This window comes from Pteronotus mesoamericanus, unplaced genomic scaffold (assembly GCF_021234165.1).
Source record: "Pteronotus mesoamericanus isolate MK-2021 breed Mesoamerican mustached bat unplaced genomic scaffold, CSHL_Meso_final contig_245, whole genome shotgun sequence".
NCBI classification, from domain to species: Eukaryota; Metazoa; Chordata; class Mammalia; order Chiroptera; family Mormoopidae; genus Pteronotus; species Pteronotus mesoamericanus.
The window spans coordinates 515,593-587,681 of record NW_026555103.1 but is presented as its reverse complement, the minus strand read 5'-3'; the positions used below and the strand labels follow the sequence as shown (position 1 = coordinate 587,681).

At 42.8% G+C, this 72,089-nt stretch overlaps 2 pseudogenes; both read left to right on the top strand.

The window, feature by feature from the left end:
- The first annotated feature begins 29,371 nt into the window (after positions 1-29,371).
- On the top strand, positions 29,372-44,531 carry LOC129070105 (ubiquitin carboxyl-terminal hydrolase 28-like; annotated as a pseudogene).
- A 7,832-nt stretch (positions 44,532-52,363) lies between these two features.
- On the top strand, positions 52,364-54,238 carry LOC129070089 (kinetochore protein NDC80 homolog; annotated as a pseudogene).
- Positions 54,239-72,089: the final 17,851 nt, after the last annotated feature.

Below are 72,089 nucleotides of genomic sequence, written 5' to 3'. Positions count from 1 at the left end.
CATTGCCGAAAGAAATTAAAAATCTAAATACATTAAAAGACAGCCTATGTTCCTGGATTGGAAGACTTAATATTGTTAAGATCAAAATACTACCCAAAGTGATCTGTTAATTTGTGTCCTTTTTTGCATGCACACTACATTTAAATAACAAGACAAAAACAAGAAAGAATTCCCAATGGTTTCCCATCACAACTAGAGGAGGAAAATCAGGAATACTTACCTTGGCTTATAAGACTACATGGCCACATGCAGTGCCTGTTTACCTTTCTATGTGCTTCCAGTTCAAAAACTCTGATGACATAACAAGGTGGAATGAGAGATTCAGTCTGTGTATCTGAAGACTATAATACAAAACATTAGGCAAATTTCCCTTTGTCCCCACAGGATAGTTCTAGAACCAATATGGAAGCTGAGCAAACTTCAGCACAGTAGTAAGCAGCAACTCCTGAATGCTGCCAGCTGGATCAGCTCTGTGCAGTGCACTGCATTGCCCTCACTGACTGGATCCAAGCAGAGCCTAAGGATCTCTTGTCAGGGATGCTGCAGAAGGAATGCTGTCCAGTTCTGCTAACTATCCCAGAGACAGCTGCCTGGCCTGTCTTTCTCAACTTCCCCAGTAGAACCAAACACATAGTCGCCATGAAAGATGTCAGAAAATGGAGCACTGATGCAAAATTCTGTGACTCTGTGTGTGCCTAACTGTTCATGATGCCTGCCAACAAGGAGTGAAAGCCAGGGAAGCTACCGCAGCATATGCAGGGAGGCAGCTGGTTCCAAATTTCTGCTGATGTGATCCAAATCTTGAGAGATGCTAATTCAGAAGGTGTTGAGATACACACCCCCACCCCTTCAGGAATAAAGGGAGTACATCCAGGTCCAGAGCCCTCAGCTATGTGGTCAGCTTCCTGGGGTTTGCCTCAGCTATGAAGAGACACTTGATCCAGTCACATCTCTTTCATGAAGAGTGGCTTCCAAAGACTGATTATTGTCTGGGCTCAAGAGCCTAGGCAGCATGCCCTTCCTAGGATAACTCTAAAGTCTAATGCCAACTTCACAGCTCCTTACAGGTTGTGCTGAGGCCTCTGGCTGGCCACCTGGCATTGCAGGCTTGTTTCTCCCTCAGGATCACCCTGTGTCTTTCCAGTCCCTTTCCAATGTGGATCAGGGGAACATGCCTAAAATGCATCCTGCATGTTATTTTGACCTCAGGGTTTGTTTCCCTGAGAACCCAACCTGCATATCCTTTCTGGTACTGAGGATACTTTCTTCTGCTGTTTTAGAAGCTAAGGGAAGACCCTGTGGCTACCATGTGCTCCTTTTTCAGGAGCCACAGAATGTCAATTCTTTGTCTATCTCGGCATTTATCCATTCACTCAGTCCACTGTGGCTGAACCACACTGCCTACTGGTTGGAGGGCAGGAGGAGAAAGGTTCAGAGAGACTTCCAGTTCTCACATCTTTATCATAAGTGGGGTTTCCTGACCATAGTGCAGATATCCACCAGCCACCAGCAAGTAGCATTGTTTGGACCTGTTTCCTCAACTGTGAAAGTAAGGAGGTGGCCTATGTAGTGTTTGGGTCCCACTATCCCTTATATGTTTGGATTATTCTTCTTTCTTTGTTTTTTTGTTTGTTTTGGTTTTGGGGGGTAGTTAGCATTAAATATCTTTTTGAAACACAAACAATGGCATATTACTGATAAAAGAGAGAAAAGACAGACATTAAAACAATTATAGGGAGAACAGACAAGAGCCATTATTGTTTAAAATAGCCAAACAGCTTTGTGAACTTTATTTTTTATTGAAGCAGGATGAATCCAAGCATGAAAAAGACAAACTAAAATGTTTTCATTTTTTCAATGATAACATGACACTGTTTGGCACCGGTGATGTAATTCTCATCAGTTAAGAGTCCTATGAGATATTTGCAGCAGAAATAGCCAGGAAGCCCCTCTTTTTTATTATTTTGGCTATTTATCCCCTTTGTGGCCTTGCTGTGAATCAAACGTGTGCTCAACACAGCTTTCTGCTTAGTGTTCATAGTACTGTCTCGGGTTCCTTCTTTTTTTTTTTTTTTAAATGTTCAAATATAATTGTATCCATATCCTAGCCACAACTTTCCCCTGCCCCACCCACCTCCAACTCCAACCCTCAATCTTTCCCCACCTTGGCTTTGTCCATGGCTCCTTTATACATGTTTCTTGACTTGACCCTTTCCTTTCATTACCATGTTTCCCCCTCCCTTCCCTCTCATTACTGTCCGTTTGTTTTTTCTTTCAATATTCTTGGTTATATTTTTCTTGCTTCTTTGATTTTTTTGATTAGGTTGCACTTATCGTTTATTTTTTCTTTCAATATTCTTGGTTATATTTTTCTTGCTTCTTTGATTTTTTTGATTAGGTTGCACTTATAGGTCAGATCATATGGTATTTGTTTTTCACCTGCTGGCTTATTTCGCTAGCCATAAAATCTCCAATTCCATCCATGCTGTCACAAAAGGTAGTAGCTCTTTCTTTCTTTCTGCTGCATAGTATTCCATTGCATAAATGTACCATAGTTTTTTGATCCAGTCATCTAGGGATGGGCATGTAGGTTGTTTCCAGCACTTGGCTATTGTAAATTGAGATGCTAAGAACATTGGGGTGCATAGGTTCTTTTGAATTGGCATTTTGGGATTCTTAGGGCATGATCCCAGTAGTAGAATTGCTGGATCAAAAGGCAGTTCCATTTTTAGCTTTTTGAGGAAATTCCATACTGCTTTCCACAGTGGCTGGGCCAGTCCGCATTCCCATCAAAAGTGTACTACAGTTCCCTTTTCTCCACAACGTGGCCAGCATGTATTGTTTATTGATTTGTTTATATGGCCATTCTGACTGGTGTAAAGTAGTATCTCATTCTGGTTTTAATTTGCATCTCTCTGATGGCTAGTGATGCTGATCATCCTTTCATATATCTCTGTGTCCTGTGTATATCCTCCTTAGAGATGTGTCTGTTCAGGCCTTTTGCCCCTTTTCTACTTGGGTTTTTTGTCTTCCCAAATTGGAGTTGTGTGAGTTTTTTATATATTTTAGAGATCAAAACCTTGTCTGAACTATCATTGGCAAATATATTTTGCCATATGGTTGGTTCCCTTTGCATTTTGCTAATGTTTTCTTTAGCAGTGAAGAAGCTTCTTATTTACATGAAGTTCCATGTGTTTATTCTTTCCTTTATGTCCCTTGCTCTAGGGGACATATCGGTGGAAATATGGCTGTGTGGAATATCTGAGAGTTTCTTGCCTATGTCCTCCTCTAGGACTTTTATGGTGTTGCAACTAATATTTAAGTCTTTTCTCCATCTTGAGTTTGTTTTTGTGCATGGTGTAAGTTGGTGATCGAATTTCATTTTCTTGCATGTAGCTGTCTAGCTCTCCCAACATCATTTGTTGAAGAGGTTATTTTTACTCCATTTTATGCTTCTGCCCCCTTTGTTGAATATTAATTGACCATAGAGACATAGATTTATTTCTGGGCTCTCTAATATGTTCCATTGATCTATGTGTCTGTTCTTATGCCAGTACCAGACTATTTTGATTACAATGGTTTTGTAATACAGTTTCATGTTAGGTATTGTGTTCTCTCCTACTTTGTTCTTCTTTCTCAAAATTGCTGTAGCTATTTGGGGTCATTTATGGTCTGATATAAATATGTGAAATGTTTGTCCTATATCTGTGAAATGCATCATGGGTATTTTAATAGGAATTGCATTCAATCTATAAGTTCCTTTGGGTAGTGTGGATATTTTGATGATGTTATTTCTTCCAATTCATGAACATGGTATATGCTTCCATTCATTTGTGTCTTCCTTAATTCTTTTCTTAAGTGTTGTGTAGTTTTCTGAATACAGGTCTTGTACCTCCTTGGTTAAGTTTATTCCTAGGTACTTTATTTTTCTTGTTGCTGTAGAAGATGGGACTTTTTCCCCTAATTTGTGTTTCTGATATTTCATTGTTGGTGTACAAAAATGCCTTTGATGTCTGAATATTGACTTCATATCCTGCTTTTTGCCAAATTTATTTATTAGGTGGAGTAGTTTTTTGGGGGAGTCTCTAGGGTTCTCTATGTACACTCTCATGCCATCTGCAAACAATGACAGTTTTACTTCCCCCTTTCAAATTTGGATGCCTTTTGTTTTCTTGTCTGATCACTGTGGCTAGAACTTACACTATTATGTTTAATAGAAGTGGTGACAGAGGACATCCTTGTCTTGTTCCCAATATTTGTGGGAAAGATTTTAGTTTTTATCTGTTGAATATGATGTTGGCTGTAGGTCTTTCATATATAGCCTTTATTATGGTGAGGTATCTCCTATTTAGTCCCATTTTTGCTGAGTGTTTTTATCATAAATGGGTGCAATACCTTATCAAATGCTTTTTCCACACCTATTGATATGATCATGTGGTTTTTGTCTTTCCTTTTCTTTATTGATGTATCACACTTATTGATTGGTGAATATTGTACCATCCTTGCGTCCCCAGGATGAATCCCACTTCATCGTGGTGGATGATCTTTTTAATGCATTGCTGGATGTGGTTTGCCCATATTTTGTTGAGGATTTTAGCATCTATGTTCATGAGTCATATTGGCTTGTAGTTTTCCTTCCTGGTTGTGTCTTTATCTGCTTTTGGGATTAGAATAATGGTGACCTCTTAAAAACAGTTTCGGAGTCTTCCCTCTTTGGGGATTTTCTGGAATTGTCTGAGAAGGACAGGGGTTTGCTCTTCCTTAAATGTTTTGTAAAATCCTCCTCTGATACCGTGCAGTCCAGGGCTTTTGTGTGTCAGGAGATTTTTGATTACTGATTTAATTTCACCAGCTATTATAATTCTGTTCAGGCTTTCTACTTCTTCATTCAGTGCTGCAATGTTATATTTTTCTAGAAATTTCTCCATTTCACCCAGATTTTCAATTTCTTAGCATTTCATTGTTCATAGTAATTTCTTACAATCCATATACACCTGGGCTTATTTCTGGGCTTTCTATTCTGTTCCACTGGTCTATGGGTCTGTTCTTGTGCCAGTACCATATTGTTTTGAGTATAGTGGCTTTGTAGTAGAGTTTGATGTCCGGTATTGTGATCCCTCCTGCACTATTTTTCTTTCTCAAAACTGCTGAGGCTCTTCGGGGTTCTTTATGGTTCCATATAAATTTTTGAAATGTCTGTTCTATTTCTGTGAAATACATCATTGGTATCTTAATACGGATTGCATTGAATCTATAAATTGCTTTGGGTAGTACGGACATTTGATGATATTAATTCTTCCAATCCATGACCTTGGTATATGCTTCCATTTATTTGTGTCTTCCTTAATTTCTTTTTTCAATGTTGTATAGTTTTCTGCGTACAGGTCTTTGACGTCTTTGGTTAAATTTATGCCCAGGTACTTTATTTTTCTTCTTGCTATATCGAATGGTATTTTTTTTCTGATTTCTTCTTCTTCTATTGCATTGCTGGTGTACAAAAATGCCTTTGATTTCTGAATGTTGACATTGTATCCTTCTGTTTTGCAAATTCACTTATTAGGTTGAGGAGTTTTTTGGTAGAGTCTACAGGGTTCTCTATGGACACTATCATGTCATCTGCAAACAATGATAGCTTTACTTCCTCCTTTCCTATTTGGATGCCTTTTATCTCTTTCTCTTGTCTGATGGCTGTGGCTAGGACTTCCAATACGATGTTGAAAAGAAGCGGTTTGTCGTGTTCCCGATCTTAGTGGGAAGGCTTTCAGTTTTTGCCCATTGAGTATGATATTGGCTGTAGGTTTTTCATATATGGCCTTTATTATGTTGAGGAATGCCCCATTTATTCCCATTTTGCTGAGTGTTTTGATCATAAATGGGTGCTGTACTTTATCAAATGCTTTTTCTGCATCTATCCAGATGATCATGTGGTTTTTGACTTTTCTTTTATTTATGTGATGTATCATGTTTACTGATTTGTGTATATGGAACCATCCCTGCATCCCTGGGATGAATCCCACTTGATTGTGGTGGATAATCTTTTGAATGTATTGCTGGATGCGGTTTGCCAATATTTTGTTAAGGATTTGAGCATCTATGTTCATCAGGGAAATTGGCCTGTAGTTTTCTTTCTTTGTAGGGTCTTTATCTGGTTTTGGGATTAGGGTGATGCTGGCCTCATAGAAGGAGTCTGGGAGTCTTCCCTCCTCTTGGATTTTTTGGAATAGTCTGAGAAGGACAGGGGTTAGCTCTTCCTTAAATGTTTTGTAAAATTCTCCTGTGAAACCGTCCGGCCCTGGGCTTTTGTATGCCGGAATTTTCTTGATTACTGCTTCTATTTCCCCAGCTGTTATCAGTCTGTTCAAGTTTTTTGTTTCTTCCTCCTTCAGCATTGGAAGATTATACTTTTCTAAAAATTTGTCCATTTCATCAAGATTTTCAAATTTCTTGACATATAATTGTTCATAGTAGTTTCTGACGATCTTTGGATTTCTGTGGTATCAGTTCTTATTCTCCTCTTTCATTTCTGATATTATTAATTTGGGTCCTCTCTCTTTTATTCTTGATGAGTCTGCTTAAAGGCGTGTTAATTTTATTTATCTTTTCAAAGAACCAGCTTCTGCATAGGTTGATCTTCTGAATTGTTCTTTTCATCTCTATGTCATTCAGTTCTGTTCTAATCTTCTCTATTTCCTTCCGTCTACTTGCTCTGGAATTTATTTGTTGTTGTTTCTCCAGTTCCTGAAGTTGTAGTGTTAGGTCTTTTATTTGAAATGTTTCTATCTCTTTTAGGTAAGCCTGTATTGCTATGAACTTCCCTCTCAGGACTGCCTTTGCTGTGTCCCATAGGTTTTGGACTGTTGTCTGTTCATTTTCATTTGTTTCCAGAATTTTTTTGATTTCCTCTCTTATCTCATTATTGACCCATTCATTGTTTAATAGTCTACTGTTCAGTCTCCATGAGTTTGCAGGTTTTTGAAGTCTCTCTTTGAGTCTGTTTTCCAGTTTCAAACCCTTGTGGTCTGAGAAAAAGCTTGGTATTATTTCAATTTTCCTAAATTTGCTGAGGTTTGCTTTGTGTCCTATCATGTGGTCTATCTTTGAAAAACTGCCATGAGCATTTGAAAAGAATGTGTATTTTTCTTCTTTGGGATGTAAGGTTCTATATATGTCAGTTAATTCTCTTTGATTCAGTGTGGCATTCAGTGCCACAATATGTTTATTAATGTTTTGTTTGGATGATCTGTCCATTTTTGACAGTGGGGTATTGAAATCCCCTACTATCAGTGTGTTGCTGTCTATATCTTTCTTGAAGTCATCCAACAATTTCCTTATAAACTTGGGGGCTCCTATATTGGAAGCATATAAGTTTACAATGTTGATGTCTTCTTGATAGATTCTTCCTTTAAGTATGATAAAGTGCCCCTCTGGGTCTCTCTTTATGGCCTTTGTTTTGAAATCTACTTTGTCTGATACAAGTATGGCAACCCCGCCCTTTTTCTCTTGCCCATTTGCTTGGAATATTTTTTTCCATCCCTTTACTTTCAATCTGTGTAGGTCTCTTGCTCTGAGGTGGGTCTCTTGTAGGTAGCATATGTTTGGGTCATGTGTTCTTATCCATTCAGCTACCCTGTGTCTTTTGATTGGGGCATTTAGTCCATTCACATTGAGAGATATTACTGATAGAAACTTACTCATCTTTTCTCTTTGTACCTGTGTTCCTCTCTCTCTCATTCTTTTCCTTCATCTGCTTAAACCAGTCCCCTCAGCATATCTGGGAGTGCTGGTTTGGTAGAGATGTATTCTTTTAGTCTTCTCTTGTCTGGGAAACTGCATATTTCCCCTTCTATTTTAATGGAGAGCCTAGCTGGGTAGAGCAGCCTTGGCTGTAGGCCCTTGCTTTTCATGGCTTGGAATATTTGTTGCCATTCCCTTCTGGCTTGTAGTGTTTCTGTTGAGAAGTCAGCTCCTAGGCGAATCGGGGCCCCTTTGTATGTTACTTTTTCCTTCTCCCTTGCTGCCTTGAGGATTTTCTCTTTGTCTTTGACATTTGCCATTTTAATGGTGATGTGTCTTGGAGTGGACCTGTTTGAGTCCCTCTTGAGTGGGGTCCTCTGTGCCTCCTGGATCCATGAGAGCCTTTCTCTCCTCAAATTAGGGAAATGTTCCATCATTACTTTCGAGGAGTTTCTCTATCCCTTGCTCCTCTTCTTCTCATTCTGATATCACTATTATACGGATATTATTGTGTTTCAGGTTGTCCTGCATTTCCCTCAATGCCTCTTCAGTCTTTTTGAGTCGTTTTTCCATTTCTTGCTCTTTCTAGGAGATTCTGTCTACCTTATCCTCCATCTCACTGATTCGATCCTCGGCTTCTTCCAGCCTGCTTTAGATTCCTTCTACTGTGTTCTTCAATTCAGAAATGGTATTCTTCATATCCTCTTGTGTCTTCTTGATAGTTTCTATGTCCTTTTCCAGGTTGATATAGTTTGCTGTAAGATCCTGATAGTTTCTCTGCAGTTTCTCATAGTTATCTTTGAGCTGGCTGAGCTCATGGAGCTTCCTTAGAACCATTGTTTTGAATTCAATATCTGATAGTTCCCTTGCCTCTATTTCATTTAGCTCTCTCTGTGTGGAGTCCCCTTTTCCACTCATTTGGGAGGAACTTCTTTTTCTTCCCCGTTTTGTGAATGTCTGTTAAGTAATTTAGTTATTTTTTATTTATTTTTGCTTCTGCTTCATTTGGGCCGTTTAGATTTCCTGACTTTGTGGATTAAACTTCTATGGTAGTAGGTGGGTCTTTTTATTTATTTGTTTATTTATTTTTGTCCTTTTCTTTCTGGGCCTGCCTCTGATGATGTCAGTTGTTGACCCTATATGACCTTGGGTTGTTTATATGAGCCAGGAGTCTACTGTCTGTGTCTGACTCCTGCTTGGGGTAGCTCTGTGATCCCTTTGGTCAGGGCTTGGCTATTTTTTGGGATCGCTCTGCACTCTCACGCCAACTCCCTGAGCGCGCTCCCTGGCGTAGCAGGATCCCCCGCCTGCCTGGGCTCGCATGTGCCTGCCCCAGACCAGGGGGTTTATTCACAACCCAAAGTACTCATCTGGGTCCCCTGGCCGGCAAGCTCCCCAGCACTGGTCAGTTTAGGGTCTTCTATCGTGTGTTTTCCCTGCTTATGGCTCTTTGGGTGTGTTGCTTGCCCTCGCCAAATGGGGACCACAGAAATGGGAGGAAGTCAGTTCGAGGACTCTCCGGTTAATCCTGTCTCAAGTCTCTCCTCCAGGGACTCTGGGCAGCTCTGTGACCCCTTCCGCAGGGGATCTATTAATTTTATGGGCCGTTCGGCAGTCACGGGCGGCGGGTCAATTTACGCCTGCCCTTGCCGCTCTGTGCACTCCCTCGCAGGCCATATTGGTGCCAATCTGTGGGAGGCCTTGCCGGCCGGTTCAAGCATTTGCCAGCCTGCGCGGGTCACACACACGCTCGCCAACCTTCTCCGGTCACTCGGCGCAAGTGTGCGCGCCTGCACTGGGTGTTTTTGGGGTGTTTATGTGTGCTTTTCGGCTTTTGGCTCTTTGGGGGTTGGCTTCTTCCCATGCAAGGGAGACTATGGCAAGGAGAAGGAGTCGGGCTCCCCAGTTCTTCCTCCCGTTCTTTCCCCAATGCCTCCGTTTCTAGTCTCTCCTCAGGGTTCTATGGGCAGTTCTTCGACCCCTTCTGCCAGGGATCCACCTCGTTTGTGGCCTGCGTTTCAATCGCAGGCAGTGTGGTTCATGCACACCCCGCTTCTGCCTCTTTGGTGTCACACCTTTCCAGCGCACAATGGTGACTACCGAATGGAGAGGGAGTCAGGACTCCCCGGTTCCTCTTCCCATTCTTTCCCCTATGCCTCCGTCTCCAGTCTCTCCTCAAGGCTCTCCCAGCCAGTATGTACTCAGTCCCCCAGCTCACATGCACAAGCTATGTGCTGAGCACACGGAAGGCAGGTTAATTGATTCCCTTATGCCTCAGCGAGATGGTAGCTGCAGAGTGGGAGGTGTGTTATCACCCGGACTCCACTGGCCGCCATGTCAGTTCTCTTCACAAAGTTTTCCTCACCAGTCTTTTCCCAGGCACCAGCCCACCTTGCTGCCGCCTCTACCCAGGGATCAAGGAGGGTGGCTGCCACTGCAATTTTTGCGTTGGCCCTTTAAATGTCTCTTTGCATCCCCAGCCACCGGTCTCTGCCAGAGAGCGCCCCTAAGCTTTTCGGGGTTGTGTTTTGTCTGTATTTTCTTGGTTTTAGCTGCTGTAGTTTAGGGGTCCCTGTTTATGATTCAGACCCCGTTCTTCTCGGGGGAAGCTAACTAGCCATTTCAGTGTCCCTCTGGTGCTAGTGCCCGTGGGCACCCAGCCCACCCTCTCGAGCCTCCACCCACTTTTCACCCATTTGGATGTGTGAGAGTCGAATCCACTGTCCGCAGCTCCAAGGCTCCTCTCCCACTATCGTTCCATTGTTTTCCAGGTGATTACTCCACTATTTAGTTCCAATTCCAGTTTGGTCTTGGAAGGAGGTCAGTGTCACTCCCATTCACTCCTCTGCCATCTTCTCTCTCACTCTACCATTCTATCAGGATTTCGTCCTGCTTTCTCCCCTTTGCCCAGTTAGGCCAGTCAGACCAGTCAGGTGTACCGTCCTTCAGAAGAAAAAGAACAGAAGTCCAGGGCTCGGCTAGGCAGGCCTCTGGCGGGTCTCAGGGCCATCTACTGCGTCTCCGCGATCTCCATCTCTTAATACATAACTATGTGGCACCTTCTCCTGGCCCACTAGCAAGAGTCCTTTCTCCCCTCTTTCTTCCCGCGTGGTCTTCACACCATTCCCCAGAGTCTGTATCCCTTTGTCTCTCCTGCAGACCCCTGTCTCTCCCTCTCTCTCTCCCAGTTACATTCCTGGCCCGTTCATTCTTTAGTAGCATGCTATTCAGTCTCCATGAGTTTGAATGATTTTGAGTTTTTTCCTTGAGGTTGGTTTCTAGTTTCAAGCCATTGTGGTCCAAGAAAATGTTTGTTATGATTTCAATTTTTTTTAATTTGTTAGGTCTTGTTTGTGTCATGTCACATGGTCTGTCTTTGAAAATATTCCATGTGCATTTGAAAAGAATGTGTATTTCTCTTCCCTGGGATGAAAATTTCTATATATGTCAGTTAAGTCCTTTTGACCTAATGTGTCGTTCAGTTCTACAAAATTGTTGTTGATATTTTGTTTGGTAGATACACCCATTTTTGACAACAGGGTGCTAAAATCCCCTACTATCAGTGTGTTGTTGTCTATATCTTTCTCGAAGTCCTCCTAGATTTTCCTTATGTATTTGGGTGCTCCTATGTTGGGTGCACATAGGTTACAATGTTTATGTCTTCCTGCTGGGTTCTTCCTTTGAGTATTATGAAGTGTCCTTCTGGGTCTCTTTATATGGCCTTTGTTTTGAACTCTATTTTGTCTGATATAAATATTGCTACCCTGGCTTTTTTTTCCCTGTCCATTTGCCTACAATATTTTTTCTCATCCCCTTACCTTCAGTATGTACAGGTCCTTTGTTCTGAGGTAGATGTCTTGTAGGCAGCATATGTGTGAGTTTGTTTTCTTATCTAATCTGCTACCCTCTGTCTTTTGATTGGAGCATTTAATATATTTACATTTGAAGTTATTATTGATAGGTACTTATTCATTTTTTCCTTTGTATCTGTGTTTCTCTCTCACTCTTTTTCTTCATCTTCTTAAAGCAGTCCCTTTAGCTTATCTAAGAGTGCTGGCTTGGTGGAAGCGAATTCTCTTAGCCACCTTTTGTCTGGGAAACTCCTCTACTTCACCTTCCATTTGAATTGAGAGCCTTGATGAATAGAGTAGTCTTGGCTGCAGGCCCTTACTTTTCATCACTTGTAATCTTGCCATTCCCTTCCTGCTTGCAGTGTTTCTGTTGAGAAGTCAGCTGCTAGCTATACTGGGGCTTGCTTATATGTTACTCCCTGTTTCTCCCTTTCTGCTTTTGGGATTCTCTGTTTGTCTCTGCTATTTACCATTTTAATGAGGATGTGTCTTGGAGTGGGCCTCATTGGGTTCTTGTTGAATGGGGCCCTCTGTGCTTCCTGTACTTCTGTGACTTTTTCTCTCCTCCAATTAGGGAAGTTTTCCATCATTACTTTTTCAAACAGGTTCTCTATACTTTGTTCCCCTTCTCCTTCTGGTATCCCTATTATATGGATATTAATATGTTTCAGGTTTTCCTGCATTTCCCTCAACACCCCTTCATTCTTTTTGAGTCTTTTTTAATTTTCTTGCTCTTTCTGGGAGCTTTTTTGTACCTTTTCCTCCAGCCCACTGATTCAATTCTCTGCTTCATCTATCCTGCTCTTTATTCCTTATACTGTGTTCTTCAGTTCAGAAATGGTATTCTTCATGTCCTCTTGTCTCTTCTTGATAGTTTCTATGTCCTTTTTCATACTGATATAGTTTGCAGTAAGTTCCTCATAGTTTCTCTGTTGTTTTTGGTAATTTTCTCTGAGCTTACTGAGCTTATTGAACTTCCTTAGATCCATTATTTTGAACTCAGTATCTGATAGTTTACTTGCCTCTATTTCATTTAGTTCTCTTTGTGGTGGTTCTTCCTTTCCCTTTGAGGGGTCTTGTTTCTTTGTCTTCCCATTATTTGTGAGATTCTTCTTTTTTTGCTTCAGCTTCTTAAATTGATCTCCCTTGACTTCCTGACTTTGTAATATGAACATTATGGTAGGAGACCTGTGAGAAACAGGGGTGCAGTTTCCTTGATCTCCTGACCTTCCTGCTCTTTGGATGGTTTTTATGCCATTTATGTTGTCTCTCTGGAAGTAATTGGACTTTGTTTGTTGTTTGGTCATTCTTTGGCTGGTCCTTCATTCTAGCTGGTTGACTGAAGGTCAGTCTTCCCACCACATCTTGTGTATTTTTGTGCAGGTCCTGCCATAACAAAACCACAAAGGTCAGAAAACAAACCTACATATACAAAAATAATTCCCCCTGCAATCTCACTATCGACAGCAAATGAAATAGTATGAATAAGCTGTAAAGAGATTAAGACTATTATAAGAAAGGAGATAAATAAACTATTAATATAAAATCTAATGACTTAATATGCACAAACTTTATGTATCTGAAATGAATGTTAAAAGTTATATAGTATACAAAGTATCATTAATCATGGAGAAATCCACAGAGGATTTCTTCTCAGTAGCCTCTAATATTTATCACTGTTTTTTCTTTCTGGATCTGCCTCTGGTGATGTCAGATGTTCACCTCGTCTGACCTTAGGCAGTCTGTTCAAGACTTCCTGGAATCTGTTCTCTGTGGCTGTCTCCTTCAGTTGTTAATCTAGTCACTCTGCACTTAGAAGTCAGGCTTAGGCACAACAAGGTAGGTCAGAGTCCCTCCTTGGGGTGGAACTATTGTATCTTCTCATGCTGCTGCCACTCAGGGGCATGATCTGCCTAAGCAAGATATCTACTGCCATCTGAGGGATGAGTCCGCACCAGGATCTTGCTGGATATTCCCTCAGTTCTCTTCCCAAAGGTTCTTTCCTCAGTCTCTCCTCAGGTGGCTCCAACCCACTCTGCCCTTGTCTTTGCCAGAGCCCAGGGTACATGGCTGCAAACAAAAATGTATATGTTGGCCCTTTAAATGGCTCTTTGTGTCTCCAGCCACTCATCTCTCTCAGAGAGCAACACTGCCACTTTTTGCAGCTGACTGTTCTCTGTGTATTTTTTGGGGCCTTGGTGCTGTAGGCTGGGGACCCCTGCTTATGGTTTAGACCCTAATATTCTCAGGGGGATCCAACTAGCCACTTAAATATCCCTCTGGTGCTGCTGCCCATAGGCACCCAGCCAGCATTCTCAAGTCTCCATTGCACTTCTTACCAGTCAGGCTGTGCTAAAGCTGATTCTTCTGTCTGTGCGCAGTTATAAGGTTTCTCTCTTCTGCTGTTGTTAAGTTGTTTGTTCCGGGTGATTTTTTCCACAATTTAGTTGTAATTCCAGATTGGTCTTGGGAGGAGGTCAGTGGAACTTCTATTTACTCCTCTGCCATCTTGCCCCTTCTGTTTGGATTATTCTCAAACTTGGAGACAGAATGCCAAGCAACAATCACTTCCATATATGTAGAGTCAGTGTTTCCAATATTTCTCTACCAATCAAAGTCAATTATTATGCCACCAATACTATTTGGTCACTGTATCTGAATTGGCCAATGATCAAAATGTGTTTAAGGTCAATGAGGCCCCTGAAAGAGGGAATAAGGGAACAGGAAGGAGGGGTTTTTCAAAGGTTGTTACAGTCAGTCCTCTACATCCAGCCACACCAAAGCAAGAAAGGGTTACAGGTTAAGATAAAACATGAGTCCTCCCAGAGCCCCAGGCTTTAAGCAGCTTTTCCCTTAGCAACCTGCCAGATCCCAGCCAGAGCACATTTAAATGGTTATTTCTGGTCTAGAGTTGAAGAATGCAAACCATTTCAGACAGAATCTGTCCTCTTCCTCTTCTTCTTCCTCTTCCTCCACCTCATAGGGAAACAACAGCAGGATCTGTCTAATTATCTCCCCACATCAACTGCTGTGGCATCTGAATCCACAGGGCAGGAGAGGGCTGAATAAGCACTGTCTTTGATGGGTGGATTTGACCACGTGGTAAGTTGATTAACTAGGCCAAGCTTCAGCTTTCTTATCGGGGGATTTGAGAAAGAAAGCCCCATATGATCAGCTCATGAGGAGGAATTAGGGAAGGCACTCATGGTTTTCAGAATTCAGAAAATATCATCCATGATTTTCACCTGGTCCGAGCCCTTTGACCTTGAACTTGCAGGATCTATCTCACTTTCCATGAAAATACCTCCCAACTACAATGATCTTCTGTTGATGCTAAAGTCTCTGTGGGTGTGTATAGTAAGGAAACATTGGACTTTTTCCCAGGATCAAGTCACAAGAAACATTTTCCCTACTTCCTGGCTCTTTGACTTTAAAGAAGTCATGATCTTTAAGCTTCTGTTTTCTCATCTGGACTTGGGGCTTAATATATTTATTTCTCAGGAATGTGAGAATCAGATGAAATAATTAAGATGAGAAGTCCTGACACCCCCAGCAAGTGTTGGTTGACTTGGAATGTAAGGATATTTGGCTGTGCTGGTGGGTATGTTTACCTAGTCAGGAAAGAGTGGAGAGTTAACCAGGATAAGGATACAGCAGACTAGGGTTGGCTGGACAGAAAGGACTCTGGGAGACTCAATGACAGCCAGAAAGGACGGCACTGGGTACCTGAGTTATATGAATGGTTGAATAGCAGACTGAGGAAGGCATGTAAGGAAAACAAGACCAGGCAGCCCAGTGTGTATTCTCTTTTAGACTCATCTACCTGTTCAATATGCACACTCTTACAGTGTGAGCTGCCCCCATTTCTAAGCACACTGGCCTGTCTTGTATCATTGAATATACTATATGGCTGGCTTGGAATGTCTTCCTTTTCCTCTCCTGCACTCCACTCTCCTTCAGGTGTTCAAGGAAGGTTCTCCTAGCACCATTCCTGCCTGTGGGCATAGAAACACATTTGTGCTTCAGCCTGGGCTGTGGCAGACCATTGGTAATGAGAAAGCTCTCCCTGAAAGAAATGTTTTTTCCACATTGAGCATTCTTCTTGGCACAGAACAAGAGCTCCATGATGGTTGCTAGGCTCAAAGTTGCCACTGTACACACCAAAAGTTTTCTTCTCAAGAGTCACCCTTCCCACAACCAAGAGGGGCAGAGGGTCTGGTCAAACCATTCCAAAGAGGAAAAGATGACACCTGTGAGATGTTCAGACTCTACAAGGACACACATTGACCACAGGTCCAGAGTCCTCTTCAGCAATGGCCAGGCCTAAGTCTGTGAGCATCCCCACTGAAAGCATAGTGATAGGAATAGTAGCAAGCCAAGGATCTGCTTTCTTTTTCACATTTTATTCTTTTCTTTCTAGATAAAATTTCATGTGGGCTGCTCTAGACATTATATCCCCAGAGTCACCACCCAGGTCACAGTGAATGTCAGAAGAAAACTTCAGGACCATGGCAACTGCCAGGGAATTGTGCATGGGTATTTGGGACCAGCCTTCTTCTCACAACCCAACCCTTTCCCTCACTCTCTTTTTCCAGACCACACTGTGTTGCAGCTCCATCTCTTCATTGGGGTGTGGATAGGGGTTGAAGGACTATCCCACTGAAAGTTGTTCAGAAAGCCAGTCCACTCCAGGAGACTCAGAAGAGACCCTGAAGAGACCCTGCCCAAACTCCAAAAAGCTTTGTGTGGACAGTGAAACATCTGGATACCAGCCAACCCCTTCTTTCCTGTACAAGATTTGTCTTTGTTTTCAGAGTCCATCCTGAGCGTGACTGAGGACAGCCTCTGTGTTCCCAGAAAAGAATATATGTAGCAGCTGCAAACAGCTGATAGGTTGGACCACTTTCCTAGACCATCTGGAACCCAGATGAGCCGTCACCCATGTGTTTGTTGAAGGAAAAAACGAAAGAGAAAAAAAAGAAGATTCCACCTTAGTTTAGTCACCTAGGGCCCAGTTTGGCACCAGGGAGGATGTTAAAATCCTCTGGTGTCTCAGAGGCCAGTATTGTGGTATGTACCACTCATCTTCCCCTCCTTCATTTTGAGGCCAGTTCTACTCCCCACTGTGAATAAACATCAGGGAGTGAGTTTTCCTGTGTCCTCTTGGTCAAGGGTGTGAAGAGCCTTTGTTGAAGTCCTGATTTTCCCTTTCCCCCAGAGATTTTCTTTGGTTAACTTCTGATGCTTTTCTGGAGTTCCTACCTAAATATTTCATGGTCTTCTGTGGCCCAGTGACTGTTTCTTTCTATCCTTGTCACTACCTTTGCTTTATCTCCAGATCACTAGCAACCACTGTGTTTTTTAGAATATTGATAAGCATAATTTAAGTGTTGGATGCTTTGTTTTTGTTTGACTTAGTATTGCCATGCATTGGTGACAACACTGTTTTAATTACTTAGCACCCACATTGTGCCAACGGATCTCAATAAGAACTCTGTGATTATATAACCCCATCCCCATTGTTCAGCTACAAAGCTAAGAAGCAGAGGTCTACAATTTTGAACTCTATCTCTCTAGTCTCAAAGTCCCTGCTCTTTTCACCACACATGTGACCTCCAGGAGGTTCCAAGGGCTTCTGTAATTATGACAAACATTGACCTTGGGATGACCAGTGAAGCTGTCAACCACATTCCTGGCTGATATTTTCCCTACTCACAGGAGCTTTCAGAGCTTTCCTGGGTCACAGAGAGACAGGCAGGAATCACATTTTACATCTCACAGGAGAGAAAACTAAGGAACAGCCAAGGTAATTTGCCTGAACTTCAACTCCCCACCAACTACATTCACCTCCTGAATGAGAGAAAATGTGCAAACATCTCCACTAAATCTCACAGGCCTCAGAAGAGCCCAGAGGCACTCACTCCATGTACATCATGATGTGAATCACTAGCCAGTCTCCTGAAGAAATTTTCTGAACACTTACAAGCAGGTTAGGTTATGGAGGAATACAGAATGCATGCAGTGTGGCTGTGTCCCCAGACCTGATGTAACCAGACTAGTGGGGTTCCACTGCCTGCTGCCCATAGGTAATGATTCTTGACAGAGTCCAGCAAAAAGGAGAATGGAATTTTTATTTATTTATAGATGTACACAGTTTTCTTGATGCTCACTCCCTGCCCCCACCACTGGAGGAATGAGCAGGCTGCTGGCAGGTGGCCACCTCAGTGGTGCCCCATGGCTTTGCACATTAGGAGAACAGGGCTTGTAGCCTGGCCACACTGCATCCCATGATCTGCTTTCTAGGACCTGCCAGCTCAAATCTCTCCCCGTCTCCACCCACTTCTTATTAACCTTGCTCCCAGTACCTGCAGCACTCCTGATCAGGCTCAAAGCACTCAGAAAGAAATGTGAGGCCAGGCCCAACCCTCCCCAGCTGCAGTGGAGCTATAGCCAATTGGTCTGCAGTGGCATGGGTTGTTGGGGGCAGCAGCCACAACAGCTTCCCTCCTGGGAAAGGGCACAGGGCTTTCCTGGCCTGTGCAGAAGGCATTGACCACAGGCAGGTGGCAGCCACCACTGGGTGTGGAGCTTCATGGTCTGAGCCAAGAGTATGAGCCACAAGCAGGGGGCAGCTGTCGTGGCTTCCTGCCTGGGGAAGGGGTGTAATGCCTGCTGGCCTGAGCCAGGGTCAGGGCCCACCAGCAGATAGCAGCTGTTGCAGATTCCCACATTGGGGAGGGGTAAATGGCTTGGTGGGCCCACACTGGAGACATGAGCTGTAGGTAAGCAGCAGACACTATGGCTACCCACCTGGAGAAGGGGCATTGGACTTGCTGATCAAGCCTTCCTGACTGCTGGCCCAAGCCTCCTCAAGCCTGTGGATCAGAGCCTCCTCCCCTCCCCTCTTACTGGAGCTTGTTGAACTCCAGGCATGCCCTGGAGCACTCAAGGAGGGGCCGAGGAAAGTTCACAAGTGGCCCAGTCCCAAGATCCTGGAACCCCATTGATTGGGAAGGAGGGGAGAATCCAAGAGAACAGCATTTCTGCTTGCTTTTCTTTTAAAGCTACTGCAGAATCCATTGTGCAACAAAAGTAGATGTGAGAGTATGCCCCTCCCATCCAATCACCATCCTAGTTTTTGGAGTCAGCCTTGCATACATCTTTTTTTCTGTGTCACATGTGCATCATCATGGTTGCTGGGATGACACATGCTTGCACTGTCTTTGGCATTTCTCCACCCCTCCCCATTTCCAGAGAGTGGAATTCCTCCAGTTACAATCCTTCCTTTAATACTCTGGGCATTTGTAATCTTACAAGGGAACATGAACAAAGGTCTTGTTCTTCTGTAACTTCCTGCTTGCAAAGGAGCATAGTCCTACTTATAGCCTGGTCCAGACATTCCTAACAAAGAGAGTCTGGAGAGGAGGAGGTCTTTCATGTAAGGGAGGAGGATCTTGCAAAGTTGAGGTCAGTTGGGTGTTCCTGGAAAGCAGTGTGTGCAATGTCCAAATGGTGGCATTACTGAACAAATTGGCATCCTTGTTTTATTCTGGTGGCACCAAATTTGGAGAGAGGGTTAGAAGGTACAATCAGAACCATAACAACTAGCTCTGGCTGGTGTGGCTCAGTGGATTGAGCACCAGGCTGTGAAGCAAAGGGTCATCGGTTCAATTCCCAGTCAGGGCACATGTTTGGGTTGCAGGCCAGGTCCCCAGTAGGGAGCATGCAAGAGGTAGCCATACATTGATGTTTCTCTCCCTTTCTTTCTCCCCTCTTTCCCTTCTCTCTAAAATAAATAAATAAAATCTTAAAAGAAGAAGAAGGAGAACCATAACAACTAAATGAAAAACGTAGGGACTAATTCTACAGTGTTCCCAATTAAGAAAAATGTGGTTTCATTGGAGGAAGGTGTGCAAGGCGTATCACGCCTGTTTGAAGACTTACTGCTTATTATACTCAAATTAGGCTGAGGAAATATCCTGAGATCCCCCCTTTAACACTTCTGGACCCTTTCTGTCCAAACTATTAAAGCAGAAAAGGAAAGCAGTTATAAAGTGAAGCCGGTAGTCTGCCCCACACTTCACCAATTCAACAGTTTAGTCCAGTCAAATGACTGAGTTCCAGGAGGTGGCAATGTAGGTGGGTTTCTCAAGTGGGGCCTATCTATACCTTTTCTGAGTCCACAATACTGTCTTTTGAGAAGATGTTCAATTGCAAAGCCTTTGCTGGAATCATACTAAGCAGTGGCAATTTGATGTCATCAGGTCAAACCAGTGCAACTCTCAAGTGCAAACAAACTTTGAGGATAGTTAGCTGCACTAGAGTCCAATATTCATGAGCAAGAATTGTGGTTTTCCTTAAAACCTGATTCCTCTCCCTAAGATCACCCTCATTGGCCTCAAACTGACTACCAGTTTTCAATTTTGCCTCATTGTTTGCATAAACACAACATGAGCAGCACTGAACACGCAGGTTTTTTTGTTTGCTTAGCTGAAACTTACACAAGAAACCTTCAGACTGACCCTTAGACAGTCCTTTGGGGCATAAAGCCAACAATACAACTGCTATCCAGCTTTGCCTGCAGTACCTGTGTTCCTGGAGTCCTTGGCTAATACTTCATCAAACATAGCCAGGAAGTTCTTAAATCCTTGGGGATGCACAGTCCAACTGTTATTGGAGTGTGGCTTTTTTCTGAGTCCCACCATTCAAAGGTGAACAGTTGTTGAGCTTGTTCATCTGTTGGGATGCAGAAAAAGACATTCTTCAAGTCTAGGACTGAAAACCATTTGCTATCTCCAGGCAGCATAGTCAACAGGTATAGGGGTTGGCACAGTAGGATGAATGTCCTGAACAACATCATTGATGGCTCTAGATGCTACACGAATTAATATTCATCTAAGTGAGGCTTTTTGACTGCCAAAAGGGGAGTGTTATAGGGAGATTGGCATAACCAAATTAGTTGCAATATTAAGAATTTCTGCCATGCTGCCTGAATCCCCTCTAAAGTCTCCTTTCTGAGGGGTTACTATTTATTCTGTGGCATCTGCACCCCATCTTTTAGGTTAACTTTTATGGATTGCCTGTTAACTGCCTTACCTGGGGTTCCATCAACACAAACAGTTTGGTCAACCTGTTCATAGATCTCAGATGGGAAGAGTTCTCCTCTGGGACCTATCAGGAAAGTTAGGAGTGCCTGGAGCTGGATAGCCTGTTCTAGTGGGATCTCTATACATTGTTGCTGCTTTCCAGGAGAAAAAATTATTTGTGCACGCAGTTTGCAAAATCAATCTCGAACCAGCAATGGAATAGGGCAGTCTTTCATGTAGAGAAAACTAAGTACAATCTTTTGATCCCCACGCTGGCATTCTAGAGGTTGAAGGAATGCCTGCTTTTGTAATTGTCTAGTCACTCCAGTTACCATTTCTCTACCCAAAGTTTCCTTGGTTACTTTTGTATTCAGTACTGAGTATATAGCTCCCATATCTACAAAATAATCGATTGGCCTGTTCCCCACTATCAAGTATACCTGGGGCTTCTGTGAGAAAATAGTGATAGGTCAGGAGATGTCCATGGGAGTCCTTGGGCACCTTCTTTTGCCATAAAACTCCCTTTGCCTTTTTAGCATTTTCAAGCAAGTGTTTCCATCCCTACTTTACCTTTTGAGTTTCACGCACTCCTTTCTCCAATGGTCCTCCTCCTTGTAATAGGTACATTGACTGGTGACTAGTAGGCCTTTCCTTTTCTTTTTAGGGTCTTGCCTCTTCTGGTCTCACCACTCTCTTTCCAAGAACACTGTGGCCTGTTTTACTTTCCTTGTTTTCCAGGCATTGTAGGCTTTAAAGGCTATGCCTACCAGCTGAGAGGGATTCATTCCTAATGCCTCATCTAAACTCTGGAGTTTCTTTCTGACTCCAGGCCACTTCAACGAATGAAACTCATGTCCACCATCCACACATTTTCCAGTGCCTGTAGATCAGCATCAGTGTGCTTCCTATAGGCCTGATAGAGCCTCTCTAAAAATTCAGAAATGTCCTTATCTGGCTTTTGCTGAAAGCTCTTACCATATTCAGGCTCTTTTGCTTGGACATCTCTTTCTTAAGCCCTTCCAGTATACATTTTCTGTAATGTTCCAGGAAGGCTAGGCCCCCACATTTTGAGTTCCAGTCAGGACCTGTCAAGGAAATTGCCCCAGCTGGGTTAAGGGTCCCATTGGGACTCTCTTGGTGGAGACATTGGGCTTCTTCATTAACTTTATTTTTAACCAGCCATCTCTCATTCACTGTTAACAAGATGTTGAGGAGAGCCTATACATCTGCCCATGTTGGATGATGAGTGGCAAAAATGGAGGAGATAAGATCTGCCATTCTCTGAGGATAATCCCTATATATGATGTTGGAATTCTTCCAATTCAGTAAGTCTGAAGTGGAGAATGGAGTACAAGTTCAATAGTAACCAGTGGGTTGGCCTTCCTACTTTACGCTGCCTACGGGATATTGACTCAGTGAAACTGCCTTGCTCAGGATAGTGAGGATCCTTGGCCACATTGGGTGTTCTGATGGGTCTTTGAGAGGGAGACCCATCCTTTGTCATAGAAGGATGGGGCTGTCACCTCTTTGGGCTCTATTTCAGGGGTAGCTTGTGGTGGGGATGATGATGGAAGGGGTCCTCCTGCCATGAACCTTGTGTCCTTTGAGTTCAGGGCATTAATGAGGCCTATTTCTTCATTCTTCTTTTATTTATTTATTTGTTTGTATTATCAAGAAGAGGGTTCAAGGCCCCTTGCCCCTCTGCATTATTAAGTAGACCTCTGTCTCTAGTGAAATCTTAGTATGCAATGACATAAATGCTTTGACATAATGGATTTTATCTCATTTATGCAAAATGTTGGCAATACATTTCCAGTTGCATAATAATACAGTAATCTAGGGAACCACAAATGGGCCACCTTTTCCCACAATCCAAAATGTATGTAGGCCACATAATATTACAGTAATAAACCAAAACTTCCTTGGACATTGGATAATGGCTATCCATACCCCAGGCCACTAAAATTCGACCCAGTGGGCTTCCTCCAGGAGCCAAGACAGAACAGTTCCTATTGGTATGGATGTACAGGCCTAAAGCTATGACCAAAAAAATGCAGGCAAACTGGGAATATATAAACAAAACATAAACCTACAATTACATTATTCTGACAAATGCTTACCAGCAAGTTTTTCTGCCAACCATTCTCACACTCAATGAATCCAAGCAATGGCTTCCCCAAAACCCATCCAGTACTCATCCAGACCCTGGCTCACACCCCTAAATAACGGTAATCCTTCCTCTTTCCAGAATTTATTCGCTTCCCAAGCCTGTTTCCTTTCCACCTGCCAGGCATGTTTAAGTGGCCAACACTCCTAGTGGGCATGCAGGGGAACTTCCAGGAACTGGGAAGCCCCACAGTCCCACTCCTTGGGTGGTGGTGGGGTGTGGAGGTCCACCTACCACAAGCAACTAGGACCCCACATTGGACACTACTGCTGTAACTGAACTAGTGGGGCCCCACTGCCTGCCGATAGAGTCTGGTGGAAAGGAAAATGGAATTTTTATTTACTTATAGATATACACAGATTTCTTAATACCCACCACCGACTCCCTCACCTCCACCAGAGAAATGAGCAGGCTACTGGCAAGTGGCTGTCAGAGTGTTTTTGTCTGGTTTTCCACATAATAGAGGGATGCAGGGCTTGTCACCTGGCCACACCACCTCCCGGGACCTGCCTCCTGGGATCTGCTGTTCCAAATATACTCTCCGCTACCTGCTGTCTCCTTTTACCAGCCTTGTTCCTAGCACCTGTAGTACTCCTGGTCAGGTCCTAAGGACTCAGAGAGGGCTGCAGGACCTGAACCTCCCAGGTTGCACGGGGGCTGTAGCCAGCTGGCCTGCACTGGAATGGACCACAGGCAAGCAACAGCCACCACAGCTTTCCGCCTGGGAGGGGTCTCAGGGCTTGCCAGGCTTGGACCAGAAGCGTGGGCCATGGGCAGGCAGCAGCCACAGTGGGGCATGAGACTCACCACCCAAGTTGGAGGAGAGGGCTGCAGGCAGGTAGAAGTCTTCATGGCTTTCTTCCTGGAGGATGGGTGTGACTTGCTGGCCCAAGCTGGAGGTGTGGGCCACAGGCAGACAGAGGCCACCTCAGGGCATGAGGCTTGCCAGCCTAACTTGGTGGCCTGGGCCACAGGCAAGAAGAAGCCGTCATGGCTTCCTGTCAGATGGAGGGACACTGGACTTTGCAGACCTGTGCCAGCGGCATGCACCATAGGCAGGCAGCAGTCACTGAGGCTCTCCACCTGGGGGAGGGGCATTGGCTGAGCCTCCCTGAGTCTACCAGCCCAGCCTTCCTGAGCCCACTGGCCTGAGCCTCCTCTTCTCTCCTTTTACCTGAGCTAGCTGCACTCCAAGTCTCCCCTGGAGCACTTAGGGAGAGGCCCCAAGTGTGTTCCCAAGCCATCCAGTCCCCAAGGTCCAAGGCCCAGGAACTACAGCATCCCCTAAGTCAGGAAGAAGGAGAGAATCCAAGAGAGCAACATTTCCATTTGCTCTCCTTTTGTTTTTTAATTTATTTTTTCAAATACATTTGTCTCTGCCTACCCCCTACAACTTTCCCCTGCCCCCCCCCAAATCCTTCCCCACTTTGGGTTTGTCCATGAGTCCTTGCTATATGTTCCTTGACTTGCCTCTTCCCTTCCTTTTCCCTGCCCACTCCTCCCTCCTTCCCTCTTGTCTCTGTTGGTTTCTTTTTTTTTTCTTTTTTTTTCAGTGTTACTGGTCTTATTTTCCTTGCATCTTTGTTTTCTTGGTTAGGTTAGGCTCCTTCAGAAACCCCCAGGCTGGAAGTAAATGGGAATGTATGTCCCTCCCATCCAATCACTTTTCTAGTTTTGGGTGCTAGCCTTGGGTACCTCTTTTTTCCTATCATTCTGTTTGCTGGGAAAACACACATGTGCCATCTTCGGTACTTTTTCACCTCTCTCCATTTCTGCAGGGAGTCTCCACCCTCCATGACTCTGATGCTGCAAGACAGGTAATTGCCCAGGTGACTCCACTTGGTGACCAAGTGTTCATTTTCTCCCTGTGTCCCTTCACATCATCTTCCCTCTATTAATATCCAAATTTCCCCTTTTTTATAAAGACTCTTTTGGAATTCGGGCCTATGTTAATGACCTCATTTTAACTCACTTCTATAAAGACCTTAATATAAATATGGTCACATTCTGAGGTACTAGAATGGAGAACTCCAGCATATCTTTTTTTTTTTTTTGAAGGACGCAATTCAGCCCATGTGCCTGGAGACAGAACCAAAACCCCTAAAATGAGAGCTCAAGGACAAGACCTAGTGTTCGAAGGGAGATGGAAGCCATCCCTGAAAAAGTCTGAGACCCTATAATGCATAGAGCAAGCCATGTGAGTCTGTTAGTGTCACCCCCACTAAGGGGCAGATTGGATATGAAGACAGAGAGGAGTGTGGCATGTGTGTAGGGGATGGGTGAGTAACACAAGAAAAAGGAAAGTTCAGGTCAGGGCACATCTTGAGATGGTGACTACCAGGAAGCAGGCAGGGCCATCTTGCCAGGACCCTCTGAAGAAGGAGGTAAAATATATATCAGAATTAATGCACAAAGAAATGGGAAAGCAGGGTATTAGCCACTGATTCCAGTCTCTACGGTCATGTCTAGGATAAGCAAGCTCAGTTGTGCTGGGAAAGCCACAGGCAGAGGAGCAGCACGAAACGCTCAGGGGATGGGGCAGGACAGAACCACTTCAGCTTTAACACTTCCGCCTCACTCCTGGCCTCTCTCCTCTGAAGCAAGATGAGAATGGTGATCTCTCTGCTTCCTTTAGATCCCAACTCTAGAAGTCTGTTTTCAGGTGGACTGCCACATGCGGTCTGTTCTTGGGGTGGGGTGTGTATGATTGTGGGGTGTCTCTGTGTGTGGGTTTGTGTGTGACTGACTATACATATGTGTTTGTATAACGTGTGTATGGAAATGTAATATGCAAATGTATGTGGTATGTGTATGACATGACTGTGTGTGTGGTATGTGGTATGTACTTTTGTGTGGTAGTGTGGTGTGTGTGATGAGTAATGTTTTTGTGTAATGTCTCCCTATATTGAAGTGAGTGTATGCTGGGTTTGTATGTGCCATGTGTATTCTCTGCATGGTGTGTGGTACTTGCACTGTGTGTACATGTTTGCTGTCCATGTAAGAGGAAGTTTGCTTGAAGATGAAGAGGCTGAAACTCCCCTGATGGAGGCAAAAAATAAAAAATGGAGCCTCTCCCCAGAGAAGTGAGGGGACAATATTGCTGGAATTTTTTGGGGGGGTTAGAAGGTAAAAGCAAGGGAAGATTTAAGAAGAAAAGAGCCCTGTCTGGTGTGGCTCGGTTGGTTGGAGCATCACCTGTAAACCTAAAGGTCACAGGTTCGATTCCCTTTCAGGGCACATACATAGGTTGCAGGTTCAGTACACTGTGAGGGTGCATATGGGAAACAACTGATCAATGTTTTTTTTCTCTCTCTCTCTCCCCTGACCTCTTTCTCTAAAATGAATAAATGTGTCTTCAGAAGAGGATTTTTAAAAAAAAACAAAAAGAAGAAGAAACTGAGACCTCTGGGAGGCCAATGGAAAAGCAGACAAGCAGCACTCAGTCTTGTGAGGATAAAGACAGGTCAGGAGGAGGATAATTTTAAGAATTGCAGTCTGCCCCTGGCTGATGCCAGCATGGATTTGCCTGTCAGCAGCCAGATCTCAAAATGTCTCGTCATATCAAGCTGGGAACAAAAAGATGATAGTGGAGGAGTGCTGGGTTGGCATGATGGGAATGGAGTGTGCTTCTCCTTGACCCTGTTATATAGCAAAAGAGTCTCAAGGTCTGGGCTGTTCTAAATGTCATTTCTTGCAAAATGTTAAAATGTAGCACAATATTTTACAGACGAGCTATAAACAGGATGAGCTTGACAGGAATAAATGTAGCCAACTGCAAAGAAGAAATCAACATATAGCTGACAAAATAGTGTATATAAGCAATGACTAAGACTCCTCTCCCAGACACAGAGGTCTGAATGTGAATCTCCTGTCTCCTATACTTGCTGCAAGTAAATAAAACTACCTTGCAACAACCACATCTAGTTCTTGAATACCACATCCTAAACAGTGATCACCTTGAATTTGGTGACAGCTCCAAGCCTGCTGAGAAGGCAGAGAACTTTGAAGTGTTGCAAAGAAGCATGACCCCAGATACTTGCCTTATAAGATCATGAGTGATAAGTACTGAAGAAAACCCCTAATTTTAGCTGCATCAAGTTTTTCTCTCTTCAGATCTCTGATGCCTGTGCGCTCAGAGTCAGAGACACAACCACAGGAAAGACCACTAACGTTTCCCAATTAGAAGGCCTCCTGAAGGCAAAGACCATGACAGACTGAAGGTAACAACTTCATGGGGACAAAAAGGCATGTCTCAAATCCTCCTGCTACATTTTGTTCATATCTTTGGGAAGGTATGGAACCTCAGGCTGACATTGTGCATCCTGTGTTCCCAAAGGAGGAGGGCATCTCGCCTCGAGGACATATACATCCTACTCTGGGAATGTTTAAGCTGCCAGAAACAGCTGAAAGCTGTCGTGTGTGGCTCTGAGCATACATTGCCAAGGATTTCATCAGAAGCTGATCAGACATGAGACCAGTTGGCCAACAGGCTGCTCAGTTGGCCCTTCACAAGCATGTGGAACAGCAGAGTTTGTAGACAGTTCATGGGGAAGGGGAATTTTCTCTGGATAGGTCTAGAGAAATAAAGCAGCAAGCACAGTGAGCAAAGCCAAGATGTTAAAAAAAATTGACAAAAAATACATTTAAAAAGGTCATTTTTTAAATCTCTCTGTTATGAGTAGTATAATTTTTTAAACTTAGAAAATAGCATAGAAATTGGAAAATGAATCTCATGAGCTGAGGAGGAAAGACAACAAAAACCAACCAGGAGGGAGGTTTGGGACTGAGTGAGTGGTTTGTGGCTGAGCCTGTGTGTACTTCATTTCATTTCATGTTTCTATCTCTCTCTCATCTGAACTACGTAGCAAAAAAAAAAAAAAAAAATTAAGACCCAGAGGAAGATCATTTCCAAAGAGTGAGGTTTAAGAAACAGTGGCCTGAAATATGTATTCACCCTCTAAAAATCCATTCTTGGTTTCTCACACTGACCTCAGCCCCAGACCAAGTATAGGGTAAATGGAGGCAGTCTGGCTTCCTCGCCCAGATGCATGGGTAACTGAGGAGGCAGCTTCTCACAACCTTGAAGAAGTCTCATAAAGTAGTGTTCTCACAGCCTTGAGCCTGGGTGCGATAAACTGCCCCTTAGCCTCGAGTAGGCTCGCATGTGCAGCTCATGCTAGGTTACTTCACTTTCTGGCCTGCAGCTGGCTTTGTTTGCACTAGTACTTAAGGGGTAAGAGCTTTGGACAAGCGAGAGAGTCCAGCGCTGGCATAGACATGGGCTTGTGGCCTGTGTGGCTCCCCAGACATGGACTTGTGGCCTGTGTGGCTCTCCCTAATAAAGGCATATCAAGTATCCCCACAGCTCCACACATCTTCTTCCATCTACCTGAGTCTCAAGTGGACCTGCCCAGCCTAGGGAGACTGCAACACAAGTGGCATGGGCAGCAGGATGAGGTTTCTCGGTACAGATATGGATTCCTTGGGCTCTCCTTAGGCCAGTCCTAAGGGGTGGCCTGCTACTGGGAAGTGGCACTAGGTGGCACGCCTTCTGACATCTTGGGCTCCCCGCTGGGAGTGGCCAGATTTCAGCCGTGCACCTGACACCATGGAGAAGGCCCTGTGGCAGATGGGGGAGACCATGGAGAGGTCCAGCAGCTGTGTGGCTGCAGAGGCCGTGTGGCTGCAGGGGCCATGGGCTGCGTGTTTCTTTGAGCTTTGTGAGCTGAGATGAAGGCCGAGCTTCACAATGCAGAAAAGTTACAGGAGCTCCAGGGACAAGAGGACTCCCTGAAAGCCAGAATTGGGGCCTTGGGAGATTCCCTACATGCCCCGGAGCAGCAATGTGACTCCCCAGCACCTACCACAGCTGACGAGTCAGAGTCAGAGGGCTATGACATCAATGTGGAACCGTGTTCCCAGAAAGCCTGCCTCGTGGTGGTACAGAAGATGAAGTTGCAGCAGCCTATGGCACCTGGAGGCCAGCCGGCTGGACCCCTGCAGGTGACTGGGTATACCACGTACAGGCCTTACACTCAGGCCGAGTTGGTCGATCTCATGAATCAGTTTCTCCAGTAACCTGGGGAGCTCTTAGCTGCATGGCTCCTGCACTTGTGGGATGTGGGGGTGGATAGTGTCATGTGCACTGATATGGAAATGGAAAAGTTAACGTCCATCATGACATACCCCTCCCTTTGCCAGCGGCTGCAGAATAGCCAAAGATACAGTGAGGGGCATGGCTCACACTCATTGATGGAGTGGGTGATGGCAGCTATCTGTACTGTGTGGACAAATGTGGATGATGTGCTGGACACCATGAGCAAGTGGCAGTCCTTTCTGGACTTAGTTCAAATCCTGCTGGCATTTGGCATGCTCCAGGCCATGTTCAATGCCAATACACAGGACCCTAAAAATGAGAGTTTTATGGCTGGAATGCAGGACCCATACTCCAGCATGCTCTCCCTGCCTCCTTTGGTTTCCTAATGGCGGTTCTTATGCTGTATGTCAGTCATCGCATAAATAACATTACGACAATGGTGGCTAGTCTGGGACAGGTGGAGTCTCGCTGCCCCAAAGGGCTGTTTGACTTCTCAGAGTTGTCTTGCACCTGTGCAAGTGACCAGAACACAAATGTGGTCAGATCTTTTAGGGGCTAGAGTCAACTGCACCAAGATTGACAGAAAGCCGAATGCATACCTGTTGGAACTCTGGAAATAGCTGTGAGCTGACCAACTTCTTCTGTAGCCCCAGAGGGGAAGAAATCTGCAGGGAAATCTAGGAGTGCACCCCCAAGAGCCCCAAGAAGAGCATGCGATCTGGCTGGAAGATCATCTGGCTGCCCCAACTCCCTGAGACATGGGGGGAGATATCCTTTGGGCTTTTAACCAGGAAAGAAGCCAATGGCCCTGTCTATAAGGGAAGTACAGGGACTAGAGGCCACATGTTGAATTGACTATCGATTGGCCTCCTGTAAATGGTCAGCGGGTGTTGGCTCTTGTAGCCACGGGAGCCAAATGTACTCTCTTACATGGGAATACTGAGAAGTCTTTGGGGCCTGAGGTCTCTATTGATGGTTATGGGGGACAAAGTGTGAAGGCAAAGGCTGTACAGCTCTCTCTGGGTACTGGACGTTTGCCTCCCTGTGACTACACTGTTTATGTCTCCCCCATTTCTGAGTATATCCTGGGTATTGACATACTCCAGGGTCTGTGGCTACAGGGGAGTTTCACTTGTGGGTGTAAATGGTGAAAGCCATTTTGCGGGGATGTGCTAATCACCCCTCTGTGCAACTGCCTCCTCTGTAGCAGGTGACTGTAGTGAAGCAATAGCAGTTACATGGGGAACATGAGGAAATTGCTTCCACTGTAGGGGAGCTGGAGAAGGTGGAAATAGTTAGGGCTGCTCACAGCACCTTTAACTCTCCTGTGTGGCCAGTAAAGAAGCCAGATGGCAAGTGGAGAATGATGGTTGATTACCAGGAGCTTAATAATGTCATTCCCCCACTGCATACAGCGGTCCCTTCTTTGATGATCTCGATGGACAGACTGACTAATGAACTGGGAACCTACCACTTTTAGCTGATTGAGCAAATGCTTTTTTCTCCATCGCTCTTGCTCCGGAGAGGCAGGATCAGTTTGCCTTCACCTGGGAAGGCCAACAGTGGACTTTTACAGTACTCCCTCAAGGGTACTTGCACAGCCCGACCACCTGTCACGGGCTTGTGGCAGAAGACAGGGATAAAGGACCACAGCCTCCAGAAGTACATCTGTTTCATTACACTGATGATGTTTTTCTAACCAGAGATTCTCTTGCAGAGCTAGAGAAAGCAGTGCCACGAGTGCTGTCCCTTCTGAAGTCATGTGGCTGAGCAGTCAATGAAGCCAAGCTGCAAGGGCCTAGATTGTCTGTCAAATTCTTGGGGGTTGTCTGGTTGGGTAAGACAAAAGTCATCCCTGATGCAGTGACATATAAAACCCAGGCATACCCGACCCCTACCACTGTGAAACTCCAGACATTTTGGGGCCTCTTGAGGTACTGGAGAGCTTTCATACCCCATCTGGCCTAGATGACCCATCCCCTCTATGCTCTGGTGAAAAAGGGAGTAAACTGGGACTGGACCCCAACCTTGAAACAAGCATTCCTGGGAGCAAAGTGCATCATTAAGCAGCGATAGGAACGGCTACATCAGCCCTTGGGTTTCTGGTCTCAACTCTGGAAGGAAGCAGAGGTATGGTACTCCTTGACTGAACAGCAACTGGCTGCAGTCTCTGCTGCCCTGTTGGCCACAGAGGCTATAACAGGAACTGCCCCTGTGACAGTCAGGACCATGTATCCCATTACAGGGTGGGTCCGGGACTGGGTAACCAAGCCTCATAGTGGGATGTCTCAGACGTCCAAGTTGGCTAAGTGGGGGGCTTACTGACAACAAAGGAGTACTCTGTCTACTAGCCCCTTATAGGCTGAGCTACAGGAAGTGCTAGGTCCGGTCACTTATGTTGATGAAAAATCTACTGTTTCTGTCCCTGTGGAAGAGACGGAAGTTAGCCCTTTCCACGAGGGGCAGGCACCTATTCCCTCAGATGCTTGGTACACTGATAGGTCCAGCAGGGGTCAGCCTGCCATGTGGACAGCTGTAGCCATTCAACCAGAGACAGACACAATCTGGTTTGACACTGGTGTGGGACAGAGCAGCCAGTGGGCAGAACTACAAGCTCTGTGGCTCATGGCTACTAATGAAGCACTGCCCCTAACTATTTGCACAGAATGTTGGGCAGTGTACAGGGGGCTAACATTATGGATTTCTACATAGCATACAAATAACTGGATGGTTATGCATAAGCCCTTGTAGGGGCAAGCTTTGTGGCAAGAATTATGGGAGTTAGGCCACCAGAAACAAATCACTGTATATCATGTTACTGGACATGCACCTTCTGCTTCCCCTGGGAATGATGAAGCTGACATTCTAGCCAAGGTGTGGTCGATGGAAACTGTACCTGCCAGTCCCTCAGGAAGGGACATAGCTCAGTTGCTACACCATCACTTCTTGCATGCTGGACAAAAGACTGTGTGGTCTACTATCAAAACTTACGGGCTATCTGTCACTTTGGCAGAAGCACAAGAAACCTGTGAGGCTTGTGTTGTCTGCTCACGGGAGCATCCCCAAAGGACTGTGGGAACTGCTGAGCAGCTGGTGTGAGGACAGGTACTGTTGACCCAGTGGCAAGTGTATATCATCGGGCCCCTGCTGAGTTCAGAAGGATATAAGTATGCTATTACAGATGTGGACACAGCCACGAGACTCTTAGCTGCTTATCTCACATAGCACCCAGATTAGAAAGCAGTAATAGCTGCCCTTGAGCAGTTATGTGCTGCTTATGGGCACCCATTGGTCACTGCGAGTGATCAGGGAACACATTTTACTGGGGCCTTGGTACAACAATGGGCTCAAGACCTGTAGATTGACTGGAAATTCCATGTGGCCTATCATCCCCAAGCTTCTGGGATGATTGAACAGTATAAAGTCTCTAAAGCAGGGCCTGCGAGCTGCGGCTGCCACCCCGACACTGAGGGGCTAGACAAAGAGCTTATGGACTATCCTCCAGGCTCTGAATGAGAGTAGCTGGAGTGGGGGCCCTGCTCCAATGGTAGCACTACTCCACTGGACTGCAGCTCTTATCCAGCTGCAGGTGCAGACTAAGGATGCCTTGCTGAAACCAGACATGGGAAAACAGGAAATATTTTCTTGCCTGCTCCAGAGGATCTCGAGCAAGGGCAAACAGCTATTTGGACTTGGCCTGGAGATATAAAAGCTCCACACATGCGTTGGGTGGCTCTTGATGCCCCTTGGGGACAAGGGGTGGAGAAGGACTTACAAATAGTGCCTTGGGTGATGGAACCTGGCCCCCAATCTTTTATTTTATTTTTAAATCATGTTTATTCTATTACAGTTGTCTCAATTTTTTCCCCTTTGCCCTCCTCCACCCATCCAACCCCCCACCCCCACTCCCACAGTCAATTCCTATTCTGTTGTCCATGTCCATGAGTCATTGATACATGTTGTTTAATCCCTTGTCCTTCTTTCCAACATTGTCCTCCTTCCCCATCCCCTCTGGTCACTTTCAGTCTGCTCCATGTTTCCATGCCTGTGGTTTATTTTTTTCATTAGTTTATTTTGTTGAATAGATTCCTCTTATAGGTGAGATCATATGATATTTGTCTTTCACTGACTGGTTATTTCACTTAGCATAATATTCTCTAGCTCTATCATTGTTGTCACAAAAGGTAGGAGTTCCTTCTTTCTTTCTTTCTTTTTCTTTTTTTAAATGCAGGTTGATTTTTTTTTTTTTAATGTCAAGATCCATTATAAAATACTAAAAAATTTAAATCCATTATAAAGTCTCAGCAATTAAAACAATGTGACATCACTACAGAAATAATCAAGCAGATCAATGAAATAAAATGAGCATTCTAGAAACAATTGTATATATCTATTTAAGAATGGAATATATGATGAAACTGATATTTCAGATCAATGGGTAAAATAAGGTTTATTCAACAAATAAGGTGCATGGACCACTATTACTTGAAATATAACAAATATAGAACCCTATTTCACACATTATACAAACAATATTCAGGTGAGTTAAAAATCAATATATAAAATATAAGGAACTTTTGAAGAAAATTCAAAATAATATTTTTCTTACCCTGAAGTAACATATTCAAACCCAGAAGCTATAAAGTAAAATATTGACAATATGACTATATTAAACACTTAAGACTATATAGGAATATACATATAAAAATTGCTAAAGGACAAGTAACAGAATAGAAGAGTATTTGCAACACTTCCAAAAAAGGCTTAATAGTTTTTTGTTTTAGGGCAAAAGTTTTACAAACATTTAATCAAAAAATGGATAAAGACTACCAAAAAGTCATCTAATGCTTCTTTAAAATAATAGAGACAGGCAAGAAATATACAAAACCAGGTTTAATTTCAACAAATAATAAATTAATTAAAATAATGCACCATTGTCAGACTCAGATTAATAAGTATTAAAAATATTGGTAATATTAAGCATTGGTGATTGTGAAGAGAACTGGGTGCTCATAGACTCTTTTTCTTCATCTTCTTAAAGCAGTCCCTTTAGCATATTTTGCAATACTGGTTTAGTGGAGATGTATTATTTCAGCCTTCTTTTGTCTGGGAAACCCCTTATTTTGCCTTCCATTTTAATTGAGAGCCTTGCTGGGTAGAGCAGTCTTGCTTGCAGGACTTTGCTTTTCATTCCTTGGAATATTTCTTGCCATTCCCTTCTGGCTTGTAGTGATTCTGTTGAGAAGTCAGCTGCTCCCTGTACCGGGGTTCCCTTATATGTTACTACCTCTTTCTCCCTTGCTGCTTTTAGGATCCTCTGTTTGTCCTTGATATTTGCTATTTTAAGGATGATGTACCTTGGAGTGGGCCTCATTGGGTTGAATGGGACCCTCTGTTCTTCCTGGACTTGTGTGACTTTTTCTCTCCTCCAGTTAGGGAAGTTATCCATCATTACTTTTTCAAACAGGTTCTCTATCCCTTGCTCCTCTTCTTCTCCTTCTGGTACCCCTGTCATATGGATATTATTACATTTCAGGTTGTTCTGCATTTCCCTTGATGACTTCATTTTTTCTGAGTCTTTTTTCATTTTCTTGCTCTTTCTGGGAGCTTTTTTATACCTTGTCCTCCAGCTCACTGATTGGATCCTCTGCTTCATCTAGCCTGCTTTTGATTCCTTCTTCTGTGTTCTTCAATTCATAAATTGTATTCTTCATTTCCTCTTGTCTCTTATTGATAGTTTCTATGTCCTTTTTCATGCTGATATAATTTACAGTCAGTTCCTCATAGTTTCCCTGTCGTTTTTGGTAATTCTTTCTGAGTTCACTGAGCTCATTGAACTTCCTTAGAACCGTTGTTTTGAACTCATATGTGATAGTTTACTTGCCTTTATTTCATTTAGTTCTCTTCGTGGGGATTCCTCCTTTCCCTTCAACTAGAAGGTGTTTCTTTGTCTTCCCATTATTTGTGAGACACTTCCCTTTTGCTGCTCCTTCTTAAATTGATCTGTCTTCATTTCCTGACTTCATGGTGTGAACTTTCATGGCAGGAGACCACTGTTTTTTTCTTTCTGGATCTGCTTCTGATGTCAGATGTTGACCCTGTCTGACCTTAGACAGTGTTCGAGAGTTCCAGGAATCTACTGTCTGTGGCTGTCTCCTTCAGCTGTTAATCTAGTCACTCTGCACTCAGCAGTCTGGCTTAGAGACACCACAGGGTGGGGCAGAGTCCTTCCTTGAGGTGTGGGTTTTTTTGTCCTCCCATGCTGCTGCCATTCAGGGAAGTGATCTGCCTGAGCCATGTGTCTGCTGCCATATCGGGGAGGAGTCAGCACTTGGATCCCACCAGCTACTCTCTTTGTTCTCTTCCCAAAGCCTCTGTCTCCTTTCTCTCTTCAAGTGTCTCTAGGCCACTCTATGCTACCTTTAGCCAGAGATCTACTATCTGTGGTTGGCACTCTGTACTCAGCAGGCCAGCATAGAGACACCACAGGGCGGAGCTGAGACCCTCATTGGGGTGGGGTATTGGGTCCTCTCATGCTGTTGCCACTCAGGGGAGTGGTCTGCCTGAGCAAGATGGCTGCTGCTGCATGGGGGATGAGTGAGCACTGGGATCCCACTGGCTATTCTCTCAGTTCTTTCCCCAAAGCTTCCTTCCCCAATCTCTCCTCAGGCATCTCTAGCCCACTCTGTCCCTGCCTTTCCTGAAGCCTGGGGTAAGTGGCTGCAAATATATTTATGCCTGGCCCTTTAAACGGCTCTTTGTGCCTCCAGCCTCCTGTCTCTGGCAGAGAGCAACGCTTCACTTTTCACAGCTGGCTGTTATCTGTGTACTTTTTGGGTTCTGGTGCTGTAGGCTGGAGATCCTGCTTATGGTTTAGACCCTGCTCTTCTCAGGGGGATCCCACTGGCCATTTCAATATCCTTTTGGTGCCGCCATCTGTGGGTGCCCTGCCTGACTTCTTGAGTCTCTACCACACTCCTTTCCAGTTAGATTATGCTAAAGCTGATTCTTCTGTCTGTCTGAAGTTATGAGGCTCCTCTCTCACTATCGTTTGGTTATTTTTTCTGGTGATTTATTCACACTTCAGTTTAATTCCAGGTTGGTCCTGGGAGGATGTCAGTGTGACTTCCACTCGCTCTTCCACCATCTTGATACCTGGCCCCCAATCTTAAAGGTTACATATCCCGGGTAGTGATTGGCCATTTTTGGTATCTATAACTGTCTTTCCAGACCCTTGGGTGTAGTGGACTGGGTACATGTCTATGTATCAGTGTGCCAGGTCTGTACTGAAATCTCCCGGAGCATGTGTGATAACCTCCCAATGGCACAGCCCTCTAGCTACTGTCTACAGAGAATACTGTGGATATTCCTTGTGGAACTCGGCCTGGATAGACATCTGTGCTGAGACAAAGCAGCAGTGTGACCAGCCCTGGCTGTTGGTTTGCTGCCTCATGTGATGTGGCTTGGTGTTGGCTCACAGCTAGGATCATGGGGTTGGCAGGTCCAGCCCCCGCTATGTGTTAAAAGCCTCAAAGACAAGACCAAGTGGACTGAGCTCTTATGCGTCTCTCTCACAAATATGCTCTTGGCCATTGCTGAGAAGCGTGGAATGGTGTGTGGGCAGCTGTTCCCACTGGAGCCTTCTGGGTATGTGGCTTATGTGGGTATCCTTACTTGTCTGGGAATTGGACCTAGGGCTGGCCCTATTGCCTGTGTGTTGGCTGTAATCTGCTGTGGGCTATACTGCTGCTCCGGCATTGCTTATGTTTTGCTTGCTTGTTGCTGTAGCCTACCTATATTGCTGTTGTGGTTTATGGGTGTAGGACTCTGCCCTCCTTGCTAAGGGAACTTCATGGGAGATATCCTCATGTAGATTGTACAGTAAGGAACCCCAGTGGGTAGATTGTGGGGTAAATGGACGCAGTCTGTCTTCCTCACCCAGATGCATGGGTAACTGAGGAGGCAGCTTCCCACAACCTTGAAGGAGTCTCATAAAGTAGTTTTCTCACAGCCTTGAGCCTGGGTGTGATAAGCTGCCCCTTAGCCTTGAGTAGGTTCACATGCACAGCTCATGCTAGGTTACTTCACTTTCTTGCCTGCAGCCATATTTGTTTGGGCTAGTACTTAAGGGGTAAGGACTTTGAACAAGGGAGGGAGTTGGGTGCTGGCATAGACAGGGTTTTTGGCCTGTGTGGCTCCCTGGACATGGGCTTGTGGCCTGTGTGACTCTCCCTAATAAAAGCATGTCAAGCATTTCCACAGCTTCACACATCTTCTTCCAACTACCTTGGTCTCCAGTGGACCTTCCTAGCCTCGGGAGGCTGCAACACACCAAGAGACAACTCTTGTTTTGACCAATGTAAACAATTGTCACATTATCTGGTGAATGGAAATTATCTGTAAACTAGGGTTCCCTTTTCTCCACAGCCTCGCCAGCACCTGTTGTTTGTTGATCTGTTTAGGATGGCCATTCTGACCGGTGTGAGGTGGTACCTCATGGTGGTTTTGATTTCCATTTCTCTGATGGCTAGTGATGCTGAGCATCCTTTCAAATGCCTCTGGGCCCTCTGTATCGCCTCCTTAGAAAAGCATCTGCCCAGGTCCTTTGCCCATTTTTTTATTGGATCGTTTGTCTTCTTGGAGTGGAGTCAAGTGATTTCTTTATATATCCTAGTACACTGTTGGTGGGAATGCAGACTGGTGCAGCCATTATGGAAGGCAGTGTGGAATTTCCTCAAAAAGCTGAAAATGGAACTGCCTTTTGATCCAGGGATTCCCCTGCTGGGACTATACCCTAAGAGCACCAAAACGCCAATTCAAAATAACCTATGCACCCCAATGTTCATAGCAGCACAATTTACAATAGCCAAGTGTTGGAAGCAACCTAAATGCCCATCAGTAGATGATTGGATCAAAAAATTATGGTACATATACACAATGGAATACTATGCAGCAGAAAGAAAAAAAGAACTACTAAACTTCGTGACAGCATGGATGGAACTGGAGAGCATCATGCTAAGCGAAATAAGCCAGGGGGCGAAAGACAAATACCATATGATCTCACCTATAAGCGGAACCTAACCAACAATGCAAAGATGCAAGGAAAATATGACCAGCAACACTGAAAGGAAAAGAAATCAACAGAGACAAGAGGGAAGGGTGGGGGGACAGGGAAAGGGAAAGGAAGGGGAAAGTCAAGGAACATATAGCAAAGACTCATGGACAAAACCAAAGGGGAAGGGTTGAGGGGGGGAAGGAAGGGCAAGGGAAAGTGGTGGGGAGAAGGAAGAGACAAATGTATTTGAAAAGTAAATAAATTTTAAAAATCCCTATCCTTATGGCCTCATTAAACCTTAATTACCGCCTAAAAAAAAGAAATTATCTGTACAGAGATTTAAAATATATATATATGTGGCCAGCAACACTATTTAGCAAGCATTGGACTCTTTCACCCTCAAGGCTCAAGAAAAACTGACCTTTCTGGTCCTCATGCTAGAGCACTTAACTGCCTTCAGAACTCTTCCTCCCTCTGCAACCGTGACAAGGTTGGAGTTAAGTTACTCCTTCAGCCTGGATCCCAAAGTAAGCAGAGTTCCCACCCAAGACAACCTGTAATGAACATGTAATGTGCATTAGAAAACAAAGTTCTTGTTTAAATTCACCAAGCATGAATTACTGTAGCACAACCAAGCTCATCCCAATTTATACATGATTTGTTTATTTTTGAGCTTCCCTATAGCAAAAGTAAAAATAAATAGATGAATGAAAGACTAAATGATGGGTAGATTGATGGATGGAGCTGGTAGATACTGTTTTTGGTCTATAAATCTTAATTACAAACTTTGTAATTCCTCCAGAATACAACCTGCTACAAAGTAGAGACTGTGAATGTTGTTAAAATGACAGGTCCAGAAGAAGGCAAGAAAAACAATTTGACTTCTGGCTTAAGATATTTGGTGCTGCTATGTACAAACTTTGCCCAATGAAGACAGAAAAAGACCCTCAGACAGAAAGCTCTTTAGCCTGAGGCAAATCTGTGTAGCAAGGGATTCATGTTATCCAAACTCCAACCAAGTGTCAGTAATAACCTTTGATGTTTCTAAAGCCTCAGTAAGAACAGAAAACAAATATGTTCTGTTCTCTGATGAAAGCAGTGCATGAATGTAATGTTGAGAGTGTTGAGTTCGGATAGAAAAAAGTGGGAATACTTCTTGTTTTTATTAGAGTATGGCTTTGAAATCTTGACAAAAATCACATAACTTCTCTGCACCTCATTTTCTTTAACTCTGGAATGGAAATGTCACTTGACTTGCCTACATCAAGAAACTTCTCTGACATTCTTTTCTACCATCCATGTGAGTCTGAAGTTGCTTGAAGTCATTTTGTAAGGGGGGACCTCTCCCCTCCAGAAATAGGGGAGTGGTGGAGAAGCACCAAGGATGGTGCATGAGCAGCAGCTATGGTGTGGCTACAGAACCAACATACATTGCCCTGACAACCAAGGTAACAATGCAGCTATTTATGGCATGCAGGGGGTTCTGAGGGCAGACTTTAAAAGAGGAGCACCTATAAACACCTCTCTTTGTTTTGCTAGGGAGACCCAAGTCAGAGGCTCCTCTCCTCAGTTCTTGCCTTGCTTGCAAGAGAGAAATTCAAGTGAGAGACAACACATAGTGGAAGTGAAATAGCAAGTTTATTTATATGCTTAAGCAAAAAGGCTACAAGTGGGCACTCTGATTCTGACTATTTGAAGTTCATGGATTATATACTTTAGCTAGCTTCTAGGTACCCCTCCTTCTTCCTCTTCTAGACCTTGGGATCAATGTACAGTTACAATGGCTTTCTTTCTCAGTTAGTAAAGGCTTTCTGTATTAGTTAGTGAAACAGCTACAGAGGCGCCCTTTCCCAGCACAAGGACTCCCTGTCCTGGCAGAGTCTCAAGGACTTCCCTCATTCTATGCTATCTTTGTTTATGATGTTTGGAACATTCAGCAATTTTACTGCACCAGGCTCAGGACTGCTGAGTTAATGGGTGAAATATGTCTCCCTCCCACTTCCTGCCTTGGTTTACTATATATCCTGCCTGACATTCCCCCCACCAAGTGACACCATCCAAATGCTTTGGAGATGCTGAAGGTCGAAAGTCTGTTTTCCATATCTACTACAGGCTGATTAGGGATGTAGAGCTGGTTTTGGGACAGTGTCATTTGTTCCCTCTATGAGCAAGTAAGTGTTAGGGTTTTGTATGGAATATGTCAGCAGCCTGATCCAAGGGGTTTAGAGGTATGTTTGAATATTCTGATTGCACAATCATTAGCAGGCAAATTGTTGCTAGTCTGGAAGACACAAAGTGAACAAGGATATTAAAAATACAAGGTCTAAAAAGGAGTAAGAGAAGTAAGGAAACTAGTGGAACCAAGAGGGGCAGTATCCAAGGTTTCCAAAATTAGAAGCTGAACTAGGAATCCCATCCCTGCTCAGCCTGGGCCTGGATATGCCTGGCCTTGTCTGAAAAGTCATGAATGTGATTTTGTACTTGGCCTGTTTGGTTAATCCAAAAACAGCATTCTTCCTGGAACATGAGGCAGATGCCTCCTTGGGCAGGAGATAGTATATCTAGTCCATGCTGGTTTTAAAGAACTATAGCTGCTAAGGAATTAATTTGAGCCTGGATGATAAAAAAGAAGCATATAGAGTTATATCTTGTCCTAATGTTACAGAAGGACATGTGCACAATGCAGCAAAACGATCCAATCAAAAAATGGGCAAAGGACCTGGGCAGATGCTTTTCTAAGGAGGAGATACAGAGGGCCTAGAGGCATTTGAAAGGATGCTCAGCATCACTAGCCATCAGAGAAATGCAGATCAAAACCACCATGAGGTACCACCTCACACCGGTCAGAATGGCCATCATAAACAGATCAGCAAACAACAGGTGTTGGCGAGGCTGTGGAGAAAAGAGAACACTAGTAGACTGTTGGTGGGAATGCAGACTGGTGCACCCACTGTGGAAAGCAGTATGGAATTTCCTCAGAAAGCTGAAAATGGAACTGCCTTTTGATCCAGCGATTCCCCTGCTGGGACTATACCCTGAGAACACCAAAACGCCAATACAAAAGAACCTATGCACCCCAATGTTCATAGCAGCACAATTTACAATAGCCAAGTCTTGGAAGCAACCTAAATGCCCATTAGTAGATGATTGGATCAAAAAATTATGGTACATATACACAATGGAGTACTACGCAGCAGAAAGAAAAAAAGAAGTACTAAACTTTGCAACAGCATGGATGGAACTGGAGAGCATCATGCTAAGCGAAATAAACCAGGGGGCGAAAGACAAATACCATATGATCTCACCTATAAGCGGAACCTAACCAACAATGCAAAGATGCAAGGAAAATATGACCAGCAACACTGAAAGGAAAAGAAATCAACAGAGACAAGAGAGAAGGGGGGGGGGCTGGGGCAGGGAAGGGGAGGGAAGGGGAAAGTCAAGGAACATATAGCAAGGACTCATGGACAAAACCAAAGGGGAAGAGCTGAGGGAGGGAAGGTGGGAGGGGGCAAGGGAAAGAGGTGGGGGGGAGGCAGAGACAAATGTATTTAATAGTAAATTAAAAAAAAAAAAAGAGTTGCATAAGAAAGTGATTGAAATGGAGAGATATACCCTCTCATCTGTTTCTGCCATACAGGGGATTATGGGCCTAATCTTTAAAAACACAGTGTGTGTAGACACTGTGAGCTTTTCCTCCCCCAACCACTGCCTAGTGGGTCCACGGTTGGGGGCTGAGGTTTCTGAGCTGGTGGGCCATGCCCCTGCCTGGGTGTTCCAGGACCTGCCTGTTCGGAGTACAGCAGGTTCTGGTAAGAGGGTTAGGAGACACTCAGGCCAGGAGTCTCAGGGAATATGGCTGGACAGCAAGATCAGTGCCCCTTCCCCAGGCAGGAAACCCTGGCAACTGCTGCCCACCTGTGGCCCACACCAGCATGGGCCTGTTGGGTACAGCCCAGTGAAGTCCCTGCTCTGAGCGCTCTGGGCCTGACCAGGAGCACTGCAGGCACTACTCTGGTAAGAAGGTGTTGGTGAGGGAAGGAGATTTTGGCCAGCGGGTCCCAGGAGGTGGCACAGCAGGCAGCATGCCCCGCACCCTTCTCCCATGCACAAAACCTCAGGAAGCCACCACAGACGCCACCCACCACCCGCCCATTCACTCTTCCAGTGGCAGGGGTAAGGGAGAGCCCATCAAGAAACCTGTTGTGTATATTTTAAATTAAAAAAAATCCCTTTTTCCTTTTCACAGGACTCATCTCCAGACTTACTGCCTATGGGTGGTGACTGGTAATACCCCCTGGTTGTTTGGTTACAACTGTGGTGCCCAAAATGGGGCCCTAGCTGCTTTTGACTGGTCAATCTCCACCCTCAAGGAGTGGGACTGTGGGGGCTTCCTAGTTGCAGGGAATTTCTCTGTATATTCACAAAGGGTGTTGGTTGCTTAAACACACCTGGCTGGTAGAAAGGAAATGGGTCTGGGAAGGAAACAGGCTTTGGGAGGGAGGGAGGATCATCTGAGGTTTAGGGCTGTGAACTGGCATCCAGGTGAAAACTGACCAAGTTTTGGGAAGGTCATGTCTTGAGGATCGCTGTTTGTGAGCTCAACAGGCAGAAAACTCACTTCTGCACTCTAGTGTAGAATAATCGAGTTGATGCTAGTTATGTTTATATGTTCCCAGTTTGCCTGGGTTCTTGTGGTATTCATACTTATGAGTCTGTATATCCAGACCATCAAGAGATGTCATGCTTCGACACCAGGAGGGAGCCCACTAGGCCATATTTTAGAGGAATTAATTTTTTTCTGCAACAGTGTATAGCCTGTGTATATTTTAGACTATGGAGGAAATGGCCCTAAAATGCTTCCCTAAATTACTGTACCATCATACAATTTAACCTATATTGCCAATGGTTAGGCAAATGGGATGAGATCCCTTATGTTAAGGTGTTTATCTTGTTGCATATTAAGGTTTCACCAGGGAGAGGGAACCACTTGATGGTACAGAGAAGAGAAATGGCCTCAAATCTCTTCCTGAGGATAAGACCAAAAAAAAAATCTCAGTAATGTTTTGAACCCAGTGGATACAAAAATTGGTAGCAGGAAGCAAGATGTGAGTGAATTCACACATAAGCTCCTAGATTGGCTAAAAGATTCATTCCAACTAGTTGTTAATGCTAACAGCAATCCCAGGAAAAAATCTTAAAATCCAGTAGTGCAGCTATTCCATGGTACTGTCTTCACTGAATGGGTTCATTAAGGAAAGCCTTTCTGTAACTTTGAGGCCTTTGACCAGTGTCCCCTTCAGGTAAATAATTATCACAACTTAGATGAATGTCTGGAAGGGGCCAAGGTAGAGGGTGATATTGAGCTGCTTCCTTCTGATCATTCAGTGAAGTATGGACAGGAGTGTTGGTTTACAAAACTACCTTCAAAGTTTACCTTTGAACTTTCAAGATTCAAGTTCAATCAATCCCCTGGTCAGCCAGAAAAAATCACAATAAGCTGGAAATTTCTCATATTATTTATATGGACAGGTACATGTACAGAAACAAAGAGTTTATTTGAAGTAAGAGAGGTTGTATTTGGAATTTAAAGGAAGAAGTAAAAGTCCTACAGCAAAAACTGGAAAGTTACATAAAGTACAACTCAGGCTCAGCTTGGTTCCCACTCTCAGACATAGTAACATCTCAAAGTTACACAAGCATGACATTACTACTTTTTTCAGGGATAAGTAAAAGAAGCTCTTCTCAGGATGTTGAAAATATCTTTGCTGAAAATTGTCCACATGATTCTATGACAATGAATAAGCCTCTTATATTTTCCCAGTCTTTTATAGAAACACCTGCACAAACAGCTCCAGGAACAGTCACAGATGAAATGAACTTTGTTAATACCTGTCTTCATAGGTGGAGGAGTGAGACTGAACAAGATATACAAGATTTAAAGAATTGTATTGCAAACACTTCCCAGACCATTAATCAGATGTACTGCGATCCTCTTTTTAGGTACCTTACTGCTTCTGTGCAGTTCTTGTTTATGAAGGACAAGAAAGTGCTGGACACTACTGGTCCTATATCTATAATCAACCCTGACAAGTCTGGCTGAAGTACAATGACATCTCTGTTACTGAATCTTCCTGGGAAGAATTTTAAAGAGATTCCTATGGAGGCTTGAGAAATGTTAGTCCTTACTGTCTGATGTATATTAATGGCAAGTTACCCCACTTCAATGCAGAAGCAGCTGAAAGTGAATCAGATCATATGCTAGAAGAATTGAAAGACTTATCTGGTGAACCTAAACATTACATTCAAGTAATGGAGATTTGATTCAGGTAAGTGGAGATTTGAACAGAAAGTAGAGGAGTGGGAAGAAGAGAAGTCCTGTAAGATTCTTCACATAGAACACTCCACCAACTCAGCATCACCGGATTTCTCAACATCACAAGAGCCTACAGGAGCTTCTTCTCATGGGGTTCACTGCTTGTTTTCTGGACATGCTGTGATTGTCAAAGAGCAGACTGCTCAGGGCACAACACGTGTCTAAGGGAAGAGTGGTGTGGAAGAAGTCTGGAGTGAGGTGTTCCACGAGAAATACTCCAGGTTCTATTAGCGAGGAATGGGATGAAAGAGCCTGTATTTCAAGAAGTTAAAGACAGTGAGGGGATTTTCAGTTTATATGTTTAAGTTTTTATGTATTAATATATTCATGATAGTCCCTTAACAGTGTTTCCAATCCATCCACTTCCTATTGAACCTGAAAAATGGACACAGGTTGTCTCATGTTTCATGGTTATTCCTGTGTCATTTTCAAATTGTAAACAAATTTAAATGTTTGTGTGGCCAAAAAAAAAAAAAAGGCAAAGTAAGTTAATGTAGAGGAATGTGTTTGCAGTTTTGGGGGCTTTGAGCTGTCAGATACTGAGTTTTAGTGTGACACTTTCCGTCATTAAAAAAGGACAAGTATTGAAAGTGAGTTATGATTATTCCTTAGTAAGAAGGTCTATGAAGTTTGCAGAAAGTGTGTAGGAAATTTTAAAGCATATAGAAAGCTGTAAAAGGTTTGTGAAGGTAGTAGAGGCCATCAAAATGTGTGAAATATATTTTTCAAAAGGAAAGAAACCTCTGTGCTTGGGTTCAGTTATTCTTTGTTTTAGGTTTTGTTTTGTTTATTGAATTCTGATCTTTTGGGGACTTGGGGAACTTTGCTATTTTGTGCATATTGGGGATCATCTGTCTCTGCCATTGGAGCCTTGTGCCATTGGGGCTAGTTAAAGACCAGCTAAGGTAGGATGTCATGTATCTGCCATTGGGGCCTAGGAAAGGTCATTTCATTGGGAGCTAGTTAGAGTCTGGCCATGGCAAACGAATGTCTCTACCACTGGGACCTTGTGCATTTTAGGCTGATTGGATTCTGGCTAAGGTAAGAGGCCGTGTCTCTGCCAGGAGACCAGTGGATGCACTGGTAGATGAGAGAATACATCAACCACTGGGGCTTTGTGCCACTGCCTCTGGGAAGAATCTGGCTGAGGTAAGAACATATCTCTGCCATTTGGGTCTTCATGACATTTGGACCTAGGAAAGGTCATCTGGTGCTGGTTAGAGCTGAGGTGAAAGAATGTCTCTACCATTGGGGCTTCATGCCATTTGGGACCTGGGAAATGTCATCTGTGTGACTGGTTAGTGTGACCAGTTGGTGGGAAACAAAATTCTAAAGCTAGTTTTAGTCCCCTCTTATCTTTATTTTTTTTTAGCTGTCTTTGATTTAGATTTTGTTTTGTTTTGTTTCTGTGTTAAAAAAAAGTTGAGGTTTTTAAGAGTTAAAAATTCACATTAAGTTAGGAAGTAAAGTAGTGAAAGATATAACACATGGAAATGCAATTTGGTACATATTGGAAGCACAAGGATTTTCTCTTTTGCTATGTATTTTTCTCCCTACCTGATCTCTGTAGAATTTAGCATTCTTAAGGAGTGAGTAATGACAACACTTTCTTTGCATGAAACCAATAAGACCAGTTTCAAATTATGATTTTAGTAACCAAGACTTTGATTGGAATTCCATGTCTGAAGGAGATATGCCTAGGCTCTGATTGGTACCAGAAATCCGAGAGGAACTGAGATTGATTTTTGAAGTTAAAAAAACTCACTGGAAAAATGGCGTGGTTCCTTATTTGGTTATGTGGTTCATTGAAGTCTTTCCAGGGAAGGAATGAAGGTTGCTTCCCTGAAAGAAAGAAAGGTGGAACCTTAAGGGCTTCCCTTACATTCTCTTAAGATGGGAACCTTGAGGACTTGAGGAATACAGGTACAACAGGCAAAGCTGAAAGGCAGGTGTGTGGGTTTCTGTATCCCGAAAGGTTGACTAAGGGTCAATGTAAAGTTTACTTGTGTAAATTTCAGCAAATCAGATTTAAAACAGATGTGATCAGTTGCTGTTTTTGTTGTTTTTATGCAAATGATGAGGCAAAATTAAAGACTGGTAGTCTCATTGATGATGATGGTGATATTAGGGAGAGGAATTGTTTCAAGAAAAATCACAATGGTCAATTGTGGATACCAAATTATAGTGCAGCTAACTGTCTTCAAAGTTTTATTTTCATTTAGAAGCTGAACTGGTTTACCTCGGCACCTGATGATATCACAGAGGTGTTCAATTTACAGGCATTGAAAGGATTTGTCAAATTGTCTTTGCTTGATAGCATTCCAACAAAGGCCATGTAACTTGACATCTTCCCAAAAGACAGTCTTGCGGACTTAAGAAGCTCATTTGCATCACCACCTCCTGAGACTCAGTGGTTTGGTTAGACTTAATGGCTGAGTTAGTGAAGTATAGGAGGCCTATCAGCCTTGTTTTGAAACTGGTTTCCTTTTTTGCCTTAATGGTTTAGACAGAAAGGATCCAGAAGCGTAAAAGGAGGGAATCTCAAGATATTCCCTTCAGCCTAATTTAAGTTAAGCATAGTGAGCAATAGGGCCTCATACAGGTGTGACACACCTTACACACCTTCCTCTAAGGAAGCCACTTTTTCTTAATTGAGGACACTCTAGACTTAGTACCTATCTTTGTCATTGTGTTGCTATGGTTCTGATTGTGCCTTCTAACTCTCTTGCCAAATTTGTTATATCCAGAATACAACAAGGCTGCCAACTTGTCCAGGAATGCCATTTTTTGTACATTGTTCATGCAGCTTTCCAGGGACAACCAGCTGACCTGGACCTTGCAACATCCTTTTCTCTTTCATGAAGACTCCCCTCCACTCCAGACCCCTTTTGTTAGGAACCCCTGGACTAAGGGATAGGTAGGACAATGTGGCTTGGCCAGCAGGAAGTGGTTACAGAAGAATGAGACCTTCATCCTTGCAAGATTACAAGTGTCCAGAGTGTTAAAGGGGGGAATTGTAATTCCCAGATATAGGGGATGGGTAGGGAAACAACAAGCATGGTGCATGAATTGCAGATGCAGCATGGCCGTCAAACCAGCATACATTGCCCTTGGAACTGGGTTGACAACACAGCTATCCTGGCATGCGGGTGATTCTGGGGGTAGCCTTTAAAAGGGGAGTACATGTAAAGGCTGTACTCTTTGAGAATTCAGCTCCAGACTTAGTCCCTGGGGTGTATTTTGGGACAAGTGATTTCCTTTTTTATTAACTACTCAGAAGGTGTTGACTGACAGCTAAAGCTACCCAAAAGCTACATATCTACTACATTATAGCAAGACTGCTACATACCATGACTAGTCAAACCTGAATGTGGAAATATCACAGAAGGGAAGTCCATCACTGTGTAAATAGATGACAATCAGATAGGCTCTTCAGTTTTCAGTTTAGATATAAGAATATGGCTCATTGATTTACTTACCTGTGTTATATACATGTTTATATTTGTATAGTATGATGGTTTGATGTCTTTTTTGATATCTTTTTTAAAAAACAAAAACAATATTCTAGCTGACAAGAGACTGCCCCTCCTGGGCTGACCAATTCTTAGACATACCAAAGGGACCAACAGGAACATACCTTTAATATACCAATTAACCAATCCAGTGCCACACCTCCCTTGCTGGCCTATGTACCTCACTACCTCAGTAGGCAATATTCCTCTCTTTGTCATTCCAGAGTCTGGCAAGTAGAGACTGCCTATAATTCAGAGACCTCAGAAGTTATTCAAACTAGCCAATCCTATACTGCTCATCTTTACCTGCCTTACTTTTCCTTGGAAAGCCCAATAAACCCATGGCTCAAGCTTTCTCCTTCCTTCTGTCTTTTGTACCTCTCCCAAACCCGTCACTTCCCCCTGTGACCATGTGTGATATGTTGCGACCCATTTCCAAAACCTATGAGCATAATAAACTTTGGGGTTTGGGTTTTTCATGTCTCTCCTGTGGCTCCTCTTGTGGCCATGCTTGACTGAGGATCACATAAAAGAACACAAAAAGTTACTTTTCTAAGCATTAAAATCAGTTACAAGGATCATGACCAGTGCTACCCAGGAGGTAAACAGGTCTCAGCACAGCTATGGGAAGACAAGATTGTGCAGTCTTTCTGGAGGGCAACATGATTACAGTTCCCAAAAACCTTTAACATGTTCATACATTCTGTCCCAGCATTTCTAACTCTAGAAATTATTGTAAGAAATTGAGTTAAATGCAAGTATGTACATCCAATAATTTTTATTCATTATTTTATTTAGAATTGTGAAAATTTGGAAACAGCTACTATGGTCAACAATTGGGGATAGATTAAATAAACTTTAGTCCCATGTACAACTCCATACTAGGCAAGCATTAAAATCTGCATTTGAGAAAGCGGTTTCTGCCATGGAAAAATAGTCACTATATAATACGATTTTAAAAGGCTGAATACAGTATATTCTATACAATTCTAACTCAGCTTAATTTTTAAGTCTGTATGTGTACATCCAAGAAATGCCTCAATGGAATTAATATGAACTTTCTCTGAGGGGAGTTACGAGGGATTTTTATCCACTTCCTAGTAATTTTCTAAGTTTTCAAATTTTCTACCCTGAATATCTGTTCCTCTGTAAATAAAAAAATGCAATTTTTTAAACTATTGGAAAAAATCTGGAATTTAAGAAGAGTTTTATCAGTTCTACATATTTGGTATTAAATTTAATAACAGACTGAAAGTAAAGTCTTTTTTGTTGTTGTTTGGGTTTGTTTTGTTTTTTCTGTTCCCCTATCAATACTAGCAGACCTCTTTTCTGACAACCAAGCCTTGAGGGCAAGCCTGGGTTGATGATTCCAAAAAAGCAACAATCAAACATGATTAGGTTCTTCACTGAGAAGTTAGGACAAGAGAAAAATGACCCTAGTGCAACTGGTCACCTGACCAGGGCTGGGCCATCATTATGGCACTGTGGAGAGGGCCATGAAGAAGGCAATGATAACAATTTCAATGTACTCAAAGCTACCATGTGTCAGGTGTTTCTTCTAAGTACCTTACATAATGTATTTACTTAACAATCTGAACATCAGAGAAGACAACTCTTGCACAATCTGGAAGGTGGACAGAACCTGGGAGATCTGAAAATACCACTGCAGGCTATTATAAAGAGGTAGCCACTAAAAATCACTTCATACCCACTCTTATGTGACCTTTGCAAGCATATTGGAAAAATGGCATGTAATATAATGCAAGACATTGTTTTTAGGATGGCATTATAAACAACAAGAACCAATTTAAAATTCTAAGTCCAGGTGGGTTTATAGACATCAGGGCCATTACCTGGTCTCATTTCCAGTACTGGTGAGAAAAGAGAACCCACCAATAGGAGGAAAGCAACAGTGGAAAGATTCAGAATGTGAATTTCAAAGCCAGGCTGCCTGGTTTGAATTCCACTTTGCTTGTTCCCAGCCTGGCAGTGAGTTAATTGAGTGTTCTAGTGCTTGGCTTAGTATCTGCAAAATGAAGCTAATAACAGTGGCTACGTCATAGGTTTTAAATGCGGTAAAAATCAGATGAAGCAGCATTAGCAAGATGGCAGACTAGGAAGCTGCAGGCTCTTGTTCCCCTCACAAAAATGTTAAGTAAACGTCTAGAGACAGGTAACAATAATTTTATAGGAGATATGAAAATCAAAGATCTACAACAAATAAGCAGACATACAATCAAGGAAAAAGCCACCTTTAAGATGGTGGAAAAGTTTGTGAAGTTTTTACTTATCCTTGCCTCACACCCATTTCAGCATGGTGCAGAGTGGTTTAGAGGATGTGGTGGCCCAGTTCCCAGTTCCCTTACATAAACTGAAGATAACAAAGTATATTTAATTTACAATGTTGTAAATTCTCTGGGCTGCCTGAAAAATTGGTCTCTATTTCATTTTACTCAGACTTCAGATGGCTTAACTCAGATTAGGAAAAGCCATGGAAGACAGTGGGCATGGGTTATAAAATACACATGGGGGCTACTGACCTGTGTATACCTATGGCAAGATATTACTGATACAGATATACAATAAAACAGGTAGGACCCCAAGAAAAATCAAGGTTAAGACTTGCAATAAAATTAAGATATCTAAAAGTAACCATATAGAGAGATGAAATTTTAAAAGTACAAATAAGAACAAAGGCGAAAACAACCCAGAAAAGACCTGAAAAGACCGTAAGAGTTAATCTGTAAATACTGGGAGAGGTGCTTGTTTTGTCAAATGATAAATTTTCAACAATATATCAAAACACATACAAAGAAAAAGGAAAACTGGGCCAATACAAAAATTAATAAATAAAAAAAATTCCACAATCCATTCCTGTTCAAATATAGACATCAGAATTACAAGAGAAAGATTTTAAAATAACTCTTAAATATGTTAAAGGACCTAAAAGAAAACAGGACAAAAACACTATGGAAAATCAAAAAAATAATTATGAACAAAAATCAAAATATCAGTAGATAGAAATTATTTTATTTGAGGAATTCAAAGATGGCGGAGGAGTGAATGGGAGTCACGCTGACATCCTACCAAGATCAAACTGGAATTGTGACTAAATAGTGGAGAAATCACTGGAAAACAATGGAATGATAGAGGGAGAGGAGCCTTGGAGCCTTGGACAGACAGTGGATTCATCTCTCACACATCCCAATGGGTGAGAAGTGCGGTGGAGGCTCAAGAGGGTGGGCTGGACGCCCATGGGCACCAGCAACAGAGGGACATTGAAATGGTCAGTTGGATCCTCCTGAGAAGAACAGGGTCTGAATCATAAACAGGGACCCCTAGACTACAGCAACTGAAACCAGGAAAACACACAGACAAGATGCAACCCCGAAAAGCTTAGGGGCGCTCTATGCCAGGGACAGGTAGCTAGGGATACAAAGAGACATTTAAAGGGCCAACACAGAAATTTGCAGTGGCAGCCACCCTCCTTGATCTCTGGATAGAGGCAGCAGCAGAATAGGCTGGTGCCTGGGAAAAGATTGGTGAGGAAAACTTTGTGAAGAGAACTGAAACCGTGGCTGGTGGAGCCCTGGTGATAACTCACCTCCCACTCTGCAGCAACCATCTCGCTCAGGCATAAGGGAATCAACTAACCTGCCTTTTGTGCGCGCCGCACTCAGCTTGCATGTGTGTGAGCTGGGCGGCTAAGTGCAGACTGGCTGGAAGAAATAGAGGATCCCTGGCCAAAGGGGTCACAAGGGGTCACACAGCTGCATAGAGAGCCTTGAGGAGAGACTGGAGACAGAGGAATTGGGGAAAAAATGGGAGGAGGAACCGGGGAGTCCCGACTCTCTCCCCATTCCGTAGTCTCCATTTTGCACAGGCAGGGCGTACCCTCAAAGAGGCAAAAGGGGGCACGCGGGAGCCAGACGGCTTGCAAATACAACGCGGTTCCCAGAAATAGTGGATCCCTGGCTGAAGGGATCACAGAACTGCCCAGAGACCCCTGAAGAGAGACTGGAAATGGAGGCGTTGGGGAAAGAACAGGAGGAGGAACCGGGGAGTCCCAACTCCTTCTCCTTTGCATAGTCTTCATTGTGCGTGGACAGGCCATGCCTCTAAAGAGCCAAAAGCTCTTTAATAGCTCTTTAAAGAGCTCTTTAAAGAGCTCTTTAGCTCTTTAAAGAGCTAAAAGCACACAATACACAGCCCAAACCACCCAGTGCAGGTGCACGCACACACCGCCAAGCGGCCAGCGATGGTTGTCTAGGGCCCCCCACAGGTTGGCACCCACAAGGCCTGTGAGCGAGTGCATAGATCAGTGAGAGCAGGTGTTAACTAGTGCCCACGTGGGCCCGTGAGTGCAGAGCAGTCCGCAGAAATAGTGAATCGGGTGTTTTGGCTGCTGCCGCCCTGTCAGGCAGGTGATTGCCTGGATTACGGAAATTCGATTTCTGATTTGTGTCAGAAAACTGGAAGAAGGTCATAAGGATGAAATGCAGTTCAGTGTCTACCGGTGATGCTGGCCCCCTCTCTATGCAGGAGTTAAGATCCTAATACTTCAATAAACAAGGCCTTTATACCCCTCAAACCATAGAGAAACCAGCCTTTGGAAAATTGAACAAAAACAAACCCACATCTGAAAGAAAAGTCTCTGTATTTAGTAAAAGAAGTAGTGGACATGGATCCCGGAATAGTCAATTTGGAATATTTTCCTGTTCTGAAAAAATCAAGGACCCAAGGCCACTTAATGACAAAGCATTCACTCAGCAGTGTATTCGACTACTCTGAGTTTCTTACAGAAAATGGTTATGCATATAGTGTATCCATGAAATCTCTACAAGCTCCTTCTGTTAAAGACTTCCTAAAGATCTTCACTTTTCTATATGGCTTCCTGTGTCCTTCATATGAATTTTCTGGCACAAAGTTTGAAAAAGAGGTTCCAAGAATCTTTAAAGGACTTGGGTATCCTTTTGCATTATCCAAAAGCTCCATGTATACAGTGGGGGCCCCTCATACATGGCCTCACATTGTGGCAGCCTTGGTTTGGCTAATAGACTGCATCAAGTTATATACTGCCATGAAAGAAAGCTCACCTTTATTTGATGATGGCCAGCCTTGGGGAGAAGAAACTGAATATGGAATTATGTATAATAAATTGTTTTTGGACCACACCATAAAATGCTATGAGAGTTTCATGACTGGTGCCAACAGCTTTGAGGAGATGAATGCAGAGTTGCAGTCAAAGATGAAGTATTTATTTAATGTAGATGCTTTCAAGCTGGAATCATTAGCAGCAAAAAACAAAGCACTGAATGAACAGATTGCAAGATTGGAACAAGAAAGAGAAAAATAACCAAATCATTTGGAGACATTGAGAAAACTGAAAGCTTCCTTACAAACAGATGTTCAAAAATATCAGGCATACATGAGCAATTTGGAGTCTCATTCAGCCATTCTGGACCAGAAGTTGAATGGTCTCGAGGATGATATTGCTAGAATAGAACTAGAATGTGAAACAATGAAACAAGAGAATGTTAGATTACAGCATATTGCTGATAACCAGAAGTACTCAGTTGTAGACATTGAGAGAATAAATCATGAAAGAAATGAATTGCAGCAGACCATTAACAAATTAACCAAGGACCTGGAGGATGAACAACAGCAGTTGTGGAATGAGGAGCTAAAATATGCCAGAGGCAAGGAGGTGATTGAAACACAATAAGCAGAGTATCACAAGTTAGCTAGAAAATTAAAACTTATACCTAAGGGTGCTGAGAATTCCAAAGGTTACAACTTTGAAATTAAGTTTAATCCAGAATCCTGTCAAATACAAAGCTCAAGTTTATGTACCACTCAAGGAACTCTTAAACCAAACTGAAGAAGAAACTAATAAAGCTCTAAATAAAAAAATGGGATTAGATGATACTTTAGAACAATTAAATACAATGGTAACAGAAAGTAGGAGAAGTGTAAGAAGTCTGAAAAAATAAATTCAAAACCTGGATGATCTCCACCAACAAAAGGTTAAGGAAGCTGAGGAAGAGGACAATAAATGTGCCAATGAGCTAGAGTCCTTGGAGAACCACAAGTACATGCTGGAGAGTGCTGTTAATGAGGGCCTCAGTGAAGCTATGAATGAATTAGATTCTATTCAGCAGGAATACCAACTAGTTGTACAGACCACACTGAAGAAAGATGCAAAGTGGTAAATAATTTGCAGTGTCTTTTAGAGATGGCTGCTACAAAGTTGATAGAGAGTATGAAGACCATGTGTCTGAAGATCTCTTGGAAAATATTAGAGAGATTGGGGGAAAGTGTAAGAAGAAAGCTGCTCTAATTAAGTCTTCTGATGAGTGAAGATAAAATGCTATCCAAGAAAGATCTTTGTAAACAGTGTAAATTTTGAAATGTCCTTTATAGATTTGAAAAATCTCTAACATAGTCTATACCTCTTCTTACAACGAAGTCTCATGAACTCTTCTTCCCATGCCTATGAAATAGCTTTTATATATCTAGTTGATAAACTTAAAGGGTATATATAACCTGACATTATGAAAATTTGCTGGTTTGTTGTCTTTAGATGTGAGGACCAGTTATTTTATGTACCCAGAGTTAATAAAATGTTATCAGTAAAAAAAAAAGAAAGAAAAAAAGAAATAGTGAATCCCGAGCTGAAGAAGTCACAGAGCTGCCCGGAGACCCTGGAGGAGAGATTGGAGACAGGATTAACCAGAGAGTCCTGGAGCTGACTTCCTCCCATTTCCGTAGTCTCCATTTTGTGTGGGCAGGTGACGCCCCCAAAAGCCAAAAGCAGGGAAAGTACACAATAGAAGACATTAAACTAACCAGTCCCGGGACACCCACTGGGCACGGATGCCAGACGAGGGCACAAGATCAGGAGAATAAGTGCCGAGGCAGACCGGGGATCCTATCCAGCCGGGGAGCACACTCAAGGAGCCGGCATGAGAGTGCAGAGCGACCCACAGAATCAGTGGATCCCTGGCCAAAGGGGTCACAGAGCTGCCCAAAGCAAGAGTCAGAGACAGACAGGACACTCCTCGAAAGCCGAAACAAACGACCCAAGGTCATATGAGGTCAACAACTGACAACATCAGAGGCAGGCCCAGAAAGAAAAGTAAAGGAAATAAGGAAATAAATAGATAGATGGATAGATAAAAAGACCCACCTACTACCATAGAAGTTTAATCCACAAAGTCAGGAAACCTAGACAGCCCAATTGAAGAAGAAGCAAAAATTAATTAATTAATTAATTAATAGACTCTCACAAGAATGGTAAGAAAAAGAAGTTCCCCCCAAATGAGTGGAAAAGAGGAATCCCCACAGAGAGAGCTAAATGAAATACAGGCAAGGGAACTATCAGATATTGAATTCAAAACAATGGCTCTAAGGAAGCTCAATGGGCTCGGCCACCTCCAAGATAACTATGAGAAACTGCAGAGAAGCTATAAGGATCTTACAGCAAACTATATCAACCTGAAAAAGGACATAGATACTATTAAGAAGAGATAAGAGGAAATGAAGAACACAATTTATGAGTTGAAGAACACCGTAGAAGGAATCAAAAGCAGGCTGGACAAAGCCAAGGATCGAATCAGTGAGATGGAAGATAAGGTAGAAAAAGCTTCCAGAAAGAACAAGAAATGGGAAAAAAACTCAAAGAGAATGAAGAGGTATTTAGGAAATTCAGGACAATCTGAAATGGAATAATATCAGCATAATAGAGATACCAGAAAGAGAAGAAGAGGAGCAAGGGATAGAGAACCTCCTCAAAAAAGTAATGATGGAAAATTTCCCTAATTTGAGGAGAGAAAAGGTCTCATGGATCCAGGAGGCACAGAGGGCCCCACTCAAGAGGGACCCGAGGAGGTACACTCCAAGACACATCATCATTAAAATAGCAAATATCAAAGACAGAGAGAGAATCCTCAAGGCAGCAAGGGAGAAGGAGAAAGTAACATACAAGGGGGCCCCGATACACCTAGGAGCTGACTTCTCAACAGAAACACTACAAGCCAGAAGGGAATGGCAACAAATATTCCAAGTCATGAAAAGCAAGGGCCTACAACCAAGGCGCTCTACCCAGCAAGGCTCTCAATTAAAATAGAAGGGGAAATAGGGAGTTTCCCAGACAAGAGAAGGCTAAAAGAATACATCTCTACCAAACCAGCACTCCAGGATATGATAAGGAGACTGGTTTAAGAAGATGAAGGAAAACAATGAGAGAGAGAGGAACACGGGTACAAAGAAAAAAGATGAGTAAGTTTCTATCAGTAATAACTCTCAATGTAAATGGACTAAATGCCCCAATCAAGAGACACAGGGTAGCTGAATGGACAAGAACACATGACCCACACACATGCTGCCTACAAGAGACCCACCTCAGAGCAAAACACCTACACAGATTGAAAGTAAAGGGATGGAGAAAAATATTCCAAGCAAATGGGCAGGAGAAAAAAGGAGGGGTTGCAATACTTATGTGAGACAAAGTAGATTTCAAATCAAAGGCCATAAAAAGAGACCCAGAGGGGCACTTTATAATACTTAAAAGAAGACTCTATTAAGAAGACATAAACATGGTAAACTTACATGCATCCAACATAGGAGTGCCCCAGTATATAAGGAAAATCTTGGACAACTTCAAAAAACATATAGAAGCAACACACTGATAGTAGGGGATTTCAACACCCCACTGTCAAAAACTGAAAGATCTTCCAAACAAAACATCAACAAGATTATTGTGGTGCTGAATGATGCACTGAATCAAATAGACTTAACTGAAATATATAGAAAATTACATACCAAAGAAGAAAAATACACATTCTTTACAAATGCACATGGAAGTTTTTCAAAGATACACCACATGATAGGACACAGAGCAAGCCTCAGCATATTCAGGAAAATTAAAATAATGCAAAACTTTTTCTCAGACCACAAGGGATTGAAACTGGAAATCAACCTCAAAGAGAAACTTCAAAAACTTGCAAACTCATGGAAACTGAACAGTAGACTATTAAACAATGAATGGGTCAATAATGAAATAAGAGAAGAAATCAAAAAATTTCTGGAAACAAATGAAAATGAATATACAACAGTCCAAAATCTATGGGACACAGCAAAGGCAGTCCTGTGAGGGAAGTTCATAGCAATGCAGGCCAACCTCAAAAAGACAGAAACATTTCAATAAAAAGACCTAACACTACAACTTCAAGAACTGGAGAAAGAAGAACAAATAAAACTCAGAGAGAGTAAACGGAAGGAAATAGTCAAGATTAGAGCAGAACTGAATGACATAGAGATGAAAAGAACAATTCAGAGGATCAACCAATCCAGAAGCTGGTTCTTTGAAAAGATAAATAAAATTGACAATCCTTTAAGCAGACTCATCAAAAAAAGGGGGGGGACCCAAATTAATAATATCAGAAATGAAAGAGGAGAAATAACAACAGATACCACAGAAATACAAAGGATTGTAAGAAACTACTATGAACAATTATATGCCAAGAAATTTGAAAACCTTGATGAAATGGACAAATTTCTAGAAAAGTATAATCTTCCAATGCTGAAGGAGGAAGAAACAGAAAACTTGAACAGACTGATAACAGCTGGGGAAATAGAAGCAGCAATCAAGAAAATTCCGGCATACAAAAGCCCAGGGCCGGACGGTTTCACAGGAGAATTTTACAAAACATTTAAGGAAGAGCTAACCCCTGTCCTTCTCAGACTATTCCAAAAAAGCCAAGAGGAATGAAGGCTCCCAGACTCTTTATGAGGCCAGCATCACCCTAATCCCAAAACCAGATAGAGACCCTACCAAGAAAGAAAACTATGGGCCAATTTCGCCGATGACATAGATGCTAAAATCCTCAACAAAATATTGTCAAACCGCATCCAGCAATACATTAAAAAGATTTTCCACCATGATCAAGTGGGATTCATCCCAGGTATGCAGAGATGGTTCAATATATGCAAGTCAATAAACATAATATATCACATAAATAAAAGAAAAGACAAAAACCACATGATCATCTCGATAGATGCAGAAAGAGCATTCGATAAGGTACAGCACCCATTTATGATCAAAACACTCAGAAAATGGGCATAAATGGGGCATTCCTTAACGTAATGAAGACCAGATAGGAAAAAACTACAGCCAACATCATACTCAATGGGCAAAAACTAAAAGCTTTCCCACAAAGATCAGGAAGAAGACAAGGATGTCTGCTTTCACCACTGCTTTTCAACATCGTATTGGAAGTCTTAGCCACAGCAATCAGACAAGAAAAAGAAATAAAAGGTATCCAAATAGGAAAGGAAGAAGTAAAACTGTCATTGTTTGCAGATGACATGATAGTGTACAGAGAAAACTGTGTAGAGTCTACCAAAACACTCAATATTCAGAAATCAAAGGCATTTTTGTACACCAGCAATGAAATAGAAGAAGAAAAATCAGGAAAAAAGATACCATTTGGTATAGCAACAAAAAAAATAAAATACCTAGCAATAAATTTAACCACAGATGTAAAAGACCTGTATGCAGAAAACTATACAACATTGAAGAAAGAAGTTAAGGAAGACACAAATAGAAGCATATACCATGCTCATGGATTGGAAGAATTAATATCATCAAAATGTCCATACTACCCAAAGCAATTTATAGATTCAACGCAATCCCTATTAAGATACCAATGACATATTTCACAGAGATAGAACAGACATTTCAGAAATTTGTATGGAACCATAAACAACCCCGAAGAGCCACAGCAATTTTAAGAAAGAAAAACAAAGCAGGAGGGATCACAATACCAGACATCAAACTCTACTACAAAGCCACTATACTCAAAACAATCTGGTACTGGCACAAGAACAGACCCATAGACCAGTGGAACAGAATAGAAACCCCAGAAATAAGCCCAGGTCTATATGGGCAACTAATATTTGACAAAAGGGGCAGAAGCAAAAAATGGAGAAATAACAGCCTCTTCAACAAATGGTTTTAGGAGAGCTGGATGGCTACATGCAAAAAAAAGAAATTGGATCATCAGCTGACACCATACACAAAGGTAAACTCAAGACCCATAAAAGACTTAAATATAAGTCGCAACACCATAAAAGTCCTAGAGGAGAACATTGGCAGGAAACTCTCAGATATCCCACGCAGCAATTTTTTCACTGATATGTCTCCTAAAGCAAGGGACATAAAGGAAAGAATAAACAAGTGGGACCTCATCAAAATAAGAAGCTTCTGCACGGCTACAGAAAACATCAGCAAAATGAAAAGAGAGCCAACTCTAATGGAAAATATCTTTGCTAATGATACATCAGATAGCAGTTTGATCTCCAAAACATATAAAGAACTCACTCGACTCCACTCCAAGAAGACAAATGATCCATTCAAAAAATGGGCAAAGGACCTGGGCAGATGCTTTTCCCAGGAGGAGATACAGAGGGCCCAGAGGCATTTGAAAGGATGCTCGGCATCACTAGCCGTCATAGAAATGCAGATCAAAACCACCATGAGATACCACCTCACACCGGTCAGAATGGCCATCATAAACAGATCAGCAAACAACAGGTGTTGGCGAGGCTGTGGAGAAAAGAGAACACTAGTAGACTGTTGGTGGGAATGCAGACTGGTGCAGCCACTGTGGAAAGCAGTGTGGAATTTCCTCAAAAAGCTGAAAATGGAACTGCCTTTGGATCTAGTGATTCCCCTGCTGGGACTATACCCTAAGAACACCAAAACGCCAATTCAAAATAACCTATGCACCCCAATGTTCATAGCAGCACAATTGACAATAGCCAAGTGTTGGAAGCAACCTAAATGTCCATCAGTAGATGATTGGATCAAAAAATTATGGTACATATACAGAATGGAATACTACACAGCAGAAAGAAAAAAAGAACTACTACACCTCGCAACAGCATAGGTGAAACTAGAGAGCATTATGGTAAGCGAAATAAGCCAGGGGGTGAAAGACAAATACCATATGATCTCACCTATAAGTGAAACCTAACCAACAATACAAAGATGCAAGGAAAATAAGACCAGCGACACTGAAAGGAAAAGAAACCAACAGAGACAAGAGGGAAGGGCGGGGGGCAGGGAAGGGGAGGGAAGGGGAAAGTCAAGGAACATATAGCAAGAACTCATGAACAAAACCAAAGGGGAAGAGTTGAGGGAGGTAGGGAGGGAATGTGCAAGGGAAAGTGGTAGGGGGTAGGCAGAAACAAATGTATTTGAAAAAATAAATTAATTAATTAAAAAAGATCAGTATCAGCAGAGTGAAAAGCAATTCATATAATGGCAGGAAATATTTGCAAATCATGTATCTGATCAGGGATACACATTCAGAATATATAAAGAACTCCCACAACTGAACAACAGCAACAAAAACAACCCAACTTAAAAAGAAGTCAGTATATGAATTGAATAGTCATTTCTTCAAGTAAGATACAGAAATGAACTTTATGAGATTTTCAAATCCTGCTGACGAAAATAAACACTATTTCCAGCCCTGTATAAACATTGGGCAATGTTCATTCTAATCCTTTCAAACAATTGTTTCATTAGCCTTTTCCATTTTTCCCATGCATGAACTATCAATAATCTGCTGACATCTTCAGAATTCCCTCTGCATGTGTTGTCTCTCCTCTCTGGTACTCTGTCCTGTAAATTTTAGCCACCTTGGTCTCTGGATCCTCAGTTCTGTCTGTTTAGTTAGAGAATCCACCTGGCTTCCCCACTTTTTGTAGCATGGCTTGGAAACTTTCACAAGGCAGTGAACTGGGGCTATCACAGAGATTGCCTCATTTGTGTCCTGTCTTCAGGATTACTGCCCTTCATTGTGTGATGTCCACTGTCTTAAAAGTTATCATTTCACATATTTGATCTGTTTCTTATTTTTAGGTAGAAATATATTGTAAATCCAGTCTGTTATTCCAGCTTACCCAGAGACAGAATTCTATCCATGGGTCTTTATATTATGAATAAAAGCAGTTTTTCCTGATGGAAAGAAAGTAATCTGGCATAATTTAGATCTTTCCACCCACTGCTAACAATTCAAAACAAATGTGTGACAAACTGTGTAACAAGATCTCCTTATGGAGGAACTTAGTCTCTGCTTAGTGTCCACGGAGACTATTGAAGGCATGAAAGGAAAGCTTTATATAAGCCAATGCTGTGGGAAGCACAGTCTCCCCAGGAGTCAGTAGGAGGCAACCCCAAAGTTCAGAATAATGCCAAGATAACCAACCACACCTGACCTTTTTAGTACCCATGGAAGGACACTGTTCCCCATGGGTGGAGAAGTCCAGACTTTTGGCCATTAATTCTGCTAAGCATCTCTGCACCCCTGCCATTGAACCACAGATGTCAAGTAATTATTGGAGACAAATGAATCCAGCTGTTTTTCTCATACAGAGGAGAAGACAGCCAGGTAAAATAAAAGTGAAGGGATTAAGAAAAAAACACAGGTACAGAGAAGGAAACATAATGTCACAAACTGAGTCACGAAATGTTAGGATGAACAGAAACTTATGTCATGAAGTCAAGTGTTTCCATGGGCGGGGAAGGTGTAGCAATGCTAAGAGTATGGTACAGAAGGTGAGGCGGTCAGGAGGGGCAGATAGAGAAACATCCAGGCCTATTCCGTCATGCATCAGTCCACACAGTTATTTCACATATTAAGAAGATGGCATTGAAAAATTACTAATTCGATCCACTTGTTTTAATTTTCAGATGAAGATACAAAGCCCCGAAAAGACTTGTTAAGGGTCAGACAGCAAGTTTAGTGTCCAACCTGGGATTAGAACCAGACCTCCTGTGTCTTACATCAGATTCACATGTGCCCTACAGAGGGATGCTGGTGAACAGGAAAGAGACCTCAGGGGTAGAGAGAGAATTCATGATTTCTAAGGCAAGAGTATACAGATATCACAGATTGGTGGCAAAGAGCCAGGAAGCAAACAGATGCAGAATGCTTTGTGATGAATAAAATGCCATACAAGCATCAGGAACTTACTATGACTGTTATTAGTGTGATTATTGCAGCCCAGCTGCCTACCTGGGTTGACAATCTCAGGAAGGCTGATTCTCAGGATAATTGACAATACTCTGAGAGCTCCATTGGAGGAATTTTTAACTTGTTCTTGTCATTGGTTCTCTTTATAATAATTTGACTTGGTGATAGCTGTATCTACTGCATAACTTCAAAGAAAATCAAAATCAATTTGATTTTCAAATTGAGCCTTTCCCAAGTGTGGCAAGGGACAGGAGAAAGAAAGAGGGGAAGACACAGGGGTCTACATGGGTTAGGAAATGCTGGAGAGCATCTGAGGTTCCAAATCACAACTCTTGGAGCATCAGAACTGCAATTCAGCTAGAAATTAATAGAATAAAGTTAATATCTTGTGGTAAAGACACTGTGTGAGCACATCATGTTTGTACAATTGGACTCAGAGTGATTTGAATGAATGGTGATTGATTAACAAATAGGTTCATATTTTAGCTAGTTTGTGTTTGCTCCCACAAAACCTTTTTATAAATTCTACTTAAACCAAAAGGAAACTCAGAGATAATCTATTTTTTCTAATTAATAATTCACACAAACTCCTTTTTATTTTCTATTTTTATAGACTTTTAAGAAGCACATGAAAGTAAAATAAGCCTCCATGTTAGACTCAGTTGAAAGCTATCAGACATGTAATTCAGTTGTTTTTGACTCATTCACTCATTCCCTGGACGCATGTACATTGAGGATATTGTACAAGAGTGGTGCTGTGTAGCCCCAAACAAGAGAAAGCAGACCACATGCTGCAAAAGGCTGAAAAAAATGTGCACAGGGTAAAGGTTTGGGTGCCAATCCAGCCACCCCATGGTACTGACCCACCAGAACCCTCTCTGCAGGAAGTCTGAAGAGCCTTCTATTTGTGCATGCAAGTTGGGTTATATAAGTCAGGGTAATAAGAAGGGTTGGTTGGGGGCTGTCCTTCCCAAGGGCGGAGTATCTGAGCCAGTGAGCACACCCAGGAAACATACCTTAGCCACTATTAATAGGGAAAGGGGCTCTCTGTTAATTGTGGTAATACTGGGATGGTCTGGCATGATGTATATTGCCCCTAGGGCATGTGTATGAGTCTCATGGAAATCAACAGTAAGGTGATAAAATGGAAAAGGTATTTTACTCTAAAATATTTGGAGGAAATAAGCATGAGTTTGAGGTCTTTCTCCCCAGAGTGAAACAGCCAGGGAAGGGCCTGAAGGAGCTTCAGTTTCCCTCCCAGAGACCACTGGTCACTTGTAAGGAGCAGTGCCTAGAAGGAGAAGACAAGATACCTGGTGTAGACCCAGGGCCCTATAGCCAGGACCCACCCTAGAGATGCCCACATGGGACCCCACAGGAGCCAGCAGGTGCATGGCAGGAAACAACAGCCCATGGTATTTGACAAGTTCATGGGCACATATAAGGAACCTTCTGACACCCACCAGAAATCATAGATGGCTTTTCAACAAGCCAATGTCCTATAAGAATAAGTGGGGTAAGAACCTGTGGAACTGGAGCTAGCCTTAATGGCAGCTACCTCAGTAGGTGGTGTGGGGTCAATGGACACAGCCTGTTCCTCTTCCATGAATGAGTGCTGGTCAGATGGCCACTGGCCAGAAGGAATGTGTATCGTTTGGAGAATAGATTGTAATTCCCTCCTTATCTTCTTCTGAGAGTGGCTTCCTGTCCTGTGACTGCTTCTTGACCCTTTTACACACTGAGGTAACGGTTAGAGTCACATGCAAAACATGTGCCTCCTTTGTCTGGGATCCCTTAGAATGAGCCTCAGATTAGAGGAGGTGCAGTCTCTTTCCCACTCAACAGTGCTTTCATGAGAGCACTCCCTTGTAATGTAAGTAATAAACAGCATGTCCCCATCTGCTAGTCCACTGCATGGTTTTTTCAGAATATCACAAACACTTAAATAGCTTCCCGGTTTGAGTTTGGAGCCCCTGTGCTATAGGTGGTGAGACTGATGGAAATGGAACAGCGTTAACATATTTTAATTAGCATGGTTTTTGTCAGACACATCTTTAGATTCTGCCTGCAAGCTGTGTCGCCTCTATGTTTAAGTTTTTAATCTTAAACCCTAGGTTCTCCATCTGTTGAGTGTCTCTAGGTTGGCCAACTCATGGGGAAGTGGAGTTCTGAGAAATACAGGGAGGGAACAAATGTCAATGACATAGTACAGCACCCAGCACACAGCAGGTGCTTAAAAAGTGGTATCTGGAGTTTTTGCCATTACTTCCAGTAGAATTATTATCAGATCAGTATTAATAGACAAAGACACAGAACAAAGGAGTGGCACAATGGAGAATGTTAGCCCCTCCAGGGAGGTCAAAAGGGCCATTCACAGCCAGGCTTTCAAGACTGAACAAGAGGTTCTTCTAAAGCAGATGAGGAGGGAAACACTATTCCAAACAGAAGGAGGAGGCTTTAAGGTCAAGTGACAGGAAACAGTGTGGAATGCAGAGCACTCCCAGCTCTCCAATAAAGGAGATGGAGGGGCGAAGAGGTGGGGATCTCCTAACTGAGGATGTGATATAACCAAGTCAGGACTGAGCATTCCAGCCACAAATGAAGAGAGCCACAGTGTGGTGGCCGGGGGAGCAAATTTCAGAATTTCCAAGGTCATCTTAGGTCAAGGCCAAGTCCCATGATCTCCCCAAGATTTGTGCCCATCCTCAGAGATCTACATGGTCACTTCCAGCTCTAAGTTCCTACTCCATAGAACTAGGCTTAGTCATTCCTTCCTTTTACTTATTATTTGACAAATAATCAAGGAGAGCTTATTGGGTATCAGTCCCAACACCAATAATAAAACAATAAACAATATATGCCCTCATGGAGCTTACATTCCAGTTGGGGCAGAGGAGATGAGGAGAGACAAATAAATAAACAAAATGTATTGAATATTGGATAGTGAAAAGTGCCATGAAGAAAAAATAGTGATGAGGATGAATAAGTAAGAGATAAACCTTAAAACCACTCTCTTCCTCCCTCCCACCCCTCCTTCCTGACTATCACTTCTACAGCCCATGTTCTGTCTTTACCTTTCTTTGGTGATAATATCTTTGTGTACATTTCTCCATACCTTAGAAATGAGCTCGGCTACTCAGGGAAGCATCATTGTCTCCCGACAATTTAAAAACAGAAACAAAAGAAAAGAAAAAAAAAACACATCTCCACCATAAATAACATGGACAGTTACATTGTTTAAAGAACCTAAGGATTTTCCAAGAACAAACATCATATTGTTCTTACTTTAACTAGAAAGATTACAAACAATTCCTATTTTTAAATCTGATTGTTAAAATATGTTAAGTGTGGATGAAATAGTGGCTAAATACTAAGCCTGACAAGCTTAGGGGAGGCCTGCATGGTGGCCTTAAAAACTCAGAGATCTAAAGTAATCACATAAGATTGTCTGCAATTAAAAGTTTCTAACTAAAAGTGGTCAAGGTTCAAGGAGTGTAGTCATGTCCTAGGGTGGTATTTTTCCCCTGACAAAAGTCAATCTTTACTTTAACTGAGCTTGTCTATTTTCTTTTTGCAATTAAGGTTACCTACCTTTGGAATGTCTAGATGATCCCTTTTTCCAGACCCCTCAGGGCACAATCTCCCACCAGGACACACAACCACAGGGCCCCTCATTGTTATCTGTACCATCCCTATGTGCTATAAATGTTCATTGTTAGCTATCCTATACCCACTAGTGTAAAATAAGTATTCATCCCTTCATTTTACTCTTTATCCATCCCAAAGATTTTCCCCCACTCTGCTTTCTCCCACCTCCCTAATCTATCACCAATGAATTTCATGTAACCCTCCTTATGCCTCCTTTCATTCTGTTGTATAAAATAAGTGGTAATGTCACAGGTGGGAACAGGTAACCAGGTTTTTGGTAACCACGGACAAAAAAATTGAACTGAACACACAGAGTTTATAGCAGAAAGTGAGGTAAAACAGATTTATTAAGCTACACAGAACATGGGAGCAGGCCAACTCTGAGCAGAGCGGAACAGAGCTGAGCAGAGCCTAACATGGCTCTGACCTCAGGGGCTAGAGGGCTTTTATTCTTATAGTGCAGGTCTCTCCTGGCTAGTTTTGGTGGGCTTTTTTTTAAAATTTTATTTTAATTTATTTTTTCAAATACATTTGTCTCCGCCCACCCCCCACCACCTTCCCCTGCCCCCTCCCTCCTTCCCTCCCTCAGCTCTTCCCCCCTGGCTTTGTCCATGAGTCTTCGCCATATGTTCCCCGACTTTCTTTTATTGTACATATATAAGTAGTTATATTACTTTAAAGTTACTGCACATGTGGTCTCCCCTGATTTCCTTGATTGGCCACTGGGAAGGGTGGATCCCACAATGCTAACTTATTATAATGATGCAAGGGTCAGGTAGCATATTCTGCGTATTCCTGATTCACTAGGATTCAGTGCTTTTCCAGAAAGCAGGAACTATCAGTTTTAGAATATCGTCACCATCCTTTATCTTAGCCCTGGGGCACCTCTGGAGTTTCCTCCTTCCTAACTAGCTTCTGCCTCAGTAAAACTGTCATTTTCCAGAGCATTTTCTCAATTGTTGATATTTTGTTTCCCAGGAGTTATCATCAATTTGGCTCAAACAAACTCATAACATATCTTACAGGTTTGAATGTTTCTAACAGTGACATAAATCAGTTTATTTTTGTTAACAAAATCTTGGAATTTCTCCTGATACATAATATTCAACAGACACTGTGAAAGCAGAAAAGATGTTGTTTGTGCTGCCTGTCACCTACCAGACCAAAAAAGCAGAGATAGGGATTAAATCTTAATGGGCACTTTATGGTCAGTGACCTGAGAAAATGGTGGGTTGGTACCCTGAAAGACTGTCTTAAATTCCATTTTAAACCAACTCTTTTTATAAGGAGAAGAAAAATGTAGGTAAAGATTTTGGAATTCAGAGGAAAAGTTAATCAGATAAAAAGCTGCATTCTTTCATCTGTGTTCTGGGCAGTGGTCTTCTCACCCTGGAGTACAATGGCTCAGATACCACCTTGATTGCCTGCAGTCCTCCTGAGGCACAAAGGTGGAACTGCTTATGGCCTCCTGGAATCACTGTGGGTCATACTTTCAGATACTGAAACAATAGTTTTTTACATACATTGATTGCTAAACTTATTAGCTCTTACCTGAAACTAAAATTTTTCCAACATTTGAGTCCCATATCAATTAGAGGCAAAAAACTGGAGGCCAGGAGTAACAGGGCTCACAACAATTTTCTATTAGCAGATTAATTAAAGTGGGGTTTGGTGGTTTCTGGATGTGTAAACAAGGGCTTCTGGTTGCAGGAGAACTAATAATAGTTCCATTTGGAACCTCTTCTCATCAGAGCCTCAACACATTAGGTTTCTAATATCTGGTATTGTTCAACCCTCAGGAAAATATTTTTGTTTTGAAGCTTACTAAACTGTTTTTGTTATGTGAAATAATGTTAATAGAAACAGGTTATTCCTTCCCCACCCTAATTAATACTTTAAAGTTTCCCAAAATGTTCCTCGTGGAAAATTCAGTGGCACCAAACAACAAAATAACATGATTAGCATTCTGCTGTCAGTGGGTATAAAAAAACAGGGCCTGTTCTTATTGACTGTAAGACTTGTCTGAAAAAAAAAACATTATAACGTGGTTGTTCTTTGAACAGGTCACCTTGTAAGCAGGCCCTCTATAAATTCTTAGACGTATTAAGAAAGTATTTAAAATATTGAAAGAAGTAAAAAAAAAAAAAAGTGGGTGGCACAATCTTTAATTACCATACTAGAATGATGTTTAACAAGACTGACCAAGGATTCTTCAATTACCTAGGGGAACGGACATACGCTTGGCCCATTTACTATTATTTGAGGTTAGACACTGTGAATTATATGATCAATTAGAGATCAAACCTAGTATAGATGCATATGATTTCTTTCCTATAGAAAAATAATCCCAAACATTACAGTTTTAGTGCCCCAGAAGGTATTAACCAATGAGTGGTGGCCCTAAGTCACTGGCCCTAAATCAGCAAAATTAAAGCAGGATACTTTTCTCTGGTTGTCTGGAACCTGGATCTCTATGTTTTTTTTAATCAGCCCCACTGTCTTACTAATTCCTTTGCTAATGAGCTAAATACAATACTGTGCTTCTGTTCATTTTATATATGTAGTGATTCTCACTTTTAACTATTTAACAACTACACTGACAAGAAGGACACATTATAAAGAGTAACCATGGCAACTGACAATGCTAAGCTTTACCTGAGCCCAGGGCTTCACCATGAAAAAAATCCTGGAAATGCTCACTGCACAGAACCACCAACCCACATGTCTTAGATAACATGCAGGAATGTCATCCTTGTTTACCCATGACAAGGCCAAACACAGACCTTCAAAATTCCCTTTATTTGCCTCATAAATGATTAGGTGAATTGCTTTTCACCACTGACCAATCTAGACAAAATACATGATAACTTTCATTACCAAAGCTTTAGTTAAGCTTCTCCCCTACCTGCAGCCAGGCCCCTCAGCTTTAGGTCTACCTCAGCTTGTTCCCAGGTCAGAAGGTGGACAGCACCCTCCCCAGTGCCCCTCCTCTGTCCTCTCCCATGAATTGGCTGAAAGAAAAGACATTTCTTGCTTCACTGTTTTCTTCCACCACCTGCTCATCCTACTCACTCTCCCATGCAGCTTCTTCTAGCCTTGTTTATGCCTCCTTTACAAAACAAATTCCTCTTCCTGCCCTTTGAGACACATACAGACCTCATCGCCTAAACATCTCCCAATTGCAATTAAACAAAATTGGAGGTTTGGCCGCCTGTCACCACAAAAGCCAAACTCATGAGGCAGATGCTGGTGCAAAAGAAAGAGGTTTGGTTTTGGGGTTGTTGTTTTTTTTTTATTCAGGTGCTATGCAACCTGAGGGAATGGCAGGCTCCCATCTCAAAGATCATATCATCTTTTTCCCATGAAAAAAGTACAACTATGTCCTCAGCAAGGCCAAGAAAAATGCCAGTGTCCAGAGTTCCTGCTCCATTTTAAAGTAGAGTTGTTTGAAGCCCTCAGGCAGCTGTTAAGTAGTCTTAGTCCCCATCCAGATAGCTAAGCTTGTTCCAGGATACTATCCATTTTAGGCTACCTCCTGGAGCCTGAGTGTTGAGCCCACATGGCCATGGGACATGCAGCAGCTAGGGCCACATAGTCCCTTGCTCCCAGGCAAGAGAGCATGCAAACACATAGGCAAGTGCATCACCAAGTAGGTGAGAGAGCTTCCTTGTTCCCCTGGTATTATATTAGCTTGGGCTTGGTATAAACCAGGGGCTTTTTCAAAATGACCAACCAACTTCCTAAACTTCCACACACTTTAGGTGGGTCCACCTCCCAACCAGTCCCTTCTTTTCCCAGGCTAGACTGACAGGCCTCTGGTTCAGCACCCTGCCACATGCCATTTTGACTTCTATGGCACATATGCCTGCCATTCCCTGGTCCCACCCCCAAGCTACTAAAAGGGAGATGAGCTTTTTTCTATCCAATTATCTTGCTAGCTTTTTGCACACTTGAGCCCTATCCATTGATATTTCTAGCTTTCTGCATGCTCAGTTTAAGAACATCCTCCTGCCACCATTTTGGCCAATGAGGGACTTCCTGGCACCCCAGCTGACTGTTTTATGGTAACATTATTGCAATGGGCCCTCTTTTATTACACTAGGCTTTTCCAATGAAGTCTCTCCTCACTTAAATCCAGATTGTTTTTATTTGACCCCATATGATACTATGCAAGGGAAGGAGCCAGCTTGAAGTCCCTCTGCAGCCTATTCCTCCTGTCTTCCTGCCTCTCCTAGGGATCCAGATCCAGGCTACTTGATGACCACACAGTTATCCATGTGTTTGATCCTGCAGGAGATGACAGATTTCTTACTTATTTAAGGCATTCTCTAGAAATTTATTGCCCAAAATGCACATGGACCAAAATATCAGGGACATCCATCATCTTATCAGAAATTCAGAATCCTGTGCCCCACCACAGACCTCAGGAATCAGAATCTTCACTATTCCAAGACTCCCAAGCTATTATTGTGTATGTCCCAGTTTGAGAGGCCCTGTCACACAGTACAGGGGCATGGCCTTGGCCTGTTTCTAGGCCCCATCTAAGCCTTTTTTCTTAGAGCTCTGTACCCTAGGGCAGTGCATCCCAAATGGAAGGTCTTCTAGGCACAATTGGAACCTCAGCTGCTCTTCCTGCTCCTGCTCCCTGGAGAACCCTCTTCTTGAAGAGAACCTATTGGCTTCAAAAGTGCATCTTTAAACCTAAAGTTTCTTGGCCTGAAGGAGGAGATAACTGCAGGTGGTAAGGGTTACAGAGGACTCTGGGAGGCTATGGAGGGTTTCTTATCTCCCTGGGTCTTCTATCCTGGGATGTCAGACATGGGCTAGACGTTTTTACAAATTAGAACACTGGTTCACCAGTTTTCTGTTATTTTTTAATTTTTTGATTTTCTTGATTCTAGAGAGAGGGAAAGGGAGGGAAACAGAGAGGGAGGGAAACATTGGTATGAGGGAGAGAAACACCAATTTGTTTCCTCTTGCCTGTGTCCCGACCAGGACTGAACCTGTAACTTTTTGATTTTCTGGATAACACCCAATCAACTGAGCCACAGAGCCACGGTGATTTCGTGTGTGTGTGTGTGTGTGTGTGTGTGTGTGTGTGTGTGTGTGTTTGTATGTGTGTTTAACAGAAACAAAAAATCCCATCCATCACTAAGAGTTTAGGTGAGTAGTTTCCAGTGTGCAGCCCATACACTAGATACTCACCATATTTTGCGGTGTATAATGTACCCCCCCATTTTTATTATATGCATGCTATGTAATCATTATACCCATGTATAATGTGCATACTTATTTTTCTCTCAGAAATTTTGGCAGAAAATGTGCATTATACTTGCAAAATATGGTATATAGTTTGTAACACTCCCAGGAAGGATGTCCAGGGTGAGGCTAACGTCAGTACAAGGTGGCCTGTAGCCTGCCAGCATCCCCCATTTAAAATTCTCACTGCGTGACCATGGCAGTTGACATGGACTTTAAAACCTGATGTTCTGGTCTATCTTCCCCAATATCATGGAGACAGGTATGCTGTCATGCTATTTAACATCATGGGCCAGCTGTATGCCAATGCTAGGCAATGGCAGGTATTTGATTTGTTGAAAAATTTTAAAAAAGAATGGTTTGTGACAATACTAATATGGATCTCAGAGGGTATCTGAAAGGACATGATAAAAAGCATGAAAATTGTTTGGCATGCTGCCTGGCAAACATTCAGTGTTCATTAATGTTGACTATTATTATAAGTCTGTTTTCATGCACAAAATTTTCTGTGTGAAGCTCACCAATATTGAGAAAGTCAGTTATAAACCAACTTATGTCTCATTGATTTACATTGGAAAGTCTGACCTTTAAAAATGTATCCAGGTTTATGCTTTCCTAAAATGTAACAAGAAAAATCTGTGAGCTGGGCATTAATGGGATGGAGGAGGCCAGGGGAGTGGACCCCCTGATCACTGGTAGCCCTGGTGAGGTAAGCAGTGACTGTGTGGCTCCCCAGTCCATCTCCCATGTCCACTGCTCTTTATTGCACACACACTTCAGGGAAGGCCTGGCATCAAGGACCCATCTACAGATGGAAAAACTTCCCCTGGGGTCACTAGCTACCATTCAATGTATGACATTTTCAAGGGGTCCTGGTCAATGGGATTTCTATTCAGAATGTATTTTCAACCTGACAGGGAGTCATAGGTAGCTGCCAATGTGCCATGGGATCACCTGCTCTTTTTCAGCCATGCAGTTGATGAAGGCACCTCTATGGTAGCTCATCCTTACCCTCAGTACATGATGCTGGGTTCTCATTGTTCCGTCAAACTTGGTTATTATCTGTCTTGGGAGGCTCTGTGCTCCAAGAACAAATGTGAAGGGAAATTGACCCCAGAAAAATGGGGGCCTCTAAGGGTCTGGCACCTGGAGCTTAGAGCCTTGTTGGTCTCCATGCATATGCTTGACAAGCAATGAAGTCAGGATGAATGATTTTCAAATTTGACACTAGTTATTTGTACCTTACACACATGCCAAGG